Raw genomic sequence first — 60,948 nt, forward strand, 5'->3', positions numbered from 1 at the left:
AGAAAATAACTGATGCAGCACAGAAAATGGCTCAGGAGGACAGGCAGCATCTATGAAGAAAAAGATTAATGTTTCAATGATGCCTTTCATCAAATAAAGTGTATGCACACTCCTCAGGGGTGTAAGGCACTGACCTTCAAAAGCACTGCAATACTTGCCAAAAAGAAATAGAGACAAATTAAAATATTTATATTTTTAATAATTTCAAGATTAAGGCAAAAGACATGGAAAGGACATTTAAGCCTCGATTATAATGCAGTCAAGAATCATCAGTATGGAGTGAATGAAATTTAAATTTTCAGGCTTCATTTCACCTTCCCAACACTTACTGTGAAAATGGTCCTTGACAAGATAAGTAACAGTAAAGTTGTGGGGTACAGACGTCATCCTTGAGAAATTAGAAGCACTAAGCATTCACAGCTGCTTCTCTGGCTCATACAGAACCTTGGAATAGTGAAAAAGGTAATCAACTTAACCTGGGCTTCTTGTGTCAAGGATACTGCTTTCCGCATTCATCATAACCCAGCTTCACCATTTTTAGCTGGGAAGGTCACCTTTCTGCCTGTATTTTTAGGTAAGTGAAGTTGGCAAAATGGCCAATGGGCTTGTGGGAGGAAAGCATCAGGAACCTACAGCAATCCAGGCTGCTTTTCTGCCTTTTTAACCACTCGTCCACACATCCACACTATTCCTACCAGTTTGCAGTGGAGAGGAAGTGAGGTTATGGTACATAACCAGTCCTTTAAATATAGAAGACTAATATTAATTTAAAGTCACTCAAGCTTAATTTGTTTCCACAACACCCAATTCTAATTTTAGTTTCAGAATTATTTCAGGATACTGCCATTAAAGACATAGGACAAGTTGTCTCACAGCAAAACTTCCTTGAGGAGAAGCAGAAATGACTATAGTTCACAAAGTTGCAGCAAACGTTTCATTGAGGGAGACATACATTACGTAAAAAACATAAGAAGATAAATTTTAGAATGATGGGTAAAAATCAGGAGGCCCAACAAGTGTCTTTTTTGATAGATTACCTCCACCCATCTGGCTAATCACCAAAACCCTTAATCCAATTGCTTCTAGAATTTACTTATCTGGACCGATTCAATGGTTTTCCCTTTACAATGCCTTCTAGAAGGTTCTTGTAGTTTAGGTGACATGGTTGTAGCCTATCAATTTGTTATTATCCTAATGTTATTCTCTTTCCCAATCCAATTGAATTCATGGTCATGAGATGTATGTTCCTAAAAGCATGAATGGCAGTGATGCTTCACTGCCAGATGAACTCAATGCCTTCTTCTATGCCCACTTTGAAAGGGAGACCATAACGAGACCTATGAAGATCCCTGCTGCATCTGATGCCCCTGAGATCTCTGTCTCAGAGGCCGATGTTAGGCTGTCTTTAAAGTGAGTGAACCCTTGCAAGGCGGAAGGTCTTGATGGAGTACCTGGTAAGGCTCTGAAAATCTGTGCCAACCAACTGGATGGAGTATTCAAGGACATTTTCAACTCTTCACTGTTACAGACAGAAGTTCCCACTTGCTTCAAAAAGGCAACAATTATACCTGTGCCTAAGAAGAATAATGTGAGCTGTCTTAATGACTATCGCCCGATAACACTCACATCTACAGTGCTGAAATGCTTTGAGAGGTTGGTCATGACTAGACTGAACTCCTGCCTCAGCAAGGACCTGGACCCATTTCAATTTGCCTATCACCACAATAAGTCAATAGCAAATACAATCTCAATGGCTCTTCACACAGCTTTAGACCACCAGAACTAGATCATAAGATCTTAAGACCATAAGACATAGGAGCTGAATTAGGCCATCCGGCCCATCAAGTCTGCTCCTCCATTCAATCATGGCTGATCATTTCTTTCTGTCTCCTTCTCAACCCCAGTTCCTGGCCTTTTCTCCATAACCTTTGATGTCACATCCAACCAAGAACCTGTCAATCTCTGCCTTAAATACACCCAATGACCTGGCCTCCACAGCTGCATGTGGCAACAAATTCCACAAATTCACCACCCTTTGGCTAAAGGAATTTCACCACATCTCTGTTTAGAAAGGGGGCCCCTCTATCGTGAGGCTGTGCCCTCTTGTCCTAGACTCTCTCATCATGAGAAACATACTTTTCACAACTACTCTGTCTAGGCCTTTCAACATTCGAAAGGTTTCAATGAGATCCCTCCCCATCCTTCTGAATTCCAGAGAGTACAGACCCAGAGCCAACAAACATTCCTCCTATGGTAATAATTTCATTCCTGGAATCATCCTTGTGAACCTTCTCTGGACCCTCTCCAATGCCAGCACATCTTTTCTAAGACGAGGGGCCCAAAACTGTTCACAATACTCAAGGTGAGGCCTCACCAGTGCCTTATAAAGCCTCAGCATCACATCCTTGTTCTTGTATTCTAGACCTCTCGAAATGAATGCTAACATGGCATTTGCTTCCTCACCACCGACAACACAAACACCTACGTCAGGATGCTGTTTATCGACTATAGCTCAGCATTTAATACCATCATTCCCACAATCCTGACTGAGAAGTTACAGAACCTGGGCCTCTGCACCTCCCTCTGCAATTGGATCCTCGACTTCCTAACCGGAAGACCACAATCTGTGTGGATTGGCGATAACATCTCCTCCTTGCTGACAATCAACACTGGCGCACCTCAGGGGTTTGTGCTTAGCCCACTGCTCTACTCTCTCTATATCCATAACTGTATGGCTAGGCATAGCTCAAATACCATCTATAAATTTGCTGATGATACAACCTTTGTTGGTAGAATCTCAGATGGTGATGAGAGGGTGTACAGGAGCAAGATATGCCAACTAGTGGAGTGCTGCCACAGCAACAATCTGGCACTCAACGTCAGTAAGATGAAAGAGCTGATTGTGGACTTCAGGATTACATACAAAGGAACACATACCAATTCTTATAGAGGGATTAGAAGTGGAGAGAGTGAGCAGTTTCAAGTTCCTGGGTGTCAAGATCTCTGAGGACCTAATCTAGTCTCAACGTATCAATGCAGTTGTAAAGAAGGCAAGACAACAATTATACTTCATTAGGAGTTTGATGAGATTTGGTATGTCAACAAATACACTCAAAACCTTCTATAGATGTACCGTGGAGAGCATTCTGACAGGCTGTATCACTGTCTGGTATGGAGGGCAGGGCTACTGCACAGGACTGAAAGAAGCTGAGGAGGGTTGTAAATTCAGTCGGCTCCTTCTTGGGTGCTAGCCTACAAAGTACCCAGGACATCTTCAAGGAACGGTGTCTCATTAAGGACATCCAGCACCCAGGGCATGTCCTTTTCTCACTGTTACCATCAGGCAGGAGGTACAGAAGCCTGAAGGCACACACTCAGCGATTCAGGAACAGCTTCTTCCCCTCTGTCATCCAATTCTTAAATGGACATTGAAACCTTGAACACTACCTCACTTTTTTAATATATATTATTTCCTGTTATTTACACAATTTTTAATCTTTTCGATATGTGTATACTATAATCGATTGATTGATTGAGTGATTGATTTTTCTTCTATATTATGTGTTTCATTGAATTGTTGCTGCTAAGTTAACAAAGTTTACAAAGTTCACAACACATGCCAGTGATAATAAACCTGATTCTCATTCTGTGTCTCCACTTTAGTAAGATTTAAATTTGGCAGGATAGACAAAAAATCTATTCTACGCAGTTATTTCATTTCCCCAAAAAATTTCAAAGGAACAAAGAACTTGAAGCTTGTTATAAAAAATTGCTTCCAAATAAAATTATAAGAAATGCAGAGTTTAGTGAAACTTGACTTACTACGTAGAGTAAAACAAATCAATTTAGTAATGTTGATTGAACAATGTTGAGAAAATCATATTTGCATTGCCATTAAATACACGAAAACACCACAACTTTTTATTGATTAAATGTGCTTCTGAACTCCTATCGCACCTGAAATAAAAACAAAAAAAATTAGAAACAGGTGCAATCATCTGCAATAAAAGCAGATCATCATGATGTAGCGATAACTCCGATTTTCTCTCTTCTGCCTGATTGGGTGGACATTTCCAACAAAATAATTTATTCCAGATTTGCAGCAACTGGAGTATTTTGCATTTGACAATTTAGCATCTCAGAGCATACCCTGATGAATTTTTACTCAGCCATCATTGAGAATGTTCTGACCACCTCTATCACTGTTTGGTTTCCAGCTGCCTTCTGCTTCTCCAAGTCCAGGTTGCAGTAAGTAGTCAGCTCAGCGGGGAAGATCTTTGGCCATCATCTACTGACATTAAATTATCTGTTCATCGCCAGAGCAAAGAAAAGTGCTGTAAAAATATTACTGCTGACTCCATCCATCCTAACAGTCAGCTATTCACCAAATTGCCATCAGGGAGACGCTTCAAGCCCAGCACCACCAGGACTACACACCATCTCCGAGGCTTCTTTCCTGTAGCTATCCAACTACTCAACAAAACTCACTCAGGTGTAATACCCTAACTGTCCCTGTACAATATCTGTTAAAGTGTCTCCTGCTAATTATTTCGTCTGTTCATATGCTCAGATTGTGCTAATTGTTGATTGCTCATAACTGTTTGACTGTTTGTAAATTGTCGGTTGCTATTGCGTTGTCTTTTATGGTGTTGTCTTGTGTTTTATGCTTGGCACTGAACTACAACCAATTCTGGGATGTTTTACACACTGGCAATAAAGTGATTCTGAATCACAGTTCCAGACATTCACTTCTCTTCTGTCCTTATTCACCTTCTATCTACAATACCTCCTGATGTATCAAATCCAGTTGTCACCCTGTTCTGTCTGCCAGGAGCTTTTGCCTCAGTTTCTTTTGGTCTCCATCATATCACATTTGTTCTCTCCATCCTAACCCTTATTTGTAATCTAACATTTGTTTCTTCCTAAACTTATCTCATTTATAATGAAGGGCAATTAACCAGAAATGTTAACTCTGATTCTCTCTTCACAGAAGCCACTTGAAGATTTGCCAGAAATATCTGTCATGTATTGTATTCTTTTCAGGTTTCAAGCATTTTTTTTTGCTTTCTGATTTCTACTCAGATGAACTTTTGAATTCAAAATAAAAACATTTATGGGGCAATGATAAATGAGACTGTCTCATTGAACTTGTGGCATTTGCTTCATCAAATACTATAAAACTCAAGTTATATCATCATATGCACAACTAAATGAATGCATCAGAGGCACATAGCATTATATCAGCAGCATTCACAAGAAAAACATTAACCACACTCAGGTTGGAGGAACGACACCTTATATTCCGTCTGGATAGCCTCCAACCTGATGGCGTGAACATCGACTTCTCTAACTTCCGCTAATGCCCCACCTCCCCCTCGTACCCCATCCATTATTTATACACACATTCTTTCTCTCACTCTCCTTTTTCTCCCTCTGTCCCTCTGAATATACCCCTTGCCCATCCTCTGTGTTCCCCCCCCCCCCGTCTTTCTTCCCGGACCTCCTGTCCCATGATCCTCTCGTATCCCTTTTGCCAATCACCTGTCCAGCTCATGGCTCCATCCCTCCCCCTCCTGTCTTCTCCTATCATTTTGGATCTCCCCCTCCCCCTCCTACTTTCAAATCTCTTACAAGCTCTTCCTTCAGTTAGTCCTGATGAAGGGTCTCGGCCTGAAACGTCGACTGTACCTCTTCCTAGATACTACCTGGCCTGCTGCGTTCACCAGCAACTTTGTTGTGTGTTGCTTGTAACATAAAATATACACTAATTATTACAGAAAACACCATTAGAACAAAGTCCACTTAGTGGAAAGAGATCGGAGTGTTGCTAAACTGTAGTGATTAGGGTTTTCTCTGAAATATTGCAAAATATTGGTAGCTCGGGTTGGCTATTTGGAAGTTTGGTGAATCACTAACCTTGGCAAAATGTTTGCAGATGTTTCAGCTCCAATCAGGAAGCCATCTTGATTCTGATTTGATGGAGATAGATGTGAAAGCACAGAGGAACATCTGGAGAAATTTCTGAAACGCCAGTTACCACGCGGTTGGGAATCTTCTGGAGGGAAGGCCTCAAAATCCCAGGCTTTGCCTGCTGTTGGCGACCGAGATTGAGGTCGAATCGTTCGGACAGAGATGATGCTCAGTACTCGGTGTCGGAGAGCTGATCGGAGGCTCGAAGTTTTCGGATGACTCAGTTTCAGACTGTGGTCGGGCATGGCAAAGAGAGTTTTTCTTCCTTCTCTCGTCTGCGTGAGATGTGAGACATTTGAGAGACTTTGAACTATTTACTGTGCTCGTGGACTTCTTCATCAAGTTATGGTATTGTTGTACTGTTGTAACTATATGTTATAGTTATGTGGTTTTGTCAGTTTTTTCAGTCTTGGTCTGTCCTGTGTTTTGTGATATCACACCGGAGGAAATATTGTATCATTTCTTAATGCATGCATTACTAAATGACAATGAAAGAGGACTGCGTGTCTTCATAATCTAAATCTATTGGAGCTGAAACGTCTGCAAAGCTCAGCGATCAACCAGACTTCCAAAAAGGCTTTTCTCTTTCTCAGTTGGTTCAAGCACTGAATGGTTGAAGGGAAGTAGCTGTCTTGGAACTGGTGGCATGAGTCTTCAGGATTCTGTACCTCCTGTCCAATGACAGCTGTGAAAAGACAGTATGACCTATGGTGGTGGGGATCTTTGATATTACCTTCTTGAGGTACTACCAGTGGTGTAGATACTATCAATAATTGGGGTGGATGTAGCCATAATGCATTGGGCAGAGTTCACTACTCTCTGTGACTTCTTATATTCCTGAGCTTTCAAGTTGCAGTACCAGACCATGATGCAGCTGGTCAGGATACTTTCAACAGAAGTTTGTTGGAGTGTTTGCTGACAAGCTGAACTTCCCTTACCTCCCTAAGAAATACAACCTGCTTTCTTTATGATTGGATCTAAGTGCTTGGCCCAGTACACGTCATCTGATATGTTAATGCCCAGGAATTTAAAGCAGCTCACCCTCTCCTACATTTAGGGTGTAGGATCCTAATTTAGAACATTTTACTGGTAAACAGTATTATCATGAGTTTTGCCACATGATGACCTCACACAGCCAAAACTCTTTTTCCTGCACAGTTGTGTTATTTTTAAATAGCAGACTGGAATGTCTTAAATTATCATTGCAACAATAAATCATCTGAGCTGTAATAGATTATTTAAGAGAAATATTTTCGAGACTAAATGAAAAAGACTCCACATGCATTTTTTTCCCAGTAGTATAGATAAGTCACCCTGCAGTTACAGAAGGAGAAGCTTGTCATTATTACAGTGGAGCAAAAGGAATTATGGAGGCATGAGAGAGAAGCTGGCCAAAGTTCATTAGAAGGGTTTGCTCGCAGGCATGACTGCAGAGCAGCAATGGCTGGTATTTCTGGGGGAAATTCAGAAGGGGCAGGAAAGAGAGATGTTATGGATGCGATGGGAGGTGAGGATCTTGATACAATAGCTATCACTAAAGAGGTAGTGCTGAGCAAACTTGTGGGCCTGAAGGTAGATAAGTCCCTGGTCCTGATGGAATGCATCCCTGGGTACTAAAAGAAATGGCAGAAGTTATAGTAGAGCTTTGGATAATTTACAGTACCAAAATTCTCTGGACTCTGGGCAGGTTCCCACAGATTGGAAAATGGCGAATATCATGACACTGTAGAAAAAAGGATGTAGGCAAAAGGCAGGTAACTATAAGCCAGTTAGTTTAACATCTGTAATTGGGAAAAAGCTTGAAGATATCATTAAAGAAAAAAATAGCGAGGCTTCTGGAAAGAAATGGATCCATCAGGCAGACGCAGCATGAATTCAGCAAAGACAGGTTCTGTTTGACAAACTTACTGGAGTTCTTTGAGGATATAACAAGTGCAGTGGATAGAAGGAACAGATGGACATTATTTACTTGGATTTCCAGAAGGCATTCGATAAGGTGCTGCATAAAAGACTTATCCATAAAGTAAAGATGCATAGGGTTTGTAGGTGATGTATTAGCATGGATAGAGGATTGGATAACTGATAGAAAGCAGAGAGTTGGGATACATGGGTATTACTCTGGTTGGCAATCAGTGGTGAGCGGTATGTTGTAGAGGCCGATGCTGGGCCTGCAACTGTTCACGATACACATTAATGTCTGGAAGAGGGGTCCGAGTGTAGTGTATCTAAGTTTGCCGATGATACTAAATTGAGTGGAAAAGCAAATTGTGCAGAAAATATGGAGAGTCTGCAGAGAGATATCGGTAGGTTAACTGAGTGGGCAAGGATCTGGCAGAGCGAGTACAACTTTGGTAAATGCGAGGTTGTCCACTTTGGAAGGATAAATGGAAGAGCAGATTATTATTTAAATGGTGAGAAATTGCAGCATGCCGCTATGCAGAGGGACTTGGGAATGCTTGTGCATGAATCCCGAATGGCTGGTTTGCAGGTGCAGCGGGCTATCAAGAAGGCAAATGGAATGTTAGCCTTCATTGCCAGAGGGATTGAATTTAAGAGCAGGGAGGTTCTGCTGCAATGGTACAAGGTACTGGTGAGGCTGCATCAGGAGTACAGCAGGCAGTTCTGGTCTCCTTACTTGAGGAATGATATATTGGCTTTGGAGGGAATGCAAGGACGTTCACCAGATTGATTCCACAGAGGAGGGGTTGGACTATGAGGAGAAATTGAATCGCCTAGGACTGTACTTGCTGGAATTCAGAAGAATAGGAGGAGATCTTATAGAAACATATAAAATTATGAAAGGGATAGATAAGATAGGGGCAGGAAAGTTGTTTGCTCTGATAGGTGAGACAAGAACAAGGGGGCATAGCCTCAAGATTGGGGGAGTAGATTTACAATGGAGATGAGGAGGAACTGCCTTTCCCAGAAAGCAATGAATCTGTGGAATTCTCTGCCCAATGATACAGTGGAGGCTACCTCAGTAAATATACTTAAGACAAGGTTGGATAGATTTTTGTATATTAGGGGAATTAAGGGTTATGGGGAAAAGGCAGGTAGTTGGAGATGAGTCCATGACCAGATCAGCCATGATCTTATTGAATGGCAGAGCAGGCTCCATGGGCCAGATGGCCGACTCCTGCTCCTATTTCTTATGTAGAGATACATTCCAAAGATGAAGAACTATTTTAAAAGGAGAATAAGGCAATCATGGCTGACGAGGGAAGTTTTACAGTGCAAAAGCAAAAGTTTAAATTAGAGTGAAGGCACAGGTTGGGAAGCTTTTAAAAACCAACAGAAGCCAACTAAAAAGCCATAAAGGGAAAAGATGAAATATGAAGTTAAGCTAGCCAATAATATAGAAGAGGGTATAATTTTTTTTCAGATATATCAGGAGTCAAAAAGAGACAAGAGTAAATATCAGACCTCTGGTAGAAATGGGAGACAAGGAAATGGCAGAGGAACTTATTAAGTATATTGCATTAGTCTTCAATGTGGAAGACACTTGGAATATGCCAGAAATGCAACAGTGTCAGGGGACAGGAGTGAGTGTTGTTGCTAATACTAAGGAGAAGGTGCTTGGGAAGCTGAAAAGTCTAAAGGTAGATACGTCACCTGGACTAGATGGATTACACTCCAGGATTCCTATAGAGGTAGCTGAAGAGATTGTGGAGGTCTTAGTAATGATCTTTCAAGAATCAGTAGATTCTGCAATGATTCCTGAGGACTGGAAAATTGCAAATGTCACTCCACTCTTTAAGAAGGAAGGCAGGCAGAAGGAAGGAAAGTATAGGCCAGTTAGCCTGAGTTCAGTGGTTGGAAAGATGTTGGAGTCTATTACTGAGGATGAGGTTTTGGAGGCAGTGATAAAATAGGCCAAAGTCAGAATGGTTTTCTAAAGGGAGATTTTCACTTGAAGTCTGGTGGAATTCTTTGAGGAAATAACTGGCAGAATTTTGAAAGGTCTGGATAAAGTGGATGTAGGGAGGATGTTTCCCAGAATGGGTGAGTCACACCAGAAGGTACAGCTTCAAACTAGGGGGGCATCCATTTAGAACAGAAATGAGGAGGTATTGGGTATTTTTAAGCCGGAGTAGATAGGTTCCTGATTAGTAAGGGCATCAAAGGTTACAAGGGAGAAGGCAGGAGAATGGGGTTGAGAGGGATAATGAATCATCTGCGATGAAATAGCAGAGCAGACTGAAAGGCCTAATTCTGCTCCAAGGTCTTATGGTCTTATGATATCAGAAAATTCTATGGTATTGATGATACTTCTGTTCTTTTATATAAATAGCTAAATTGAACAAATCAGTGAAAAGGCCAAATCCATTAGATATGGCAAAATTTGAGTGAAATACCACCAATTACCATGACAAAATATAATCCATTGGATAGATAACAATGTTTAAGCAAATTTCTAAGCAGAACAAAGCATCTTTAATGCTTAACAGGTGCAGAGTTCCCAATGCTCTGTAAAACATATCATGAGGCTGGTGTGCTGCAATACACAGGTTTTGCCTGCAGTTCATATTTAGGACCTATTAGAAGTTTGTGCCCCAAAAGTTATATCTGACAGGTCAAATTTATTAACTCTATCATTGGATTCATGGCTATTCCCCTGAAATGCAATATATCGCTACAAAACATAGATACAGCATTTAATATAATCAAATATAGATTAAAGATTATAAACATGTAAAATTACTAACTAAAGCAATAGCTTGCATAACAAAGCTTCTTTGTTTCCACAAAGTAAATATAATCAATGATGCATTTTCATTGATTATACTTTCAAAGTGGCTTAGGAAACTTGGTTGTAAAAAACATAACATTTTCTGCATCGGATTTTGTAGACCACATTGGTCTTGTCCAATGGCTTGGTTTGATCTTCAGCTCTGCAGAGTTCTCTCCTCAATGTTTGCCGGGCTGTCATTTCTGAGATATTTTGAATGTGTGGAAGGACAACCTTTTTGGTCACTTCATGATTGATGTGTTGTTGACTTCGTAGGCATCTTTGTTAGAAGTTACGAGGGCCATATTAAAAATATTTCCAAAGTCTGCTCCACAAATGAGCTCAATTAGCAGATATAACATTGATATTACGTATATGTTATTAAAAGAATCATAGACAGAATTGAAAGGACAAACTTTTGGACTTAATAACAAAAAAGGCTATGAAACAATATTTTGTTTATCAATAACATTACCAGACATTCAAATGCTCCAAGTCTTTGATATCCTTATGGTCATATGCATGATGTATTCTTACTGATATTCAAATAACTATATGTAAATAAGCAACACACACAGAATGCTGGAAGAACCCAGAAGGTCAGGCAGCATCTGTGGAAAAGAGTAAACAGTAGATATTTTGGCCCAAGACCCTTTTTCAGGCTGAGGAGGAAGGGTGAAGATTCCAGAATAAAAAGGTGGGAGGAGGGCAAAGAGGCTAGCTGGAAGGTGATAGGTGAATTCAGGTGGGTGGCATGCTTGGAGGGGTGGCCATTAGATCTCTGTTGCTTTCAGTTAATTTACACTCTTTGTAGGGATAGGCTTTCTATTGACTTTTTCTTGAGTCTTCTGCTCAACATTTTTCTCATTCAAATCCTACAGAATATACAGAATCTATCTAGCACTGATTATAGTTTATGGTAGAAAAATCTATTTTCACATTGCTTTTAGAATAGGAAATCTTCAGCAATATTTTTTATGTACTTAAATCTGTAAAGTTGAAAATATTCAGACAGCCAGGCAACATTGGTGGAAAGAGAAAGTTTGAATACAGACTACCTGTTTGCCAACTCATCAACATTCCTAAGCATTCATCCGGCAACCACAGGCACACAGTGACTGCAGAGTATACCATTTACAAAATGCACTGCTGTTACTAGGGTAGGTCATCTAACAGTACCTCTCAAACCGTGACCTTTGTCACTCAGAAGGGCAGCAGACGTATGCTGGTGATCTCTTAAGGACACTGTCATGGATTATCACTCAGCTAACCTGGTTGAACATGGGTGCAAAATCTTCAGCCTTTGGTATTCCCATACTGGTCCCCTAGCAGCATTGAAGACGTGGATGTCCTAGAACCACTATTTTGCATTAACTGCTTTGTTGTACATCACCATTCACAACTATATTTAGCAATTCAAATGTGCTTTGATCTGATGTATTGATTGTGAGTTTACTTGTATCATTCATTTATGTAGTCCTGTGTTGATGTAGCAGTAGATTTCTAAATATGCCTGGTGCTAATCTGAACATATTGTGCCAAGCTAATTACATGATTAACTGAACTAACCCCCTTCGCTTACACAATGTCCATATCCCTCCATTTCCTGCATGCTCATGTACCTATCCAAGAGATTCTTGACTGTCTCTTGTATTTGCCTCCACCGCCACTCCAGGTGGCATATTCCAGGGACCCACAACTCTATCCCCTCTCATCTTAATACATAAATTTTGGTATTAGACATTTCAACCCTGGGAAAAAGATACTGGCTGTCTACTCTATCCATGCCTCTTACCTTATAAACCTCTATCAGATCTTCCTTCAGCCTCTGCCACTCCACAGAAAACAACCCAAGTTTGTCCAACATCTCCTCATGGCACAAGCGCTCTAACTCAGGCAGCATCCTGGTAAACTTCTCATATACCTGCAAATAAACTCTTCTCGGGCTTGCAGCCAGGTTCAGGTATCCATTATAACTGATGTTTCGATGACAAACTCTGCCATCTTCTTCAGGGATGATGCTGGGCATGTCTATTCCAGTGGTATTTATACCCCTGTATTCCGTCCCTCCTGAATAGTTAGTCTTCATCCAGTCAGGTTTCTGCTCTCCCACCTTGTTTACAATCAAATTCCAGTTCTTACTCAGAACAGGACCCTTGTCTTTGTTAAAGTTCTTTTCCTCTAGTCTTATTTCATTCGCTTCCTTTACTAGACGCTCCCAAAAGCTATTAGTGCGGCACTGTAGTTTTGTGCCATCAAAGTCAATCCTATGGCCACTGCCAATGCAATGTTCTGCTGCCACTGATTTCTCTGGGTAACCCAAACGAATACACCGCCTGTGCTCCTTGATGCATGCTTCCACCGTGCCTCTTGCCTGGCCGTTATACGCTGCTCCGCATTCACAGGGAATCCTGTAAATGCCAACTGACCTGAGTCCCAGGTCATCTTTGACCTGTATAAGCTGTGACCTGAGCTTCTTTATGGGATTGTGGATGGTATTAATTGGGTATCTCTTCAGGATCCCAGTGATCCTTCCAGAAGCCATGGAACTATAGGGAAGACAGGCAGTAGTGACCAGTTCCACTTGGTTGTTAGGTTTCCTGGTATTTCTGTCAGCCCTTTCAAGGGCCTGATTGATTTCCTTCACCTTGTAGCCACTCTGTAGGAATATTGTGCGTAGTCATCTCATTTCCTCAGGGAGACCCTTTGGGTCCAAAATAGTTTTCACATGGTTAATCAAAGTAGAAAAAACTACTGTGTTGGGAGGCGTGACGGTGGCTTTTATTGTTGAGGTATAAATCAGTGTGAGTGCGTTTCTGACAGACACCATGTCCAAGGCTACTGTCTGGTTTCCACCACATTCTCCTATATTTTTCCAAAGTCGCAACATCCTTCCTGCAGTGGGGAGATCAGAATCGAATGCAATACTCTACATGTGACCGAACCAGTTACAAAATATCTTCCTGATGAAACTCAATGCCTCGACTAATAAAGTCAAGCATGCCATATGTATCTTTACTGCCTTATCAACCTTTGCACCCACTTTCGGTGAACTATATGCTCAATCTCACGAATCCTCTGCCAGCCAACACCGTTAAGGATATTGCCATTAACAGTATTCAGTCTTTTTACATTTGATCTCCCAAAGTGCAACACTTCCCATTCGGCTTGATCTGCCATTTCTCCATCCATATCGGCAAGTGATCTATATCCTGCAGTACCATTTGTCAGTCTTCTATGTTATCTACAGCATCACCAATCTTTGTATTGTCTGCAAGGTCATTAACCCTCCCATCTACATTTTTATCCAGTTCACTTACTTATCACAACTAGTACAGATTCCTGCAGAACACCACTAGTACAGGCAATAAATCCCATTGACCACTGCCCTCTGTATATGATAGGCAAGCCAGTTCAGAATCTAAATCACTGAATCACCATGGATCCCAAATCTTCTGAACCAGCCCACCATCATGGACCTTGTTAGATGCCATACTAAACTCCATGTAGGCAATGTGAACAACTCTGTCTTCATCGATCACCTTCAATGCCTTCTTGAAAAGCCATAATCCCCCTGCACAAAGCATGTTGGCTGTACCTACCTAATTAGGCTATGGTTCATCCCAATGCTCATAAATCCTATCCCTTAAGGCTGATTTATACTTGTGCATACTAGCTTACACCATAGCCTACGCAAGCGGGCTACACTGTTGTGAGCATTTATACTTGTGTGTTGGTGTGTCTGCGTCACTCTGCAATTCACCGCCAAAACGCTTGCTGGCGGTGGGGTTTCTATGCCACTGTGTTGAGTTTCTTCGTGTTGAAACTCAAAACAAAGAAACTCAAACTTCAAACAATGGCGACTGAAACTGAAGGAGGGTGAATTTTCTGTGCTTGTCCGGCCACTGAGAGACGTGGACGAGAAAATGCATTTCAAATATTTTCAGATGTCGGCAGGTAGATTTGATGAATTGGTTCATCGTCTCCAACCATTTATTTCGCATCAATGTACGCACAGTATACTCAGAGACTGGCAATCACCATTCGAGTTTTAGCTTCAGGTGGAAGTCAACAGGCTGTAGCAGCTAGCTACAAACTGGCGTCAAGCACAGGGTCCTCCATAATTTCAGAGGTCTGTAAAGCTTTATGGAAAGCATTGCAGCCAGAGTTCCTTCCCTGCCCTTCAGTCGCCCAATGGCAAGCTATTGTGGTGTAGGAGAAAATGCGATGCTACCAAGCAGACCAATCACAGTTGTTGCGGACTGCATCGCCGCGACGCGTAGTTACATTTTGGGAGAGGTGCACGTTAGGCTATGGCATAGGATTCAGCGTAGATACTGCGTAGGGTTCACAGCTACGCCGTACCTATGACATACATTTAACGCACAAGTATAAATCAGCCTTAAGAATCTTCTCTAGTAGCTTCCCTGCCACTGACTTAAGACTCAATTGGTATATAGTTTCCAGGATTATTCCTATTTCCATTCCTGAATAATGTAACAACAATAGCTACTCACAAGTCCTCTGAGACCTCACCTGTGGCTAGAGTGAAAAATAAAGATCTTGGTGAAAACCCCAGTGATCACATCTCTTGAACCTCTCAATAATCTGGGATATATCCTATCAGGTCCTGGGTACTTATTCATCTTAATGTTCTTTAAAGCCACTCAGCACTACTTCTTTCTTTACCTCAAAAGGTCCTAGCATATTAGCACATCTACACTGATCTCACTATATTCCTCATCCTTTCCCTTGGTAAATACTTAAGACAAGTATTTATTTAGAACTTTAAATATACTCAATATGTACAGCCATCCATGGGAATGAATTCCATTGATTCACCACCTTCAGACTAAAGGAACTCCTCCTCATCTCTGTTCTAAGACTGTGTCCTCTGGTCATACACTCATCCACCATAGGAAACATATTCTCCACATCCACTCCATCTAGGTCTTTCAATATTCAATAGGTTTCAATGAGATCCTCCCTCCTCCTTCTAAACTCCAGTGAATACAGGCCCAGAACCATCAAATGCTCCTCATACGCTAACCCTTTCCTTCCAAGAATTATTTTCGTGAACCGCCTCTGGACCCTCTCCCCATGCCAGTACATCCTTTCTTACATAAGGAGCCCAAAAGTGCTCACAATACTCCAAGAACAGCCTGGCCAATGCCTTTAAAGCCTCAGCTTTATATCCTTGCTCTTATATTCTAGTCCTCTCCTCCCAAAATGAATGCTTACATTGCATTTGCCTTCCTTACCACTGACTCAACCTGTAAGTTAACCTTTAGGGAATCCTGCACAAGGACACAAATCCCTTTGCACCTCAGATTGTTAAATTTTCTCCCTACTTAGAAAATAGTCTTCGACTTTACTCCTTCTATCAAACTACATGACCATACGCTTCAATACACTATAATCCATCTGCCACTTCTTTTCCCATTCTCCCAATCTGTTTAAGTCTTTCTGCAGGCTCCTTGCTTCCTCAGCATCTGCCCTTCGTATCCCCACATACTAGGTCACAAAGCCATTAACTCTGTCACCCAAATCATTGACATACAACACGAAAAGAAGTGGTTCCAAACCCAACCCTTGTAGAACATCATTAGTTCAAAGTTCAAAGTATATTTATTATCAAAGTATGTGTGCATGATACAACCTTGAGATTTGTCTCCTAACAGGCAGCCACAAAACAAAGAAACTCAATAACAAACCCCATATATATGAAAAAAGACAGTGTAATACCCAATGTGCAGAAAATAAAAAATCACATCATGTCCATAAGAAAATAAAGGAATAAAATAACCCATATAAAAGACTGTTAAACACCCAATGTGCAATGAAAAAAAAACCTCATGCAAACAGTAAACACAAGCAAACAGCTTTTCTGAACCGAAATTCGCAGAGAGTGCGAGACCGATAGTTCAGCGCAGACCTGGGTAAACGTGGTGGAGCGGCGATCTTAATCAGCCCGTATCTTGCCTTGGGCCCCGACACCTTGACCTTTTCAATCTGGCCCGGCGCTTAACTCTCCATCCAAGTATCATATTCTACCGCTACCAGCAGTGATCTGGACAGCTCGCTCCTCTCCACCCTGACCCCTTCAATCTGGCCCAGCACTTAAATCTCTGTCTGAACAATGGGTTCTGCTGCTTGGATAAGCTGAACTTCACTGCCTCGATTCGGTCTCATTGGCAACCAACCAGAACAAGAACCCTTTATTCCCAATCTTTGTCTCCTGCCAGTTAGCCAATCTTCTATCCATACTAGTATCTTTCCTGTAATACCATGGGCTCTTGGTAAGCAGTCTTATTTGCAGCACCTTGTTAAAGGCCTTCTGGAAATCCAGTAAACATCTACTGACTCTCCTTTGTCTATCCTGTCATCATTTCCTCAAAGAATTCCAACAGATTTGTCAGGCAAGATTTCTCTTTAAGGAGCCATGCTGACTTTGGCCTATGTGTGTCCTCCAAGTACCCTGAAACTTCATCCTAAATAATAGACTCCAACATCTTGCCAACCACTTAAGTCAGGCTAACTGGCCTATAATTTCCTTTCTTCTGCCTGTTAGAACATGTAAAATATTTCAATACAATATGGGGAGAAACTCTCTCCTCTGACAGGAGCATCTGGTCACTTCCTAATTTCCCCCTTTTTCCAGCATATCACCACGTTAAGTTTCTAAGAAACACACAAAACACTGGAGGAACTCAGCAGGTTAAACAACATCTGACACCTCCTTCCCCTTCTCTACCATTATGTCTCCATCTCTGGAGACAAACTATTGACTGACATCTTTTACAAACCTACTGATTCCCACGGGTATCTTGACTATACCTCTTCCTACCCTGTCTCCTGTAAACATGCTATTCCCTTTTTCCAGTTCCTTCGCCTCTGCCACATCAGTTCCAAGGACACTGCTTTCCTTTCCAGGACATCAGAGGTGTCCTCCTTCTTCAAAGAATGGGGTTTCCGTTCCTTCTCCATTGATACTGCCCTCACCCACATCTCTTCCATTTCCCAAAAATATGCGCTCATCCCATCCTCTTGCTGCCTTAACAGTGATAGAGTTCCTCTTACCCTTACCTACTGTCCCATGAGCCTCCGCATCTGACACATCATCCTCTGAAACTTACGCCATCTCCAAAGGGATCTGACCACCATACGTATCTTTATGTTTTATCCTCTACTTTGCACAGGGATCATTCCCTCCATAATTCCATTGTCTGTTTGTCCCTCCCCACAAATCTACCTCCCAGCACTTACCCTGCAAGTGGTCAAAGCACTACAGCTGCCCATTCACCACTTCCCTCACTTCTATTCAGGGACCCAAACAGTCCTTCCAGGCGAGGCAGCACTTCACCTGTAAATTTACTGGGGTCATCTATTGTATCCAGCGCTTCCCATATGGTCACCTCTACATTGGTGAGACCCGTTGTAAAATTAGGGTTCCGTTTCGCCAAGCACCTTCACTCCATCCGCCAAAAGCAGAACTTCCCAGTGGCCTGGCATTTTAATTCCGATTCCCATTCCGACATGTCAGTGCATGACCTCCTCTTGTGCCATCAAGGTGGAGGAGTAACGACTTATATTCTATGTGGTAGCCTCCAACCTAATGACATGAATATCAATTTCTCCTTCTAGAAAAAAAATTCACTCCCCTCCCCTTTTTCTATTCCCCACTTTGCCTATTATCTCTTCTCACCTGCCTATCACTACCCCCCCGTCCATTTCCCCTATGGTCCACTCTCTTCCCCCATCCGATACCTTCTTCTTCAGCCCTTTTTCCTTTCCTATCCACCTGGCTTCACCTGTCACCTTCTAACTATCTCCTTCCCTCTTCCCCACCCTTTTTTTATTCTGGCATCTTCCCCCTTCCTTTTCAGACCTGAAAAAGGTCTCGGCCCGAAATTGTAATATTGATGTGACTCGGAAACCGCTGTAGATTGAACAACCACGTTTATTCAACAGACTTCCATTTTTACCTCTCTACGTCCTGACGTCATACGCACTCTGACGCTACGAATACTCACACAATACATTACAGCTCCCTTCTCAAGATTTTTAAAATTTTTTTTTACAACACTGAATCACCAAAGCAATGGTGTGCCCTTCTTACAGTGCAACAACCATGACACAAACTAAAATAAAACATCTTAACTTCTTGTACTGTATTCTGCATTGTATCTTAAAATAACAGCAGTGTATTTTCTTTTACTAACATAGACTAATAAACCTTTTATTTCACATCTTGGAACTTATGACATATGAGACTTTGCCTCAAACTGTGTGAGACTGCATGTATGTCTAGTCTCTGTATCTAGCTGGAAGTTTGACTTGTCTCCCAGACCGTGTGTGATACAACTGTGACTGTGCTTGTCCTTCATCAGTGTCGGTCTCTCGAGTGACCTCTGTGCCCTTGCAGTCTGCATCACTCTTGGTGTCGTTTGTTTCCATGTCTGCATGTGTGGAAATGTCCTGTGTACCTGTACGTGGAAACTCACTCTCGCCTGTCTTCAGCAGATGCTTCCTGTTCCTCCTGTAAACTCTTCCATCCAGCGTGCAAACTATGAAGGATCTTGGTTGCTGATGTCTGTTCACAACCACAGCTGGTTGCCAAGTGTCTCCTCTCTGTTTTCTGACATTTTCACCTGTATGCAGATCTGGCAACTGTCTTGTATGTCTGTCATAGTAGCTCTTTTGCTTTATTTGCTTGTACTTTTGCTTGTCATGTACTTGAGCATTACCTTCAGGAGTCAGTAGAGTTGTGGATGTTGGCAGCTTGGACTTCAGACGACGTCCCATCAACAGCTGCGCAGGAGAGAACCCCACACCCTCGATCGGTGTGTTGCGGTATTCGAGCAGGGCAATGTAAGGGTCACCGTTGCTGCTATGTGCCTTCTTGAGCATGTTCTTGACAGTTTGTACAGTTCTCTCTGCTTGTCCACTAGACTGAGCATGCCCTGGACTGAAAGTAACATGTTGAAATTCTCAGCTTTCCGAGAACCCTCTGAACTCACCACTGGCATATTGTGGACCATTGTCACTAACGACAATATCTGGAGTACCATGTCTTGCGAATGTCGACTTCATTGCAGTTATGACACCTCGACTAGATGTGTCACTTAACTTGGTGATCTCTGGATATTTTGAATAGTAGTCCACACAAAGCAGATATTCTGTACCACTGTAGTGAAAGAGATCTGTGCCAATCTTCTCCATGGTCTTCCTGGTAGTGGGTGGGGAAGCAGAGGTTCTCTTGGATTGCTGTTTTTGTTTTCATTACAGACAGCACACTGAGACACAATGTCCTCTATCTGAGTTGACACGCCTGGCCAATAGAGAATGTCCCTTGCTCTTTCTTCACATTTCACTATCCCCAGGTGTGACTCATGCATTCTGTTGAGCATTTCCTGTCTCATTTGGTTTGGTATGATGAGTTTTGCCCTTTTGAACATTGTTCCTGATGCATAGCTGATTTCTTCTTTAAATGTCCAGTATTTCTGCATTTCCTTTGGAACATTTTTTCTTTCTGTTGGCCATCCATTCATTGCAATGTCTCTTAGCATTTGCATTTCAGGATCATCTGCAGTCGCTTTCCTGAACATGTTCAACTTCTCCTCAGAGATGGGTAGCTGAGGTGTAACCCAGTTGACCTCCAGCTCTCTTCCTAGCAACTCTTCCTTTTGCTCTTTGAGGTAAGCACGGCTCAAAGCATCAGTGAGGTACAGTTCTTTCCCTGGCTTATAGGTGACTGTGAGAGTGTACCTCTGTAGCCTGAGAAGCATCCTTTGCAGCCTCATAGGAGCTTGGTGGAGTGGCTTTTTGAAGATGCCCTCAAGTGATTTGTGATCACTCTCAACCTGGATTTCTTTGCCATATACATATTGGTGGAACTTCTCACACCCATAAACTATGGCGAGTAATTCCTTCTCGATTTGAGCACATCGGTGTTGACAGTCTGTAAGTGCTCGTGATCCATACGTCACAGGCCTCCCATCCTGCAGTATAACAGCTCCTATTCTCTCCGAACTGGCATCCACAGACATTGTCACCGGTATATTGACATCATAGAACTTCAGTGCTGGTGCATTGGTAACCAACTGCTTCAATGTGTCAAAACTTTTCTTTTGTTCGTCTTCCCAATGCCATTCAGTGTTGCTCTCTAGTAGCTTTCGGAGTGGAGTGCTGACCTCTGATAAGTTGGGAATGAATTTGGCAAGATACTGTATCATGCCCATGAACCTCAATAGTTCTTGCTTGTCTTCGGGTGGTGGTAGCTGTACCACAGCTCTGACCTTTTCATCATCTGGTTTTAGCCCATCAGCGCTGAGCACATGACCTATGTATTTGATCTCTGTAGTTCTGATCTTACATTTACTTTTGTTCAGTTTTAGATTGTACTCACGTGCTTTCTCCAGGAGCTTCCTCACTCTCTGATTGTGTTCCTCAATTGTGTCACCCCATATCAGCAAATCATCAGTGATGTTGACCACCCCATCCAGGCCTTCAATCATTTGTGCCACGGATCTCTGGAATACCTCTGATGCAGAAATCCCAACGGGTAGACACAGGAAACGGTATCTCCCTATGGGCGTGTTGAAAGTGCATAATTTGGAACTTTCTTCACCCAGCTTGATCTGTTAGAAAACTTGATTTGCGTCTAATACTGAAAAGTATTTCGCATTAGGCATGCAGGAGACAACCTCTTCAACCGTGAGCAGCAGATAGTGCTCTCTTTTGATGGCTTGGTTGAGATCTTGTGGATCCATGCAAATCCTCGTCTTTTTTTCTGTGACCGTCACCATACTATTCACCCAGTCGGTCGGTTCTATTTGTCTTATTATGACTCCCACCTGTTCCATTCCGTGTAGCTCCTCCACTACTCGATCCCTGAGAACTACTGGAATCTTTCTCGGGGCATGCACGACTGGTGCAATAGTTGGATCAATCTTGATATGGTGTTTCCCTGGAAAACATCCTAATCCAGAAAACAAGTCATCAAAGTCTTTGAGAATGTCATTTTCTTTTTCAACACCATAGATTCGCTTCACCAGGCCTAGCTTTGTGCATGTTGCTTTGCCCAGTATTGCTGGAACATGTTGCTGTACTATTTCAAACTCGATCTTGTGTTTTCGTCCTTTGTACACACAGGTGAGTGCTTTTTTGCCCAGTGGCGCCGTCTTGTGGCCGAAATATGCAACAAGCTTGCAGGTGGATTTTTTCAGTCTTCCTCTGATGTCCAGTGAGTTGAATGTTTCTGCTGACATAACATTGCACTTTGCCCCAGTGTCAAGCTTAAATGTCACATTCCTCCTGTTTATTATCAGATCTTGAGTCCAATCATCTTCATCCTCCATCTCTGCATTGTCAACATTCTTGACCACTTCAACTGTGCCAATGAACATGTCACTGTTGCCCTCACTCTGTTCCACAGCATGATTTTCCTTGCGTGCTCCTTCAATTTGCACATCTTTGCAAAGTGATTTCTTTTCTGGCATAACTTGCATGTCTGACCAAAGGCTGGACATTTTCTGTATCCATGTTTATAACCATATCTGTTGCAGTTAACTTCCTTTTGATCATCCTGTGGAGCTGGCTTTGTTCTACTTTTGTCAGTTTTCAGAGTTTTTATTTTGTGCACTTCAGTCTCTTCATTGAGCACTTTAAGCTGCCTTGACATGATCTCGCTGGCACGGCAAACATCAATCGCCTTTTCTAATGTAAGGAGATGGAGGAACTGAGCGAAATACATTTTAGTAGGGAAGTGGTGTTAGGTAAATTGAAGGGATTGAAGGCAGATAAATCCCCAGGGCCAGATGGTCTGCATCCCAGGGTGCTTAAGGAAGTAGCCCAAAAAATAGTGGATGCATTAGTGATAATTTTTCAAAACTCGTTAGATTCTGGACTAGTTCCTGAGGATTGGAGGGTGGCTAATGTAACTCCACTTTTTAAAAAAGGAGGGAGAGAGAAACCGGGGAATTATAGACCGGTTAGCCTAACGTCGGTGGTGGGGAAACTGCTGGAGTCAGTTATCAAGGATGTGATAACAGCACATTCGGAAAGCGGTGAAATGATCGGACAAAGTCAGCATGGATTTGTGAAAGGAAAATCATGTCTGACGAATCTCATAGAATTTTTTGAGGATGTAACTAGTAGAGTGGATAGGGGAGAACCAGTGGATGTGGTATATCTGGATTTTCAAAAGGCTTTTGACAAGGTCCCACACAGGAGATTAGTGTGCAAACTTAAAGCACACGGTATTGGGGGTAAGGTATTGGTGTGGGTGGAGAGTTGGTTAGCAGACAGGAAGCAAAGAGTGGGAATAAACGGGACCTTTTCAGAATGGCAGGCGGTGACTAGTGGGGTACCGCAAGGCTCTGTGCTGGGACCCCAGTTGTTTACAATATATATTAATGACTTGGATGAGGGAATTAAATGCAGCATCTCCAAGTTTGCGGATGACACGAAGCTGGGTGGCAGTGTTAGCTGTGAGGAGGATGCTAAGAGGATGCAGGGTGACTTGGATAGGTTGGGTGAGTGGGCAAATTCATGACAGATGCAATTTAATGTGGATAAATGTGAAGTTATCCACTTTGGTGGCAAAAATAGGAAAACAGATTATTATCTGAATGGTGGCCGATTAGGAAAAGGGGGGGTGCAACGAGACCTGGGTGTCATTATACACCAGTCATTGAAAGTGGGCATGCAGGTACAGCAGGCGGTGAAAAAGGCAAATGGTATGCTGGCATTTATAGCGAGAGGATTCGAGTACAGGAGCAGGGAGGTACTACTGCAGTTGTACAAGGCCTTGGTGAGACCACACTTGGAGTATTGTGTGCAGTTTTGGCCCCCTAATCTGAGGAAAGACATCCTTGCCATAGAGGGAGTACAAAGAAGGTTCACCAGATTGATTCCTGGGATGGCAGGACTTTCATATGAAGAAAGACTGGATGAACTGGGCTTGTACTCGTTGGAATTTAGAAGATTGAGGGGGGATCTGATTGAAACGTATAAGATCCTAAAGGGATTGGACAGGCTAGATGCAGGAAGATTATTCCCGATGTTGGGGAAGTCCAGAACGAGGGGCCACAGTTTGAGGATAGAGGGGAAGCCTTTTAGGACCGAGATTAGGAAAAACTTCTTCACACAGAGAGTGGTGAATCTGTGGAATTCTCTGCCACAGGGAACAGTTGAGGCCAGTTCATTGGCTATATTTAAGAGGGAGTTAGATATGGCCCTTGTGGCTACAGGGATCAGGGGGTATGGAGGGAAGGCTGGTACAGCGTTCTGAGTTGGATGATCAGCCATGATCATAATGAATGGTGGTGCAGGCTCGAAGGGCCGAATGGCCTACTCCTGCACCTATTTTCTATGTTTCTATCCACCTCTCTCAATAGCCTGCCTCTCACTTGATCATCTCGTATGCTGCATACAATCCTGTCACGTATTAAAGAGTCATGCAGTTGTCTGAACTCACAGTCTTTTGCCTTGTTCTTCAAATCTGTTACATAGGCGTCTATGGTCTCTATTGGTCCTTGATCCTTGTGAAAAATATATGTCCGATGAACAGTAGGTTTAAAAACATATCTCCGATGTACGGTAGGTTTTTTTCTCAGTTCGCAGTAATCTTGAAACTTTTTCTTCAACACTTCAATTTTACCTTGCTCATCATCTTGGAAGACAAACGTGTTGCAAACTTTTATTGCCTCTTCCCCGCCACATGCAGAAACGTAGCACATTGCACTTCCTCCGTCTTTTCAGCTAGGCCGCTAGTGGTGCAAAACAGCTCAAACTTCTGGATCCATATTTTCCAGTTCTCAGCAAGATTACCTTGTAGGCTTAAACCTGACGGTGGCTGTAACTGTGACACCTTTTACGTGTCTTCTCTTCCTTTTTTTTCTTCGCGTTTTCTTCTAACACCATGTAATATTGATGTGACTGGGACACTGCTGTAGATTGAACAAACACGTTTCATTTTTACCTCAAACACGAGGAATTCTGCAGATGCTGGAAATTCAAGCAACACACATCAAGGTTGCTGGTGAACGCAGCAGGCCAGGCAGCATCTGTAGGAAGAGGTGCAGTCGACGTTTCAGGCCGACACCCTTCGTCAGGACTAACACATCCTGACGTCATACGCACTCTGATGCTACGAATACTCACACAATGCATTACAGAAATGTTCACTTCCACAGGTGCTGGCTCTCCAGTGTTTTGTGTGTTGCTTTAGATTTCCAGCATCTGCAGAATCTCTTGTGTTTAGTCGTTCCTAAAATTAAGAATTTTCCTATACGCCTTTCAACCTAACTCTTCAGCTAGCAGTTGCACTGGGAACTTAAAGTCAGCTTGCTCTGTTGTTACTATAGCATGGTCAACACTTGAGAACAATGGGAAGGAGCCAATCAGAAACGCGTAAACGAGGGGATCGAGCGCTAACCCACCGAACCAATCACAAGATGCCGAGCAAACGGTTCCGGCGTAGCGCGTGCGTCTGACGTCACGGCGCCGTCTGTCACGTGGCCGGGTCGAGCGGGTCGAGCGGGCCGGGTGGGAGACCAGGATGGGAGGCGGTCGGTTCTTGGTGGCGCTTCTCGTGCTGTTTCTTTCCTGTGGGATTCCGTCCGACGGACAGAAGAAGAAAGAGGTTTGGAAAGGGGGGGCTTTATTCATTAATTAAAGGAAGTGGACGGGGAAGCGAGTAGGCAACCGGAAGAGGCGGCACCGGTGAAATGGCAGAAAGCGAAAGGGGCCGAGTGAGCTGCCTTAGGAACGCCCGGGGGTACGCTGCATGTCACCTTTCCAGTCAGACCACTGCTCCAGCGCATCTCTCCTTTCCGGATTTTATTAATAAAAGCCTGCGGGGAAGTGCCTTATTGCTTTACCCTTTAGCTGGCTTTCCGGTTATTCTGAAAGATCACTGACATCAATTCCCTGTCACCGCTTATGTTTGCTATCTGCAGACTCTGCCTTGAATAAATATTCAAAATTAAATACCAATAAAATTCTGGGACTATTCGAGAGCAGTTTATGCAGAGAGATGTATTGAGTCGTAAATCAACAATAGAAACAAGTAAAGTCAATAGATTAATTGATCTTTGTAATCTTGATAAAACTGAAAATGTGTTCGAGCTAATGATTTGAGAGTAATAACAGACTAGTTTAATTTTCTAAATATCTGCAATTCAGAGAAGTTTTGCTTTCTGCTATGGTATAAGTGAAACTAACTGTAAGAGGTGACAATAACCCCTTTACCTTAGTTGTGTTTGGGTTATCTTAAGATCTTCTTAAGCAGTCCCTCGGAGCTAACAGTATCTTACTACTGTTACAATTCTTTAGTCATGAGTTGAATGAAGAATCCTTTGAATTGAATGAATAATTTTTAAGTCCTTTCATGGGTGGGGTGTGGATGATATTTAATGAGAAATGTATATGCCTTGTTTGAGATGTGTGTCTTTTTTATCATGTACAGTCTCTGCATGTGGCAGCTGTAGAGACTTCCTGAATGATCTTTTTTGAAAACGTCCTTGAAATGTTTATCTTGTTAATCTCATATCATATGAGAGCTCTCAACAAAGTGATTTGTATCAAGTATCAGAAATACCTGTGGCTATTTACTGCCTTGCACTGGGATGCTAGGCTAGAAGGAGACAGTGATGTTTGTTTACCTATCCTGCTGCATGAATTAATCATTTGTTTTCAAAGATGCATCAATGATAGGCCAATGTCTGGCAGTACCTTCTGTAAATCACTTGTATCTCCAGAGTGCCCAGAATTGTGGGGATCAGTGTTTGGTTTGCTGGGTTTGAGGTCTTGGCCTTCAAAGATTCTTCTCTGGTCAAAGGTGTGCTGCGTGCAGGAGGCATCGATGAATTTCATTGTCAATGTCTTTGGGGATCCAAGACATCAACAGCAATTCACCCTTTCAGTAGTTTTTCAGAGATCTTGATTATTAGTAGGTTAGTTGGCAAGATTCCTATTTCATTAGTGGTGTCAAAGGAATCATTGGTGACTTGGAACTATCTCCGAGTATGCACGTATGCAGCACTGTTCACTTGCTAGTGACATCATAGAATTGCAGCCAACTCATTCATGCTGACAGCAGTCCCCACCCAGTTAGTCCCAATTTTCTGTATTTGGCCCATATCCCTCAAAGCCTTCCTCCTCCATGTACCAATCCAAGTGCTTGAATAAAACTCACAAAATGGCTGGTGGAACGCAGCAGGCCAGGCAGCATCTATAAGAAGAGGTACAGTCGATGTTTCGGGCTGAGACCCTTCGTCAGGACTAACTGGAAGACGAGATAGTAAGAGAGTTGAAAGTGGGAGGGGGAGATCCGAAATGATAGGAGAAGACAGGAGGGGGAGGGATGGAGCTGAGAGCTGGAAAGTTGATTGACAAAAGAGATACAAGGCAGCTGTCCAGCATCTGTAGATTTCCTCGTGTTTGGTTGAATAAAACGGTTGTATGTGCATCAACCATCTTCTATGGTAGCCTGTTCCATATATTCACCACTGGTGATGGGGGGAGGATATTGAACTGAATGTAATGTACAGCTACATACACTTCCTCACTGGTAATATGAATGTTCTCCAAAACACCTTTGCTTTTCCTTCTCTCTCGAGCAAACACTGAGAAGAAATGTTCATTAAAAGTCACACACATCGTCTATGGCTTAAAACATAGACGGCCTGCTGATATATTACGGACCAACTCTCTCTATATACAACCTTTTACTTTTAATATAGCTGTAGAATCTTGAGATTTTCTTTTACTTGCTAGGTCCATCTCATGCCCTCTCTTTACCCGCCTGATTTCCCTCTTGTATATTCTTGATCTTTCAATAGCCATCAAGTGATTCACCTCCTAAATTCAATGTGTGCTTCCTTTTTCCTTGACTAAAGCCTCAAGATTGCTCATCAGTCAGGGTTCTCTAACCTTTCTCTCACTCTCCTTTTTCTCCCTCTGTCCCTCTGAATATACCCCTTGCCCATCCTCTGGGTCCCCCCCCCCTTGTCTTTCTTCCCGGACCTCCTGTCCCATGATCCTCTCGTATCCCCTTTTGCCAATCACCTGTCCAGCTCTTGGCTCCATCCCTCCCCCTCCTGTCTTCTCCTATCATTTTGGATCTCCCCCGGCCCCTCCAACTTTCAAATCCCTTACTCACTTTTCCTTCAGTTAGTCCTGACGAAGGGTCTTGGCCTGAAACGTCGACTGCACCTCTTCCTACAGATGCTGCCTGGCCTGCTGCGTTCACTAGCAACTTTGATGTGTGTTGCTTGAATTTCCAGCATCTGCAGAATTCCTGTTGTTTGCGTTTAAATTCACTACTGCGAAGCCTCTTCCGGTGATGCCTACACCGAAGAAGTTTAGATCCTCTCTTCGACGGGAGTTCAGTGAAACCATCTCTCACTGCTCCCCATCTGTAATTTCTTCGGCTGTTCAACTTTTCGACCACACTTTGACTCAGACTCGCTATCACAGCCATATATCCTTTCTTGGAACGTGCCTCTGTCGCCAACTTACTCCAGTTGGCTTTAGGATTCGTTTCCAAGCCTCTCAATTTGGACCTTCTGAGGATCCCAGGTACTCACATTTTATTGACTCTGCCTCTCGCCGCTTCTCCCGTCAAGCTCGGAAGGCAACTCTCTCCGCTATGAGGAGGTACTTGGTGTCCTTATCCCAGACCCTTCCACACCTTCGGGACACTTTCTTCGCCGTCTGTAATGGTCCTACCCGTTATTTCATCCTCCGTCAGATTCACGCCTGCAATCGCCGTTTTTTTGACTTTGTCACGTTAGGCAAAGACCGCAAGATCCTACATCTACGGACTCCAGATCCTGCCAGCCCCGACGCTAGCAGGCATGAACTTCAGATTGCGGCCCCTGCCACTGATCTCGGCGGCTCCAACACCTCAGGGCATATTCAAAACCCGGACTCCAGCAACGACCATGAACACCTTCACAGCGATTGCGCAACCACCAACTGCGACTCCAGCCTTGAACTCCAGGCCGGGTCTTTATGTGCTGCTGTTATGACTCCTGTCTCCCCTTCCCCCACCACCACTCTGCAACCCTGTCTCCCTCAGATCCCACGGTCAGCTCCTGGGTCCTCAGAGGCTCCATCTTCCTCTCACCCCAACCCTCCCCTCTCCATTGCCACCCCCAGCCTCCCTCCTCCCCCCTCTGATCCCAGCTCTCATCCGTGCCGGATCTTTACCATCCCCTCCGACCTTCAACTGTCGGAGGCAGAATGCTCTGTTCTCAGTAAGGGCCTCACGTTTGTCCCTCTTCGCCCACACCTCAGCGAGTTCCGTGTTCGCCACGATGCAGAACTTTTCTTCCGCCATCTCCGTCTCCGAGCCTACTTCTTCGGCAAGGACTCTTCCACCCCCACCGATGACCCCTTCTCCCGTCTTCAACCCTCCTCTTCTTCATGGACACCCCGCTCTGGTCTTCTGCCTGCTCTGGATCTCTTTATCGCTAATTGCCGACGGGACATCAACCGTCTCGACTTCACCGCACCTTGTCCCCATTCCAACCTCACTCCTTCGGAACGCTCTGCTCTCCACTCCCTCCGCACTAATCCTAACCTTATTATTAAACCCGCCGATAAGGGGGGTGCTGTTGTAGTCTGGCGTACTGACCTCTACCTTGCCGAGGCACAGCGACAACTCGCGGATACCTCCTCTTATTTACCCCTCGATCGTGACCCCACTAAGGAGCACCAGGCCATTGTCTCCCACGCCATCACCGACTTTATCCGCTCAGGGGATCTCCCATCCACTGCTACCAACATTATAGTTCCCACACCCCGCACTTCCCGTTTCTACCTCCTACCCAAGATCCACAAACCTGCCTGTCCTGGCTGACCTATAGTCTTAGCTTGCTCCTGCCCCACCGAACTCATTTCTGCATACCTCGACGCTGTTTTATCACCCCTTGTTCAATCCCTTCCGACCTATGTTCGTGACACTTCTCACGCTCTTAAACCTTTCGATGATTTTAAGTTCCCTGGCCCTCACCGCTTTGTTTTCACCATGGATGTCCAGTCCTTATATACTTCCATCCCCCATCAGGAAGGTCTCAAAGCTCTACGCTTCTTTTTGGATTCCAGACCTAATCAGTTCCCCTCTACCACCACTCTTCTCCGTCTAGCGGAATTAGTCCTTACTCTTAATAATTTCTCCTTTGGCTCCTCCCACTTCCTCCAAACTAAAGGTGTAGCTATTGGCACCCGTATGGGTCCTAGCTATGCCTGCCTTTTTGTTGGGTTTGTGGAACAATCTATGTTCCGTGCCTATTCTGGTATCTGTCCCCCACTTTTCCTTCGCTACATCGACGACTGCATTGGCACTGCTTCCTGCACGCATGCAGAACTCGTTGACTTTATTAGCTTTGCCTCCAACTTTCACCCTGCCCTCAAGTTTACCTGGTCCATTTCCGACACTTCCCTCCCCTTTCTAGATCTTTCTGTCTCTGTCTCTGGAGACAGCTTATCTACTGATGTCTACTATAAGCCTACTGATTCTCACAGCTATCTGGACTATTCCTCTTCTCACCCTGTCTCTTGCAAAAACGCCATCCCCTTCTCGCAATTCCTCCATCTCCGCCGCATCTGCTCTCAGGATGAGGCTTTTCATTCTAGGACGAGGGAGATGTCTTCATTTTTTAAAGAAAGGGGCTTCCCTTCCTCCACTATCAACTCTGCTCTTAAACGCATCTCCCCCATTTCACGTACAGCTGCTCTCACTCCATCCTCCCGCCACCCCACTAGGAATAGGGTTCCTCTGGTCCTCACCTACCACCCCACCAGCCTCCGGGTCCAACATATTATTCTCTGTAACTTCCGCCACCTCCAACGGGATCCCACCACTAAGCACATCTTTCCCTCCCCCCCCCCCTGCATTCCGCAGGGATCACTCCCTACGCAACTCCCTTGTCCATTCGTCCCCCCCATCCCTCCCCACTGATCTCCCTCCTGGCACTTATCCGTGTAAGCGGAACAAGTGCTACACATGCCCTTACACTTCCTCCCTTACCACCATTCACGGCCCCAAACAGTCCTTCCAAGTGAGGCAACACTTCACCTGTGAGTCGACTGGGGTCATATACTGCGTCCGGTGCTCCCGATGTGGCCTTTTATATATTGGCGAGACCTGACGCAGACTGGGAGACCGCTTTGCTGAACATCTACGCTCTGTCTGCCAGAGAAAGCAGGATCTCCCAGTGGCCACACATTTTAATTCCACATCCCATTCCCATTCTGACATGTCTATCCACGGCCTCCTCTACTGTAAAGATGAAGCCACACTCAGGTTGGAGGAACAACACCTTATATTCCGTCTGGGTAGCCTCCAACCTGATGGCATGAACATTGACTTCTCTAACTTCCGCTAGGCCCCACCTCCCCCTTGTACCCCATCTGTTACTTATTTTTATACACACATTCTTTCTCTCACTCCTTTTTCTCCCTCTGTCCCTCTGAATATACCTCTTGCCCATCCTCTGGGTCCCCCCCCCCTTGTCTTTCTTCCCGGACCTCCTGTCCCATGATCCTCTCGTATCCCCTTTTGCCAATCACCTGTCCAGCTCTTGGCTCCATCCCTCCCCCTCCTGTCTTCTCCTATCATTTTGGATCTCCCCCTCCCCCTCCAACTTTCAAATCCCTTACTCACTCTTCCTTCAGTTAGTCCTGACGAAGGGTCTCGGCCTGAAACGTCGACTGCACCTCTTCCTACAGATGCTGCCTGGCCTGCTGCGTTCACCAGCAACTTTGATGTGTGTTGCTTCTCTAACCTTGCCAGGTTTACAAGAATATGCTGCCACTGTACTCTTGATATCCCACTCTTAAAAGCCTTCCACTTGCCATTTGTTCATAGAAACATAGAAAACCTACAGCACAACCTTCGGCCCATAAAGCTGTACCGAACATGTCCTTACCTTAGAAATTACCCAGGGTTACCCATAGCCTTCCTTTTTTCTGAGCTCCATGTACCTGTCCAGGAGTCTGTCAAAAGACCCTATTGTATCTGCCTCAAACAGCATTGCTGGCAGCCCATTCCATGCCCTCACCACTCTCAACATAAAAAACTTACCCCTGACATCTCCTCTGTACCTACTTCCAAGCACCTTAAAACTGCCCTCTCGTGCTAGCCACTTCAGCCCTGGGAAAAAGCCTCTGACTATCCACGTGATCAGTGCCTCTCATCATCTTATACACCTCTATCAGGTCACCTTTAATCCTCCATCGCTCCAAGGAAAAAAGGCCAAGTTCACTCAACCTACTCTCATAAGGCATGCTCCCCAATTCAGGCAATATCCGTGTAAATCTCCTCTGCACACTTCCTACTGTTTCCACATCCTTCCTGTAGTGAGGCGATCAGAACTGAGCACTGTACTCCAAGTGGGGTCTGAACAGGGTCGTATATAGCTGCAACATTACCTCTTGGCTCCTTAACTCAATCCCACGATTGATGAAGGCCAATGCACCGTATGCTTTCTTAACCTCAGAGTCAATCTGCGCCGCAGCTTTGAGTGTCGTATGGACTTGGACCCCAAGATGCCTCTGATCCTCCACACTGCCAAGAGTCCTACCATTAAAATTATATTCTGCCATCATATTTGACCTACCAAATGAACCACTTCACACTTATCTGGGTTGAACTCCCATCTGTCACTTCTCAGTCCAATTTTGCATTCTATCAATGTCCCATTGTCCCCTCTGGCAGCCTTTCACACTATCCACAACACCCGAACCTTTGTGTCACCAGCAAATTTACTTACTCATCCCTCCATTTCCTCATCCAGATCATTTATAGAAATCACGAAGAGTAGGGGTCCCACAACAAATCCCTGAGGCACACCACTGGTCACTGACCTCCATGCAGACTATGACCCGTCTACAACCACACTTTGCCTTTTGTTGGTAAGCCAGTTCTGGATGCACAAAGCAATGTTCCCTTGGATCCCATGCCTCCTTACGTTCTCAATAAGTCTTGCTTGGGTTACCTTGTCAAATGCCTTGCTGAAATCCATATACAGGTTTCCCCCGCCATCCGAAGGTAGAGCATTCCTATGAAACGGTTCGTAAGCCGGAATGTCGTAAAGCGAAGAAGCAATTACCATTAATTTAGATGGGAAAATTTTGTGAGCGCTCGCAGACCCAAAAATAACCTACCAAATCATGCCAAATAACACGTAAAACCTAAAATAACAGTAACATATAGTAAAAGCAGGAATGATATGATAAATACACAGCTTATATAAAGTAGAAATACTTTTCCACAATCATTGCCTGAACTGTTCTCCGTCGTGAAAATCTCACGCAAGCCCCGTCGGCAAAAACACGGTGCAGGCACTCTCCAGTAACCTTTAAGCTATGAAGCTGCCAAATTATACCAAATAACACATAAAAATACACAGCCGATATAAAGTAGATATAATGTATGTACAGTGTAGTATCACTTACCGGAATTGGGAAAGCGCGGAGCACACTGATGGTGCTGTGTTAGACTGAGTCGTCAGAGTTTGGGTGGTGCAGTGGCCCCCACCCTCCAGGCAGCGAACTGATACCGATTCGCGAAGCATGCAGCGGTAGCCGGGAGGCACACAGTACATCTTTAAGAAAAAAGCTGAAATAAACATGCTAATTAATTAGGTGCCACCCGGCACATAATTGTTGCCTCAGATCAGTGCCAATTGCTGATTGCATCGCCTCTGATCTGGGTTCACAGTTACGTGTCGGGCGGCACCTAATTAATTGCATGTTATTTCGGCTTTTTTCTTAAAGGTGTGCTGTATGTCTCCCGGCTACTGCTGCATTCTCCACGAATCGGTATCTGTCCGCGGTCTGGGTGTTGGTGGTGGGACACTGGGGTGTCATCTCGTCATCTGTTTCCATTAGAGCAGGCAGCTCACCTTCTCCTATGACTGCCCGCCTCGATGTCGAAGGTCGAGGTTCGTCGTCTGCTGTGGCTGATGTGGAAGGCTTGCTTGACTGCTGAGCCTCGCGCATTTTCCTATCATACAGTTCTTTGTAAGCACTCAAACCATCCTGCAAATACCCACTAAACCAACGTACCCTTTCAAAGTTAAAATCATACTTTATCATTACTCATTCGGTTTCAGCTTTTCATCTATCAGTTCTTGGTCATGGGATGCCAAAACCTCTTCAACATCATCTTCGTCAGCTTCCACAAGCCAAACTCAGTTTGTACTTCGTTCACCACGATCAAAACGCTTTATTATGTCTAGTTTTACGCTAAGTGTAACACTCTTACGAGCTCTTTCAGGCTTTTCCGATACCATAGAACTCATCTTGCAAACGGCTGCTCACAGGCACGTGTGTAAGCGATGCTGGCGAGAATGCAGTTCCGAATCCGGGGGAGAATGGCTGCTCGGGGCGTGCTCTGCTTTTTATCGCACGCTGCCTTTCTTCATAACAGTGAAAACACCTTCTGTTAGCGAAAACAGGGTACTAATGTAGGTCTTTCGTAACAGTGAGGTTTCGTAAAGCGAATGTTCGAAAAGCGGGGGACACCTGTATACTACATCTACCACTCTACCTTCATCAATGTGTTTAGTTACATCCTCGAGAAATTCAATCAGGCTCATAAGGCATGACCTGCCTCTGACAAAGCCATGCTGACTATTCCTAATCATATTATGCCTCTCCAAATGTTCATAAATCCTGCCTCTCAGGATCTTTCCCATCAACTTACCAACCACTGAAGTAAGGCTCACTGGTCTATAATTTCCTGGGCTATCTCTACTCCCTTTCTTGAATAACGGAACAACATCTGCAACCCTCCAATCCTCTGAACCTCTCTCGTCCTCATTGATGATGCAAAGATCATCGTCAGAGGCTCAGCAATCTCCTCCCTCGCTTCCCACAGTAGCCTGGGGTACATCTTTTCCAGTTCTGGTGACTTATCCAACTTGATGCTTTCCAAAAGCTCTGGCACATCCTCTTTCTTAATATCTACATGCTCAAGCTTTTCAATCTGCTGTAAGTCATTCCTACAATCGTCAAGATCCTTTTCCGTAGTGAATACTGAAGCAAAGTATTCATTAAGTACCTCTGCTATCTCCTCCAGTTCCATACACACTTTTCCACTGTCACACTTGATTCTCTCGTGTCTTATCCTTTTACTCTTCACATATTTGCAGAATGCCTTGGGGTTTTCCTTAATCCTGTCCGCCAAGGCCTTCTCATGGCCCCTTCTGGCTCTCCTAATTTCTTTCTTAAGCTCCTTCCTGCTAGCATGATAATTTTCTAGATCTCTATCATTGCCTAGTTTTTTGAACCATTCATAAGCTCTTTTCTTCTTGACTAGATTTACAACAGCCTTTGTACACCATGGTTCCTGTACCCTACCATCCTTTCCCTGTCTCATTGGAACGTACCTATGCAGAACTCCATGCAAATATCCCCTGAACGTTTGCCACATTTCTTCCATACATTTTCCTGAGAACATCTGTTCTCAATTTATGCTTCCAAGTTCCTGCCTGATAGCCTCATATTTTCCCCTTACTCCAATTAAACACTTTCCTAACTTGTCTGTTCCTATCCCTCTCCAATTCTATGGTAAAGGAGATAGAATTGTGATCACCACCTCCAAAATGCTCTCCCACTGAGAGATCTGACACCTGACCAGGTTCATTTCCCAATGCCAGATCAAGTGCAGCCTCTCCTCCTGTAGGCTTATCTACATATTGTGTCAAGAAACCTTCCTGAACATACCTAACAAACTCCACCCCATCTAAACCCCTTGCTCTAGGGACATGCCAATTGATATTTGGGAAATTAAAATCTCCCATCACAACAACCCAAGTTATTATTGCACCTTTCCAGAATCTGTCTCCCTATCTGCTCCTTGATGTCCCTGTTACTATTGGGTGGTCTATAAAAAAAACACCGAGTAGAGTTTTGATCCCTTCCTGTTCCTAACTTCCACCCACAGAAATTCCGTAGACAATCCCTCCATGGCTTCCTCCATTTCTGCAGCCATGACACTATCTGTGATCAATAGTGCCACTTCCCTGCCTCTTTTGCCTCCGTCCCTGTCCTTTCTGAAACATCTAAAGCCTGGCACTTGAAGTAACCATTCCTGCCCCTGCACCATCCAAGGCTCTGAAATGGTCACAACGTCATAGCTCCAAGTACTGATCCACTCTCTAAGCTCATCCCCTTTGTTAATAATACTCCTTGTATTAAAATAGACACATCTCAAACTATCGGTCTGAGGGTGTCTCTTCTTTATCACCTGCCTATCCTCCCTCTTGCACTGTCTCCAAGCTTTCTCTATTTGTGAGCCAATTACCTCTTCCTCCATCTCATCAGTTTGGTTCCCATCCCCCAGCAATCCTAGCTGAAACTCTCCCCAGTAGCCTCAGCAAACCTCCCCGCCAGGATATTGGTCTCCCTGGGATTCAAGTGCAACCTGTCCTTTTTGTCTGCCCCAAAAAAGGTCCCAATGATCCAGAAATCTGAATCCCCTGCCCCATGCTCCAATCCCTCATCTATGTATTTATCCTATACTGACTATCACGTTGCACAAGTAATCCCGAGATTACTATCTTTGTGGTCCTGCTTCTCAACTTCCTTCCTAACTCCTATAGACTGCTTTCAGGACCTCCTCCCTTTTCCTGCCTATGTCGTTGGTACCAATATGTACAACAACCTCTGGCTGTTCTTCCCACTTCAGGATATCATGGACACGATCAGAAACATCCCGGACCCTGGCACCTGGGAGGCAAACTGCCATCCGTGCTTCTTCCCTACGTCCACAGAGTCACCTGTCTGACCCCCTAACTATAGAGTCCCTTATCACTGCTGCCATCCTCTTCCTTTCCCTACCCTTCTGAGCCACAGGGCCGGACTCTGTGCCAGAGGTGAGGCCACTGTTGCTTCCCCCAGGTGGGCCGTCCCCTGAACAGTACTCAAGCAGGAGTACTTATTGTCAAGGGATACAGCTACAGGGGTGCTGTCTAGCCTCTGACTCCTGCCCTTCCCTCTCCTGACGGTTACCCACTTATCTCTGTCCCAGGGCCCCGGTGTGACTACCTGCCTATAGCTTTGGTTTGTCACCTCACTTTCCCTGACCAGACGAAGGTCATTGAGCTGCGTCTCCAGTTCCCTAACATGGTCCCTAAGGAGCTGCAGTTCGACTCATCTGGCGCGGATGTGGCCGTCCGGGAGGCTGGGAGTCTTCCGGACTTCCCACATATGACGCTGAGCACAGAACACTGGCCTCTCACACATTCTTCCAGTCTGTATTCTACACAGGCAACCTACCTCGCCTCAACCTGTTATCACCAAAGCCCTGTTAAGCCAAAGCCTTCCTACTCTGTCGCCTGCTCCTTGGCGCCCATTCTATAAAGCTGTCTCCTTTTAAACTCTTCTCACTGGCTGACGTCCACGCACTTGTGCAGTCATGCCTCGATCAAACTACTGAAGGAATAATCGTCTCCTTTTAAACTCTTCTCGCTGTTCTCACTGGCTGACCTCCACGCACTTGTGTGGATCCTTTCTCTTCAAAAAGGTTCATCTTGATGACTGATTTCCTCATAATTAGCTCCTGACCTTTGGATGTGGCTTACGTCTTTCCATCACTATATTTAAAATTAATCCCAACTGCCACTTTGGTTCCCTACCCTTCCTCTTTCCCTGAGAGGTTGTCCAGAATTGCACCCGGCTAAGCTGGGCCCTCTGTATATAGAGTCATGAGCACATTCATGGACACTAGACACATATAACTAATTCCATCCCATCCAGGCGCTTAACACTCTGGGTGGCCCAGTCAATATCACAGAAGTTAAAATCTCGCACTTGTACAGCCCTATTCTTAAAACTATGCGTGGCTTCTCTACACACCTGCTCCTCAAGTTCTTGCTGACTGTTTGCATTCCCGGTAGAGTGATCCTCCCCTTCTTCTTGATGGATGATCCCACAAGAATGTTGTCTCTCAGGACTGCTCTCCTATCCCTTACCATGTAGCTTAAGTTGGGATGATTCTGTTCAATGGTGAAGATACAAAACATGTTGGAGATAAAATGTAGTATCATAGAGAGAGATTGGGAAAGGTGTTGGTACAAATACAAACTTGCTTGATTGTCTTCAGCTGAGGAAGACATGAAAAGATGAAGAAAAATATCCCTGATTAGGAAAAGTTGTCTCATAAAGGCAATTCAGAGATGAAATTGCAAGATTTAATAACTGCTGAATTTAATTAGCTGCCAGAACTTTAAATCACAGGCTTCAGGTACAACAGTAACTTAAACTTGCGTAGGACATTCAAAGGCTCAGCACATCTAGTGGGCTACCAGTTGTACAAGAAAGTTAGATTTCTGAGTTTTCTTGTGGAGCTGATAATGCAAACAAGTAAAGTTTAGCCAAATGACTTTTTTTTGGAATATTAAAGTGCATAATGCATTTGGAGTACACATTTATTCAAGTTATTAACTGCCTCAGAACTGCTCAGAATTTGCAGTTCTGAACAAATTGAATAATTTGCACTGTCTATCTGATAATGAAAATCATCCTACCACCAGTATTTGCTGCATGGCTCACATGCTGGAAATGTTTTTCATATACTTGAAGCTCTGATTTCATCCACCATTTGCAGCAGAGGTATGCAGCAGTGAGTCTACTTTAGTTTACCTAGACCTATATAGTTAGACTATATTCTGATAACTATAGGAAATATAATTTTGAAGATCATTATTTTGAATTGCTCAGCAGAAGGATTAAGTTTTTGTAAACCAGAAACTTGCCAGCAGAATGTGAGACTTGTAATTGATGGTAATCGGGTTGTTCAAACTTGTGATAATGATTTTGTATATTTTATAAAACTAGATTAAAGACTTAAAGGCAAAATGAAGAAACTGATTTGACATGCCTTTCTGCGTTATTCATTAATTTGTTCATTATCTGGTTTCCTGATTCAGCCTTTGAAAATGATGCTAAAGTTATTAACTGAGCAAATTACAGAATATAATACTAAGTTTATGAATGTTTGAAAAATTACTTTAGTGTCAACGATCACATTTTAAGATTGTTTTTGAAGTGTGTTTCAAACCATGTTTTGTGTCACTGATAGAATTTAGAGCCACTGATGGTGTCATGATGAATAATATTAGCTAGTTATAGTATTTGGTCTTTAGGGGAAGAGATACCAGTCCATACAACTAAAACATCCATTCCTTGTACACTATTTAGTTGTTTGAAGATTTGCATGTTATTTATTAAGTGAACAGTCTTGACACCAAATTAATTGTCCACTATTTTTTTTCTTGACTTGATAGACAATTCTGTCTGAAAAAGTTGGGCAGTTGATGGAATGGGCAAACAGACGAGCTGTAATCCGGATGAATGGTGATAAGTTCCGTCGATTTGTGAAGGCTCCACCACGGAATTACTCTATTGTGGTGATGTTCACTGCTTTGCAGCCCCAGCGCCAGTGCACTGTTTGCAAGTATGTGACTACGTTTTTTCAGATCATATCACAAATGTACTTCAATGAGCTATATCTATTAATAATTATTTTGAACATAAAATTTATAAGTTTTATTTTAATTCTTGAAAGGCAGGTGGATGAAGAATATCAAATCCTGGCCAACTCCTGGCGTTACTCAAGCTCCTTTGCAAATAAACTTTTCTTTGCTTTGGTGGATTTTGATGAAGGATCTGATGTATTTCACCAGGTCAGTTTCAATTTTGTTATTCGATTATTTTCAGTCTTTTGAACAGATGTTGTTGTATTTGAAATAAGTGTCATTAATTTCCTTGGAGTCAATGTAGTAGCTTGTGGAGAGCAACTTTATTCTGATATTTAAAACTTATGTTGAGATAAATTGTTCTCATCATCAGCATCAACACTTCGTTTTAAAATATCTTTTCCTTTTAACTGAGAGGTCTTGTGTTTAAATGTAAAATGCCAGATAGTCACAGGTCACATACCATCTGTTGATAGAGATATAAAATCAATCTTTCAGTTCTGTCTGTGACCTTTCACTAAAACGAGGGGGGTGGGGGCGGGAATCTTGGAAAGCAAACAGGAGGGGGGGGTCATGAAAATAACAGCAGGAAATTGGGAAACAGATGGACCATGTGATAATGAAAGCATGATGTAACTTCTGAGTTTTGCACAAGCATAGAAGCAACTCTAATGTAGTAGCCTTTTTAATGGAAAAGAAGTGAGTATGACTGAAATTAGGATTGTTCTGCATATCCAACAAACAGGCAAACGAATCTTGGGTTTTCAGAGCTATATATTCTGATTTGGAAGAGATGAGTGAGCTTGTCTGATGTGGAATTGAAAACAGAAAATACTAGAAACACTCAAGATGTCAGGCAATATCCGTGGTCAACACAAAACAGTTAACACCTTAGAAGATTTCAGTGTGAGAACAAGTTCAGGAAAGCAAGGAGAATTATGCAAAAGGAGGACCAAAGGACCCTTGGGTTATCCTGCTGTAGGGTAGAGAGATAAGATTTGATACCTATAGTGAAAATGAGCCAATTGTGACCGGGCAACTGGAAACTGATAAAATGGCCCCAGGGTATGTGGAGAGACTGAACAAGGGGAAAGAATAGTGTCAGGGCAGAAAGAAGTCAGGTTTTTAGTTTTTGGGACAAGAATTGGCTGAAATGATGGGTCTACCTGGACAATCCTACATGTGGATCATGAGGAGGAGTTAGAAGCAGGCTGTGTGTGATGGGGGACTAAAAATGAGCCGGTTGGGGGAAGATCTCTCAAGGAAGTTAGCAAATTAGCTCACCAACTATAGGAGTCCCTACGAGAGACGGTTGATCTTCTCCACAAGGTAGCACTCATGTCACCAAACAGTACACTACCTTCCTCAGCAGGTTTGATAACGATGTTGAGGTTGATCCTTGGTGAATAGTTTTGCAAGTTCAGAATTGGATTGGAATACATGGAATGAAATGTCACTTTGGCAGTTGATGATGAAAAATCTCCAGTAGGTAACAGGCCAGAGCTGTTGGATTTCCAAGGATGTGATAGAGGGTCCACGGTCTGGATAAAAACTCCAAATTGGCCACTTGTACTTCAAATGCCAATATACTACATTCAGTGCACACAATGTGACTTCCCTTTTTTTTTGAGAACCCAAATGGATCATTGCTTTCTGGAACATCTTCATTCAGTCTTCGGATATGACGCTGCATACGTTGCCTGCCACTTCTGCATTCCACTGTCAATTCAACCTGTTCCAAGAAAGTAGAAAATAAGCTGGAGAAACACTATTTAACAGGTAGATATGGTCATAAAGCTTTTGGCACGTTGACCTTCATAAATCAAAGTATTGAGTACAGGAGATGGTATGTTATATTCAAGTTGTAGAAGACGTTGGTGAGACCTAATTAGGACTATTGTGTGCAGTTTTGGTCACCTACCTACAGGAAAGATCTAAATAAGTTTGAGAATGCAGAGAAAATTTACAAGGATGTTGCTGGGACTGGAGGACCTGAGTTATAAAGAAAGATTTTATTCCTTGGAATGTAAAATAATGAGGGGAGGTTTGATAGAGGTATACAAAAGTGTGAGGGTAGGGTAAATGCAAGCAGGCTTTTTCCACTGAGTTTGGGTGGGACTACAACTAGAGGTCATGGGTTAAGGGTGAAAGGTGAAAAGTTTGAGGGGAATATTAAGTGAAATGTCTCTGCTCAGAGTCGTGTGAGTGTGGAACAAGCTGCTGACATAAGTGGTGCATGCAAACTAGATTTCAATGTTTAAAGGGAGTTTGGATAGGTACACGGAGGGGTATGGAGGGCTCTGGTCATTGATGGGAGTAGGCAGTTTAAATAATTCATCACAGACTGCTTCTGTGCTGTACTTTTTTATGACACTGACTCTATTTCACTTGGCAAAATGGTCTCCTAGGACTATAAGCAGTCTTTCCAGCTGTGTCGGTAGAGGCCAGTTCTGCTGAAAGGTAATGTAAACTTAATGTAGTAAATCTTTCTCTCTCCACAGATGCTGCCTGGCCTATCTTAATACTTACATCATTCTGTCCTATATTGGATTTGTAGTATCTTTAGTGTTTTGCTTATCCAGAATATTTTTCTTTGCAGTTCCAGTATTGATTTTTTTTATCCTTTCTCTCCTCCTGCTTTCAGTCATTGCTGTGCATTTTATCTTTCATCCAGACAGATAATCAGCAGTTTGCAAACCTTCGTCACTCTCAAACAGCATTAACACCATTCGTAGTATATTCAGTTTCTCTTCGACAAAAGAAGTTCCTGAAGAAAAGTCTTGGCTTGGAATGTCAGCTGCTTATTCATTTCCATAGATGCTGCCTGGCCTGCTGAGTTCCTTCAGCATTTTGTGTGTTGCTTTAGGTTTCTAGCACCTGCAGACTTTCTCATGTTTATGAAAAGGCAGTTCCAGTGTTTATTCAACCCCTCTCCCTGCAATTTAAAATGTGTTGATTCCTTTGTTTTATCAGTTCTGACGAATGGCCATGTACTTGAAATTTTTGTTTTCTTTCTCTACCTACTGTTTGTATTTTTAACATGTTTTGTTTCAGCTGTCTGGCATCTATACTTTTTCTATTTTGAGCCTTTTAATTTCTTAAAGTGAAGCAGAATATTTCAACCTGTTTTACATAAGATTTCAGTCTTTCATGTGCAGACAGTTCAGTGTTAAGAAACAGATTATGTTGTATTGATCTTGATAATTGAGCATCTTTTTTACCTCTTTCAGTACAGAGCATAACAAGGAGATGGTTTAGAGTCCACCATCTTTATGACAGTGTAACTTTGATTCTAGAAGCTCTCAAAAATTTTTGAGATGGTACAGTGGAATAGTTTGATCATTATCTCTGCCTTTATTCAGCTGACATTCCTGATTTTAACATACTGAGTCTTACTAGCGCATGACAGAGATAAACAAATTAGTGCAGTAGGATCCTGTGAACAATAAATGTAGAAAATTCATCCGAAAGCCCTTTTCCTGTATTGTAAATTCTACATAAAATGTTTGCTGCCATGGATGAGAATAGCTACTTAAGTCAACTATTGGAAGGCTGCAGGCCCCAAAGAACTTCTGATCAGCAAATGTAGTCCTAAAGTATTAAAATTAAGAAGCTTAACTATTTGTAACTTTTTTTCATGTTTAGCTCAATATGAATTCTGCTCCAACGTTCATGCATTTTCCGGCTAAAGGGAAACCAAAACGAGCAGACACTTACGAACTGCAAGTTCGAGGATTTGCAGCTGAACAGATTGCACGCTGGATTGCTGATCGGACAGAAATAAATGTAAGTATATGTGTGTTTCTGCACGTGAGTATGTTAGTTTATTCTCCCAATTATCTCTTAATCAAAAAAATGTAAAATATTGGAAAACTTGTACCTTCAAAGTCAGCAGAACAAGATTATTCCTTGTATCTCTTTTAGCTGAATACCTACAATGCTTTTTCCAGAGCTCATAATGTGCTTCTCTCCCCCCCCCATTAAATTAGTAGCTCGTCTTCAGAAGCTGTTTCTGATCTGCATTGAAAAACTAAGGAGGCCTTCTCCAGTTCAATGACTAGATGAACCTTCAAACAGTAAACAATTCTTGTTTTGAGTTAAAATGGAGGAGTATTTGCAGATATCAAATAAAGGCATGTCCTCCTTACTGAAACCTTAGTTGTCTTGTAGTACTTCAATTAAATTTTTGCATTGAATGACTGACATTTGACTGAGTTGATGTTTTGAATAAGGAAATTAATGTGAAAATGAAGAAAAAATATTTGAAGTATTTTATACATTATGACTATATTTTTCTTAATTCCCAAAAGTAATGACTTGAACTTACATGAAGTGCCACACCCTTACTGTGCTTGGGTAGTCATTCTCAGTAAAAGTCAGCAGGATGCATTGCAGCACTACAATAAGTAAGTCTTTGAATGCTGCTGCCAAATTTATGATATCCATCATGCAGAAAGATGAGGAGTCAGCAGGTGTGCATGAATACTTACTGCAGAGTTCACACGACCACTTGACTCAAGTGCTTTTTTAGTTGTTTTACTATCACCAGATCAAAATTCTGGAACTTCTATGTTATAACAATGAGGGAGCACTTTCCTTCCGCACTGCGACAGTTCCAGGCATCCATTGCCCATCTTTATCATACTAATTAGGAATGCGTGATGAAGGCAAAAATGCAGTCCGGCATTTGGATATGAATTTGTTCTTGTGCCCATGAGACTTGTGATGCTCCTTGGGAAACATTTAGTGAAAAATTCTCTACTAGGGAGATTAGTAGAGGAGGAGAAGATGGCGATGCGACGCAGCTCGCAGCAGCCACTCCGGTGAATGATATCTGTTACCGGTCAAGTAGGGTGCCGTGCACAATCCTCATTTGATGGAGGCTGATGTGAGAGCACGGAGGAACATCTGGTGAAACCTCTGAAATGCCTGTTTCACTGCCGCTGCTACTGTGTGATCCAGAATCTGCGGAGGGGAAGGCCCCGAGTCTTCAGCTTTGCTTGTTGTTCGGCGGCCGGGGCGGGGTTGAAGTGCTCGGCAGAGATGGTGCTCGGTGTTGGAGGGCTGGTCAGAGGCTCGAAGTTTTCGGACGAACCCAGAGTCGGCTGCGGTCGGGTGCTTCCAATGCATCAGCAAGTTTGTGGCGCTTGGGGGTTCATGGCAGGGCGAGTTTCTACCGTCTGTGTGAGATGATGGGGCTATCAGAACTTAAGATTTTTTTTTACCGTGCTCATGGTCTGCTCTTTATCAAATTACGGTATTGCTTTGCACTGTTGTAACTATATGTTATAATTATGTGGTTTTGTCAGTTTTAGTCTTGGATTGTCCTGTGTCTCTGTGATATCATTCTGGAGGAACATTGTATCATTTTTTAATGCATGCATTTCTAAATGACAATAATCGAGGACTGAGTGTCCTCATAATCTAATCTAATCTAGTACTTGTTAGCATTGTTTTAGCAGATGTTGGGTAGATCAATAGCGTACTGAACAAGATCAGATGTGTAAATGAAATACAAATTAAAGTCTTTGAGGGTTCCTGCAATTCAGTGTCAGAAGAGAGCTTGGGTTTTGTATGATAATTAACACAATCACATATATTTCATATTTGAACTGTTTTAAAAATGTAATCACAGTTAATTTTCACATCATAAGGCTTCATAAATATCTATGAAATAACTAGAGACACTATTTTGAAGTACAGGTTTTCCCCGCTATCCGAAGGTAGAGTGTTCCTATGAAACCGTTCGTAAGCCGAAATGGCATAAAGCAAAGAAGCAATTACCTTTAATTTTTGTGGGAAAAATTTTTGAGCATTCTCAGACCCCAAAAAATAACCTACCATAAACCTAAAATAACAGTAACATACAGTAAAAGCAGGAATGATATGATAAATACACAGCCTATATAAAGTAGAAATACTTTTCTACAATCATTGCAGTACTGTCAAGCGTAGCGAAAATCTCATGCAAGCACTCTGGGCGGAAGCATTCTCGGCGAAAGCGCTCTCTCCAGTAACCTTTAAGCTATGAAGCTGCCGTCGCCTCAAAAACCAATCAAATCACCCATGACTACCTTTAAATTCCACTTTCACAAAAATTTCTTTCACTTATATTGGAAAAATGTTTGCGTGTTCCCAGACCCGAAAAATAACCTACCAAATCATACCAAATGACACATAAAAATACACAGCCTATATAAAGTAGAAATCATGTATGTACAGTGTAGTTTTACTTACCGGAATTGGGAAGACAGCGAGCACACTGATGATGATGGTGTTAGGCTGAGGTTGCAGTGGTGGGAGGTACAGGAGACTGGTCACTAATGTCATCTATCTCTGCCTGCCTTGATGTTGAAGGCCGAGGTTCATCGTCTGCTGTGGCTGATGTGGAAGGCTTGAAAAATGACAGTATGCTTGACTGCTCAGCCTCATGCATTTTTCTGTCATACAGTTCTTTGTAAGCACTTAAACCATCCTGCAAATATGCCCTAAACGTACATGCCCTTTTGAAATTAAAGTCATACTTTTCTGCAATCAGTGCGGCGCTGTCAATCGCAGTGAAAATCTCATGCAAGTGCTTCACGTTCAGTTCCTGGATGACCCCACTTTTGGGCCGTTTGCTACTGCGTTCGGTTTCGATTCGTATCCTTTCCTCTTGCAATTGCATCAGCTCTTTATCTGTCAGTTCTTAGTCATGGGATGCCAAAACTTCTTCAACATCATCTTCGTCAACTTCAGTATCAGCCGAAGCACTCTCTCCGGTAAACGTTAAACTATGAAGCTGCCCTCGCCTCAGAAACCGATCAAACCACCCATGACTACCTTTAAATTCCACTTTCGCAACACTTTCATCACCATCATCCAGTGCTTGCTGTTTCAGCTTATTAAAAAGGCTGACTGATTTCTCCTTAAGTATAAGATAACTTAACGGAACGCCACGCTTTGTACACCCATCAATCCACTCAAGCAATAGACTTTCCATTTTATCCATTATTGGATGCCAACTAAAAGAGACCACTTTGCTGCGAACAGAACCAATAGCAACATCAGCAGCTTTCAAGGTTCTTTCTCTCTGCGTGTAAGTAGTGCGAATGGTGGACGCAGGCAAGTTCAATGCGCGGACAATGTCCTTACTTCGTTCACCATGATCGAAACGCTTAATTATGTCCAGTTTTACGCTAAGTGTAACAACCTTATGAGCTCTGTTAGGCTTTTCCGCTACCTTAGAACTCATCTTGCTAACGGATGCACAAAATAAATCGGGATAAAGCACAGATGCTCACAGGCACGAGTTTAAGCTATGGCGGTAAGAATGCAGTTCCAGGGAGGAGCTTGGATGCTCGGGGAGCGCGCTGCCTTTTTTGATAAAAGCGAAAACACTCTTCGGTTGGCCAAAACAGATAACCAATGTAGGACTTTCGTAACAGTGAGCTGTCGTAAAGCAAACATTTGGAAAACAGGGGCCACCTGTATATTAGTATGCACATGCAGATAACTCTGTGCTAAAGTAGAGAATCCATTATGTACATCTGAGAACAAATGTGATGTTTAATGTTAATAGTACCATATACAAGTTGTAAATTTCACATTGTTTGCTTGTTGTTTCATGTTTATTCTGGGGTGTGTTTCGACACAATGATATGTATAATTAAAAGGCGTACTTTATTTTGTACTCAAAACTATTAGTTGTAATATCATAGCAAAATTAAGAATTATATTTTATTTGAAACAGATTCGTGTGATAAGGCCACCTAACTATGCTGGTCCTTTAATGCTGGGATTTTTACTCGCTATAATTGGTGGACTCGTATATCTAAGGCGGAATAACCTTGACTTTCTCTATAATAAAAATGGCTGGGCCTTCGTTGCTTTGGTAGGTGAAACAACTTATTTTAATGCTATCCCTGTGGTTGCTGTGAACAACTAGATAATACAACTTCAATTTTGTTAAAAATGCATGATTAAAAATAGCTCATTGGAAACGGTATGCTTTAAGAATAAAATTGAGAGATGTAATATGTTCGACCTTGGCACTAAATCCATGAGATTGTGTTTTAATCTGGTTTTTGATAGGATCAGTAGTTTCTCCATCTACCATAAATATTAAGTATCTAAAAATATTTGCTTCTTATGAAAGAGTGCCAATCAATCCCCGGGACAATAAAAATTAAACTGGCATTTCATTCCATCAGGGATTCAATTTTTCAGAGAAAGCATAAAGAATATAGCTTTCATTTAATATGTTGGTACAAACAAGTTCAGTCCAAACTTATTTTCCTTCATTTCTCTGTGCTAAAATTATTGTTTGAATTTTCTTTTGGTCTGTTTATGACATCATGCTGGTTAAGGAAATGCTTTGTTCAATTTGGCTCACAAATGCAATTCCCCTCCCTCCTGCTCTGCATTGTCAGCTTCAGCTTGGAGTACGTTTGGGGACGAATTTGTCTTGATCTGAAGGTTCCAGTGGCAAAATGTAATGTATCAAAATTTGGCTTGTTCATTTATTGATCTGTTTTCACTTTCAGTGTTTTGTACTTGCAATGACTTCTGGTCAGATGTGGAATCACATCCGAGGTCCACCATATGCACATAAGAACCCTCATAATGGTCAAGTGGTAAGTCATTCAATCTACCTTAATTTTCAAAGTACAGGCAGTCCCCGGGTTGCGAACGAGATCCATTCCCAAGTCTGTCTTTAAGTCGAATTTGTAGGTAAGTCAGAACAGGTACTTAGGGTTCTTAGCGTCAGTCAAATGTTTGTCTTAGTATATATTTTACCTTTCTGTGCATATGAAACACTTGAGAAACACTTCCAAATACACTAAAACATCTTAAACATAATACAGTACATCATAATAATACAGTAATAATAAGAGTAACTACATACAGTACTGTACTGAAGAGAGAGAATCTGTGTGTGTGTAGGTATACAGTACTGTAAAAAAAAACATTAAAGAAACAGTTCTTAAAACAGTTTAGATAGAGAAAAAAAGGAAAAATGATCATGATTAAAGGTTATCACTTACTCTTGTTCCATCGATGTCTTGCATACCGGAAGGGGCATTCGTGAAGTAACATTAATAATTGGATGATGCAGGAGAAGATAATGGAGAGAAATATTTGGTCTGGCAGATAGCCTCCCTCAATAATTTTTTTCAACATTTCAGGAAAATCACTCGCAGCACTTACATCGACACTTGCTGCTTCACCTTGCACTTCAATATTATGTAAATTTGCCCTCACTTTGAAACAATTGAACCAACCCCTACTCGCAACAAATTTTTCATCACAATCACCTTCAGTTGCTGCACCTGCAGCTTTTAAATCATTGAAAAGGCTTCGAGCCCTTTCTTGCACTAAAGTAAGGCTAATAGACATATTACGCTGATTTTGATTGTCTAACCAAATTATAAATAGCCTTTCCATTTCAATAAGTAAACCACTGCGTTGCTTAGTAATAATTGTAGCTTTCATTGGGCAGGGCCTTTCACATGCTCTATTATTCTCATTTTATCCTTTAAAATTGTTGTGATCATTGATCAACTGTAGCCTAACGCTTTTTCAATGACTGATGACGTTTCACCTCTTTCCAATCGCTTTATTATTTCCACTTTCTTTTCAATCGTGATCGTTTTCCTTTTCTTTGATGCATCACCAGCACTTGCATCGGATTTATGCTTTGGAAGCTTGGTTACAAGGGTAAAGTAAGAGAAAAATTTAAGCCAAATACAAAGTTACACACTCAACACAGTGTTAACGGCAACGTGGTGCGACTTACAATGGTGGATGGCGTTCTTCTTCCTCGAGCCGACGAACCACTTTATGGCAGTCCGTTCGTAAGTACGAGTTGTCTGTAAGTCGGACGTTCGTAACCCGGAGACTGCCTGTATATCATTTTATACCTATTGCTTGTGTTGGATGATTACAACTTTCAACTTTTCATTTTCATGATTTGTATATTTTAATTATATTTTGTCAAGCCAACTAATTTTTGATACTGTCATTCAAAGTGTCATTGATGACAGAAGTTACATAATACATTCAGTTCACTATATTGAAAAATGGGGAAAATCATGCCTCATAGTAACATTTTTATTTTTATCTCCTCTGAAAACTGGAGAAATTAAAACTAGAAAAAAATGTATTGAAGTTTAACATTTGCCATTGATGTGGCTCACCACTAGGCGGTGCTCAAGGTTGATGAGTCTTTTTTTAAACACTATATAACAATGTTATTGCATTATTTCTGGTATTTCTTAGTACAAGTTCTGGTAGGTTTCAAGCATTGCTACATAAGTGCTTTCATGCTGAAGATAAATTTTGGACCAGATGCACTGTACAGTTTTTCGTCAACATTGTAAAGTTATAAACTGCTTGATACTGAAATCTTTTTGAACTTTTTATTTTTTGTTACCTTTACCGTTTTCAGAGTTACATTCATGGAAGCAGTCAAGCACAATTTGTAGCTGAAACACACATCGTTATTTTGTTAAGTATCCTTTGACCTTGACTCTAACTTTTTTTAATATAAATACTGAAGTGTTCTTCTGGGAATAGGAAATAATTCTTAAAATGTAACCTTCGTTTGTACTTCTGATTGCATTATTACCCATGTTTGCGGCAAGATGTATTTTAAGTGTAGATGCCACTGTTAATATAAAAATGTAGAATTGTTGGGAAGCCTGAAATTCTAGGCGATCTCTGTCTACTTGCACTTCTGCTTTCAGCAAATTATGCACTTCTACTCCTAGGCCTCCCTGTTCCACAACATTTGCCATTCTACCCTGGTTTGATTGCCCAAACTGCATTACCTCACACTTATCTAAGACAAAATTTTTTTCCCATTCGCCATACCATTTCTGATCAAAATTTCTTTTCGTAATTGTAACCTGCTTCATTATCAGTGAGACCCCATAATTTAGTATGACCAACAAACTTGCTAATTGTGCCACGTACATTCATTTTCACAGTATTGATATAAATAATGAATAACAGGTCCCAACACTGACCCCTAGGGCAACATACTACTCACAGGCCTCCAGTGGGAGAATCAACCTTCAAGCATCATCCTCTGCATCGTATCATCCATCCAAATCTGAATTCATCTCGCTAACTCCCCCTGAATCCTATACGACCTAACCTTCCAGATTAGCCTGCTATGTGGGAGCTTATTGAAGGCTTTACTAAAGTCCATATAGTCAATAACTACTTCTCTATTTCCTTCAATGCCCTTTGTTACTACTTCAGAAAAACTCCAAAAAATCATACACGCACAAAGCTATACTGACTATTCCTGATAGTCCTTAACTATCCAAGTGATGGTAGATCTTGTCCCTCAGATTTCTGTCCAGTAACTTCCATACCTATGAAGTCAGCCTCATTGGACCATAGTTTCCCAGCCTTGTCTTCTTAAACGATGGAATAAAGTTAACCACCTTGTAATTTTCTAGAACTCCCAGCCATTGGCTAATGATAAAGCAAACATCTCTGCTGTACCCTCCACAGTTTCATCACTAGCCTCCCATAAGACCCAGAAGTGCACTTGGTCAGGCCCTGTGGATTTGCCTATCTTAATGTGCTTCTTTGTAATATGCATATGGTCCAAGACCTTGCTCCTTATTAACCCACATTCCATGATTTGCTCCTTACTAAATACTGAAGAGAAATAATTATTAAAAATTTCAGCCATCTCCTGCAGCTCCAAACATAGGTGACCCTGATGGTCTTTAAGAGGACCCAGCTGCCTAAATGTGATGTACGCTTCCTTTTTCCTTATAGTCAGGTGTTCTCCCCCCACCCCTCCCCACACCCTCGCTATCAATACATCAGCTTCAGTTTTTCATGATTATGACTTTGTCATCATGTTAAATGTAGGGACCCATCGATCTTCCATAGATCATAGACCCATAGTACCTGCAAATGTATTTAGTAACTAGTGGTAATTTAGTACTTGAGGTTTTGAATGACAGTTGTACAGAACTTGCCTTTATCGGTAAATTCACCCATGCAATTTTAAGGATGTTATACTTAACCAACAATGCAGATGCCGCTATAACATTGGGAATGGTACTACTTCATGAAGCGGCCACATCGGATATGGATATAGGCAAACGGAGAAGTGAGTACAACATCCTGCTATGTGATCAGTTACTGCTTTGAGGATAATTATTTTGATGAGGATTAATTTATTTTCCCAACACTTTAAACCACTTAAACTTTTGAGTTTGAGCAAGCTATTTAAATATATACCCTTATTAAAAACTAGCTTAGCAATTGTTACCAATTTGCAACCATTCCAATGTACAGTGCTATTCTAACCATTCTTCAAGACGGACTCCAACTGCGGTTTGAGTGGTAGTGACTTTTGCATCCATTTTGCATTTTTACTGCAAATACAGAGTATTTCATCATCTAAGTTGTTGAATGCCCAGTACATTTATTGTTAATGTGAACCTGCAGAATTGTAATACTGAAGGTCTCTTGTGACTTTTTTTGCATGAAAATATCATCCTTTATCTTGTCAAATTTAATATAAGATACAGGAAGTCTATCAAACCACATGATAAGCTCATGGGTATGCTCCATTTTAAGCTGCAACATTTCCTTAGTTGGCTTTTCATTCACAGATAATAGTAAAATGAGCATTTATTTGAGTCTAGAGTTTGCAGTTGTGTATATTGGATTCGTAATGTAATTAAATTTGCTTTGCTGCGTGTTACTACATTTTATGAGGAGGAAGCTGACATTTTGATCTATTGTTAAAATTTTCATCATAGCCATGCTGTTGGAAAAAAGAATGCAACTATCTCATTTAGTCATTGTTGGCTATTTCTCTTAAAAGCCGGCAATATTGCAGTGTTAATGCATGAATATATTAATCAAAACTTCTATAATAATACTGTCCCTGATCTTCCACTGAAAGAGAAGAATTACTTAGATCTGTTGCCTTTACCCATTTGACTCTGCAGATCTCAGGCATCTGGAGCACAGGCTAAAGCACAGCCTTGGATTCAATTAACTCCAGCACACACACTGTTCCAGTTCTCTTAACAGGATTCCCTTAGAGCAAAGTGGAATTTTAGCAGCATTTAGGCAGGGAAAATTGCCTATGTAAATTGAAAGAATATTTTGTCTACAGAACATAAGTGATCATCCTTATTTCAATTAATTTAAATATCTAATTTTTGGTATCAGCTTTGATTGTGATTCTCAGAGCACAGCGTTGCGGGTCTGCAAGCTTAGAGGGCAGAGCTGTCACTTATGTCTTGAGGAATCCTACACTAGGCTTTGCTCATTAGCTGGGAGTGGTCCTTGACAAAGAGGACTGTGTCAGGGCACATTGAAAGAAATGGCATGCTCCATTTGCTCATCGTTTCACCTGATTATTATTGTTAAAAGGCAGCTTTAATTCTAGCCGGTTGTTCTGCTCAACATCTAAAATCCCATATTTTCATTTGTGTGTGATTCCTGTAAAATATTCACGACAAAAGCTGTGGTGATTTTGAGCCTGCATTGTGGTTGTGAAGGTTTTTTTGGAAAATGAATGATATTTCTGTTGAAGTCTTGAGAAAGGAACTGAATAGGAACATGTATTTAACCAGCAATTCATATTTATTTTATTCTTTACCTTGCAGTTTTGTGTATGGCAGGACTAGGACTGGTTGTGTTTTTCTTCAGTTTGATGTTGTCCATTTTCAGAGCTAAATATCATGGATATCCCTACAGGTAAGATGTTGATGTATACAGCTTAAAATGTTTTTCTTTAAGTTATTGGCTGCTAAATAAAATGAAAAGTGTGTTTGTTTTGTAATGTCATGGTAATTTGTAATGCACTACGATCATTTTAAAGGGGAGTTCCAACTGTAATTCATTTCCTTAGACAGTTTTCCTTATCAGTCAGTGGTCATCAGTCAGATCATTGCATTGACCATATTAGGGGCTGTTTGAAATGTTCATATTATTAAAACTAGTCCGCAAGAAATATTTTGCTATCCTTCATTTAGTTACAAGCTTTTGCATTTCATTTTCAATAGATTTCTTCCTTTTCAATCCTTACTGCTTGGGCTGGGAAGAATTTGTTAAATGTTGTTGGAAGGAATCTGAGAGGATCTACTAGCATTTGGAAAGGATTGATTAAGGGTAGTCAACATCACTTTGTATGTGGGAAATCATTATATCATGAATGTGTTTGAGTTTGTTTGAAGAGGTGCCCAAGAGAATTGACAAAAGGCGTGGCTGTAGATGTTGTCCATGTGGGTTTAGTAAAACCTCTGACCAGGTCCTATATGGTAGACTGATCCAAAAGATGAAGGGCAGGAATGGATTCTCAATATTCCTGGATTTCACTGCTTTAAAAGGGATGGAGAGGGGGGACAAAGGGGAGGAGAGGTGGCATTACTGGTCAGGGATACTGTTACAGCTACAGAAAGGGTGGGTGATGTAGCAGGATCCTCTTTTGAGTCAGTATGGATGGAAGTCAGGAACAGGAAGGGAACAGTTACTCTGTTGGGAGTATCCTATAGGCTTCCTGGTAGCAACAGAGATACCGGGGAGCAGATTGGGAGGCAGATTTTTTAAAGGTGAAAAAATAACAGGGTTGTTATCATGGGTGACTTTAACTTCCCTAATATTGATTGGCATCTGATTAGTTCCAACGGTTTAGACGGGGCATAGTTTGTTAAGTGTGGCCAGGACAGATTCCTGTCACGGTATGTTGACAGGCAGACTAGGGGGATGCCATACTAGATCTAGTATTAGGTAACAAACCAGGTCAGGTTACAGATCTCTCAGTGGGTGAGCATCTGGGGGACAGCGACCACTGCTCTCTGGCCTTTAGCATTATCATGGAAAAGGACAGAATTAGAGAGGACAGGAAAATTTTTAATTGGGGAAGGGCAAATTAGGAGGCTATAAGGCTAGAAGTTGCGGGTGTGAATTGGGATGATGTTTTTGCAGGGAAATGTACTATGGACATGTGGTCGATGTTTAGGGATCTCTTGCAGGATGTTAGGGATAAATTTGTCCCGGTGAGGAAGATAAAGAATGATAGGGTAAAGGAACCATGGGTGACAAGTGAGGTGGAAAATCTAGTCGGGTGAAAGAAGGCAGCATACATGAGGTTTAAGAAGCAAGGATCAGATGGGTCTATTGAGGAATATAAGGAAGCAAGAAAGGAGCTTAGGAAGGAGCTGAGGAGAGCAACAAGGGGGCATGAGAAGGCCTTGGTGAGTAGGGTAAAGGAAAACCCCAAGACACTCTTCAATTATGTGAAGAACAAAAGGATGACAGGAGTGAAGGTAGGACCAATTAGAGATAAAGGTGGGAAGATATGCCTGGAGGCTGTGGAAGTGAGCGTGGCCCTCAACGAATACTTCTCTTCGGTATTCACCAATGAGAGGGAACTTGATGGATGAGGATAATATGAGTGAGGTTGATGTTCTGGAGCATGTTGATATTAAGGGAGAGGAGGTGTTGGAGTTGTTAAAATACATTAGGACAGGTAAGTCCCCAGGGCCTGACGGTGTATTCCCCAGGCTGCTCCACGAGGCGAGGGAGAAGATTGCTGAGCCTCTGGCTGGGATCTTTATGTCCTCGTTGTCAATGGGAATGGTACCGGAGGATTGGAGGGAGGCAAACGTTGTCCCGTTGTTCAAAAAAGGTAGTAGGGATAGTCTGGGTAATTATAGACCAGTGAGCCTTAGGTCTGTGGTGGGAAAGCTGTTGGAAAAGATTCTTAGGGATAGGATCTATGGGCATTTAGAGAAACATGGTCTGATCAGGGACAATCAACATGGCTTTGTGAAGGGCAGATCATGTCTAGCAAGCCTGATAGAATTCTTTGAGGAGGTGACCAGGCATATACATGGATAGAGTTTAAGAGCCGCGGGGTAATGATGTAGCTCTATAAAACTCTGGTTAGGCCACACTTGGAGTACTGTGTCCAGTTCTGGTCGCCTCACTATGGGAAGGATGTGGAAGCATTGGAAACGGTACAGAGGAGATTTACCAGGATGCTGCCTGGTTTAGAGCGTATGCATTATGATCAGAGATTAAGGGAGCTAGGGCTTTACTCTTTGGAGAGGAGGAGGATGAGAGGAGACATGATAGAGGTGTACAAGATATTAAGAGGAATAGATAGAGTGGACAGCCAGCGCCTCTTCCCCAGGGCACCACTGCTCAATACAAGAGGACATGGCTTTAAGGTAAGGGGTGGGAAGTTCAAGGGGGATATTAGAGGAAGGTTTTTTATTCAGAGTGGTTGGTGCGTGGAATGCACTGCCTGAGTCAGTGGTGGAGGCAGATACACTAGTGAAGTTTAAGAGACTACTAGACAGGTATATGGAGGAATTTAAGGTGGGGGGTTATATGGGAGGCAGGGTTTAAGGGTCGGCACAACATTCTGGGCCGAAGGGCCTGTACTGTGCTGTACTATTCTACGTTCTAAGTTACATAGGATCTAGGATGAGCTTGCCAGTTGGATATAAAATTGGTTTCGTGAAAGGTTAGATCACATGGGATCTCAGGTGAGTGAAGCAGGGTGAGAATTTTGATCAGTTTTTAAAACATCAATTTACTACCAAATCTTTGGCTGGAACTTCCTTGCTGCTGGGTCAGATTATTACTGCTCTAAAGGAAATGAGAGCCAGGGTTTAAGATGAGAAATGAGGGATCTTTTAGGAAATTTAAAAGTCCATAAAAATTTTCAGAGTCTTATCACACCTGCAAACCAAAGGGACAGTGAGCAAATTAAAAATACTCCCTAAAGTTTCTTTTGCTTTTAAAGTTGCATTTTGGCATATCTTTAAAATAGTTTGAATGTTTCTTGCCTTAAATTAGTTATATTGTGCTGCTAAACTACCTATTTGCATGATATTTCTGGAATGATGTTCATGGAATTTAATTTAAAACCTTACACTTTCTATTTTTGCCTTTTTAGCTTTCTTATAAGTTAATCCTGGAGAAACAGATAGAAGCTGAAAGAACAGCACAGCACCACACCGTAGTGTGAGAAGTTAAGACTAAACATCGGATTTAGAAGTTAGTTGTGTTCCAGAATACCTCCCTAATACAATTCAATTTTGAGGTCTCTCAGAAGAAGACTTTAACCAAAGAGAGCCTGTGGTGCCTTAGGTTTTGATGGCCAACAAAAAAAATATTAAAATAGGTATTTACTAATAAGATTTTGGGTATTATTGGGGTAAAATAGAAAATTATCAAAAATTAATCTGCAGCTTTTTTTTAAAAAATGAGTAATTTCCGTTGAATGAAGTGCCTTAAATGGAATTGTTCTAAGATTCAGGTCTCAAAGGGCTGATTTGCATATGGTTGAACTTGTGAAGTGTGATTTTTGAAATATTTTAATAAGTTGACTTAATATCACATTTCATTACGTATATTATGTCAACTTTAGCTTACACTGTGAACTTGGCTATTATAACATTTACAATAAAGCAATGACTTGATGTCTATTTATTTTAATGACCAGGTCAGAGCTTTCTATTCTTAAAAATAATTTTTTCACAGTCCACTTGATGTGAGCATATAGGTAAAACATTAAAACGTTGAATGTTGATTCTGTAAAATTTTTACAGTGCAAAATGTTACTGCGACTTGGATAAAAATAAGAAAACACAAAATGCTGGAAATACTCAGCAAATCATCAACTTGAAATGTTGTCTCTCTATCTCTATCTCTCTCTCTCTCTCTCTCTCTATCTCTCTCTCTATCTCTCTCTCTCTCTATCTCTCTCTCTCTCTCTCTCTCTATCTCTCTCTCTCTCTCTGTGGATGCTGCCTGACCTGCTGATTAATTCCAGCATTTTTTGTTTATATTTTGGATTACCAACATCTGTGGATTTTTTATTTGTATTTTTCAGAATAAAAGTGTGTGTGTGCTGCATTCTTGGTGTCTGGATTCATAAGCAAGGTTGTTGAAGATAATGATAAAGAGTAAAATATAAGCTGAAGCCTTAATTTTTACATTTGTCGTAAATCATATAACTAGCTATTTCATCTAAACATGCAGTTAGTTCATTTTTGTTCTGCATTTCTGAATGCATTTATGTTTGCCATGTAGTGCATCACAAGAATGAAATCATTAAACCCAGTGCAAATCATGCAATACGATCTCAAATACAGTTGAAATACATTGTAATACAGTCAACAATGTTAGAAGTGTAAAGATTGATAGATTCTCACAAAGATGTGAAATTGCTTGCTGTTGAATTTGTTTCCCAATACTTGAGGACTCAACGACATGGTACATTCAGAAGAAATGGGGAGAGGAATAAAACTGGGCAAAAGTTGGTTACAACTAATCCTTCTGTTTAAAATATAGCAGAGTGTGCTCTTTGACTCTTAAGTAAAAGCTGCTGGTCACCTCAAGTTGCAACACTGGATTGTATGAAAACGATTTACATACTTTTTTAAGAAAAAAAGCAACAAATTTGCATTCATATCTGTGAGCTAAGTTTGTTGCTACGTGTAGTATCAAAAGTAATATGTAACCTTGTCTTCAGTTCCCAATATAAACTGTAAAACTTCAGAAATGCTACCAACAGAACAAAATAATTATTTCAACACTTGTTTTTAAAGTTACCTCTCTTTTGTTTGTTTGTTGATTTCAATTGGAATTGTGCTACATGTATTATTTGACTTGGTTTCTCAGGCTTGGGGAAAAGAAATTCAGCAAGGACATACTACCGAAACTTCCTGATGTATTTCTGTTAGATGTTAATACAGATAAGCAAGATGAAGGATGGCAGTGGTGTGGTGGCATCAGAGTTAAACAGTCATCCATGAATGCATTCTTTCATTACTTCAGAAATTTTTAACCTAAACACTGAACAATAACCTAGATAGCCATAGAAGAGATTTGAAATGGTATTTCAAGAATGGCCTTGCATATGGCTGTTCTGCAGTTCTTTAGTTAGAGTTTGGCTTCTCATTGATGGTTTCTGAGCCATTTCTTTATATTTGTATTATTTGATTCTGCATTTTCAATTTTAATTTTCTACTTTATTATTAAATATTAAAATTTGCTGGAAATAATAGTGAATTACTTTCTCTTTTCACAGAATGTCAGTGTAACAGGCAAGAACAATATTGTACTGCCCATCCAGAGGTTTCCTTGAACTGATTTTCAAGCTGGGTGGAAAAATAGCACCCTTGCTACCCTTTTCCACCCTTGCACCTCACTCAGCCACACAAGTCTAGTAATAATCACTGCCATTGAACTGTTACAATATGACTATTACACTTGTGTGTAGAGGGTAGATTTTGTTGGTTATGTGTTTATTTTTTAAAGTGCAACAGAGGAAGTGATTACAGAAAGATCATGCTGCCTTCCTTTCCCCCAGTCTACCACATCTTTTGACATACTGATGTCATTAGGATTCCTTGTGTTGACGAATGAATGTACCCGTCTTTACCCTCTAACAGCTTCCCCCAACCTCTATACCTGGCACCTGAATGACCCACAGGCTATCGCTTTTTTTAGTATTCTCTTTTCCTGCACTCTAACCATTCAATGCCTGAGTCGGTGACGGAGGCCAATAAATCAAGCAACACATTCCATTAATATTTCCAGATTCCCATTCCACAACATTATTATAATTCAAAACCCTAGTCTATTGTTATGAAGGATTAATTCCCTAAACTACTTTTTCACCTTTACTACTGCTAAGCCGCACATACTGTCAGTCTTTGTTATATGTAACTTTTCATTGTCTCATATTTAGAAAAAATAAAATGAACATTTAAGTTCAGTTTTCATGCCAAATAGGCAGACTAATGAAGTTCCAGAGCAATGCTAAAAGCCACGTAATATTTCGTATTCACATTGTCACTGTAATTTATTGTGTTACATTCATATGGCGAGTCAACATCTATAGGATGTAATAAATATAAGTTAGCTTTATAATCAAGTTTTAAATGTCAGACTAGTTCTGTATAATTAACATTTTTGAATTGGACTGTTTGGTATCATAATAGATCACCTCATTCTGGTAATTCAAATTTAGGCTGGTCATTAAATGAAAAACCCAACTCTACATGTGTAGTCCTATTAAAGCTTTCCTACATATTCAAATCTCTTGTTTACATATATTTTGCATCTTAGCTGCCTTGTATTACCTGATTTTTGAATTGCATGAACTGTAAGAACCTGAAACCTTGATTAATTGAAGCCATGTGAATACCATCTGCTGGGAGGGTGGCGATATGAATCTAGCTGGGAACTATTTTAACTGTGTTTTATACTTACAAAAGAACAATATTATGGTACTCTTTACCGTGTGATTTTTAACACTGGTTTGTTGATGGCTTTTAAAAAAAAATCTTGTTGGTTTAATAGCAGCTTTGTAATTGTGCTACAGAAATGCTTCTTGTAACTGATTCGGTATCAACTGCAAACTCAGTAAATTTAAATTTGCTTCTAGTGGTATTGTATCCAATGCTACATACTAACTTTTAATTTATTTTCCTAAGTAATTTAATTTTGTTTTCTTGTGACTTAAGTACGCTTAACATTTTGCCTTCATATGTAATTTAATACAATGTGCATGTACTGTTTATTATCATCTGAAGACCAGTAAAACTAAGGAATGGACCTAAATTGTTTGGGTACCTTGTTTATCATTTCACTCCTGCCAGCTAAGCACTATTAGTAATTGGATTTGCTTTATATTTTCATATTCTAAGTCTTAGAATCATTTGTATACAGTATATTTGTCTTTTCTAATAAATTTTGACAGGATTATTGTCAATTGTTTTGATAAACCGAGCAAGCTTGTACAAATTCTACTGAACTGTTCTCTAAATTTGCTGTATTGTAGTTGCACAAAGTGCTCAAGTACTTCACCGTGATGTTCTGCATTAACTTCTCACTAATACAGGCAATTCCTTGTCTCTATTTAGAGTAAAATTTGCAATAAGGCAAATTCTAAAACCTGAAACGAATTTTGGGTAATTCGGCTCATGCTTTTTTTTTCCTCTCTACCTATGTAGAACTGTTAATCTGATAATAAAATTACTTGATTTTTCTTTGTTGAGACACCTTGTAGAAAACATCTTCCATTTTAATGAACAAAGTATATCTTAAGTGTTTAACAGAAATTTATTGAAATATTTTAAGAGATTTTAGCATAGATGATTAAATGTGAAAAGATTGAACTGGAATAAGTGATGAATCAAAATTACAATGGTTCAGACATATCCAAAGCTTCAAGGCTGAAGGAATTTAGAAAAGAACAGAAAGTTATTGTTCTGCCTAAGAGTCTTCAAGTTGTTATTTGTGAAGTGTATTGTGTGGTTTCTAATTGTCCAGTTTGGGTGAACACTTAAGAATATGCATGCAAATCAACAGAGACAAACCATGTGAATTCCCAAACTCTGGGAAAGTGACCCTCAATAACCCTAAAACTTGTTATGGTATTTCTTTGGTACAGTATATTCTATTTGAGGTTTCGGGTCCTGTAGGTTCAGAAAGAATTGTTCCAAATATTTGTCTTGTGTTATTTGATAAGTCCTAATCCATAACAATGTACCAGCAACTCAAAATGAATACAGTACACACTAAAGAGAAAAAGCATTAATTTTGTGATGTAAAATTTCCATGCCAGCTATATCAATGCTTGAACAATTGCCACAATGAAAATGGCCCCATGTCCTACAGGAGTTTTAATGAATTAAAACAACACAGCTTATCAGCAGAAAACTGGTACTTATCTTGCTATTGCATTGGAATGAGGAT

General features: G+C 41.6%; 1 protein-coding gene across 1 annotated transcript; it reads left to right on the forward strand.

Annotated features, from left to right (window-relative positions):
• The first annotated feature begins 25,208 nt into the window (after window positions 1-25,208).
• Window positions 25,209-59,979, forward strand: LOC140204299 (dolichyl-diphosphooligosaccharide--protein glycosyltransferase subunit MAGT1-like). The gene is made up of 10 exons (XM_072270900.1): window positions 25,209-25,346; window positions 39,007-39,176; window positions 39,288-39,405; window positions 42,844-42,984; window positions 46,931-47,071; window positions 47,724-47,813; window positions 49,628-49,691; window positions 51,242-51,316; window positions 52,833-52,923; window positions 56,135-59,979. The coding sequence occupies exons 1-10, from the start codon at window positions 25,263-25,265 to the stop codon at window positions 56,148-56,150; spliced, it is 990 nt and encodes a 329-aa protein (XP_072127001.1). The 5' UTR covers window positions 25,209-25,262; the 3' UTR covers window positions 56,151-59,979.
• Window positions 59,980-60,948: the final 969 nt, after the last annotated feature.

The sequence above is a fragment of the Mobula birostris genome, chromosome 10 (assembly GCF_030028105.1).
Source record: "Mobula birostris isolate sMobBir1 chromosome 10, sMobBir1.hap1, whole genome shotgun sequence".
NCBI classification, from domain to species: Eukaryota; Metazoa; Chordata; class Chondrichthyes; order Myliobatiformes; family Myliobatidae; genus Mobula; species Mobula birostris.

Excerpts from the sequence above, each read along its gene's own strand:
- LOC140204299 (XM_072270900.1), top strand. The coding sequence starts at position 25,263 with ATGGGAGGCGGTCGGTTCTTGGTGGCGCTTCTCGTGCTGTTTCTTTCC. Across the intron at positions 42,985-46,930 it reads CTGATCGGACAGAAATAAAT|ATTCGTGTGATAAGGCCACC; the intron begins GTAAGTATATGT and ends TATTTGAAACAG. Across the intron at positions 47,814-49,627 it reads ACCCTCATAATGGTCAAGTG|AGTTACATTCATGGAAGCAG; the intron begins GTAAGTCATTCA and ends TACCGTTTTCAG.